General features: G+C 38.4%; 9 protein-coding genes across 9 annotated transcripts in view; 4 read left to right on the plus strand and 5 right to left on the minus strand.

Annotated features, from left to right (window-relative positions):
• Positions 1-2,048: 2,048 nt before the first annotated feature.
• Positions 2,049-7,188, minus strand: LOC130734025 (laccase-4-like). The gene is made up of 6 exons (XM_057586313.1): positions 6,948-7,188; positions 5,136-5,287; positions 4,377-4,621; positions 3,945-4,070; positions 2,901-3,827; positions 2,049-2,491 (listed from the first exon to the last, which is right to left on the minus strand). Exons 1-6 carry the CDS (start codon positions 7,038-7,040, stop codon positions 2,361-2,363), a joined length of 1,674 nt encoding a protein of 557 aa, XP_057442296.1. The 5' UTR covers positions 7,041-7,188; the 3' UTR covers positions 2,049-2,360.
• Positions 7,189-13,893: 6,705 nt separating this feature from the next.
• Positions 13,894-17,551, plus strand: LOC130731690 (protein NRT1/ PTR FAMILY 8.1-like). The gene is made up of 4 exons (XM_057583950.1): positions 13,894-14,067; positions 14,146-14,363; positions 15,062-15,615; positions 16,476-17,551. Exons 1-4 carry the CDS (start codon positions 13,962-13,964, stop codon positions 17,308-17,310), a joined length of 1,713 nt encoding a protein of 570 aa, XP_057439933.1. The 5' UTR covers positions 13,894-13,961; the 3' UTR covers positions 17,311-17,551.
• Positions 17,552-18,829: 1,278 nt separating this feature from the next.
• Positions 18,830-19,835, plus strand: LOC130731691 (uncharacterized). The gene is made up of 2 exons (XM_057583951.1): positions 18,830-18,984; positions 19,129-19,835. The coding sequence occupies exons 1-2, from the start codon at positions 18,945-18,947 to the stop codon at positions 19,575-19,577; spliced, it is 489 nt and encodes a 162-aa protein (XP_057439934.1). The 5' UTR covers positions 18,830-18,944; the 3' UTR covers positions 19,578-19,835.
• Positions 19,836-22,284: 2,449 nt separating this feature from the next.
• Positions 22,285-23,850, minus strand: LOC130734027 (protein OCTOPUS-like). Its single transcript, XM_057586314.1, has one exon. The coding sequence runs from the start codon at positions 23,845-23,847 to the stop codon at positions 22,429-22,431; it is 1,419 nt and encodes a 472-aa protein (XP_057442297.1). The 5' UTR covers positions 23,848-23,850; the 3' UTR covers positions 22,285-22,428.
• Positions 23,851-28,806: 4,956 nt separating this feature from the next.
• LOC130731692 (gibberellin-regulated protein 12-like) lies at positions 28,807-29,461 on the minus strand. The gene is made up of 3 exons (XM_057583952.1): positions 29,356-29,461; positions 29,209-29,239; positions 28,807-29,095 (listed from the first exon to the last, which is right to left on the minus strand). The coding sequence occupies exons 1-3, from the start codon at positions 29,419-29,421 to the stop codon at positions 28,914-28,916; spliced, it is 279 nt and encodes a 92-aa protein (XP_057439935.1). The 5' UTR covers positions 29,422-29,461; the 3' UTR covers positions 28,807-28,913.
• Positions 29,462-46,341: 16,880 nt separating this feature from the next.
• LOC130734028 (benzyl alcohol O-benzoyltransferase-like) lies at positions 46,342-52,068 on the minus strand. Its single transcript, XM_057586315.1, has 2 exons — positions 51,528-52,068; positions 46,342-47,438 (listed from the first exon to the last, which is right to left on the minus strand). The coding sequence occupies exons 1-2, from the start codon at positions 51,972-51,974 to the stop codon at positions 46,500-46,502; spliced, it is 1,386 nt and encodes a 461-aa protein (XP_057442298.1). The 5' UTR covers positions 51,975-52,068; the 3' UTR covers positions 46,342-46,499.
• A 13,981-nt stretch (positions 52,069-66,049) lies between these two features.
• Positions 66,050-67,033, plus strand: LOC130729322 (uncharacterized mitochondrial protein AtMg00810-like). The gene has a single exon (XM_057581044.1). It carries the CDS (start codon positions 66,050-66,052, stop codon positions 67,031-67,033), a length of 984 nt encoding a protein of 327 aa, XP_057437027.1.
• Positions 67,034-69,157: 2,124 nt separating this feature from the next.
• On the minus strand, positions 69,158-69,616 carry LOC130729333 (putative glycine-rich cell wall structural protein 1). The gene has a single exon (XM_057581055.1). It carries the CDS (start codon positions 69,614-69,616, stop codon positions 69,158-69,160), a length of 459 nt encoding a protein of 152 aa, XP_057437038.1.
• Positions 69,617-70,054: 438 nt separating this feature from the next.
• The window catches only part of LOC130734029 (uncharacterized), a 3,058-nt gene continuing 2,009 nt past the window's right edge, over positions 70,055-71,103 (plus strand). Inside the window, exon 1 of the mRNA XM_057586316.1 lies at positions 70,055-70,378. Coding sequence (XP_057442299.1) covers positions 70,178-70,378 — 201 coding nt within the window. The 5' untranslated portion in view covers positions 70,055-70,177. The remainder of the gene's footprint in view (positions 70,379-71,103) is intronic.

Here is a 71,103-nt window from a genome sequence, read left to right on the forward strand (position 1 = left end):
GAGGGGTCTGTCGAGATGAGCTTGGCCGGTGGGTGTTTGGTTTCTGTCGGAATTTGGGATCCTCCAATGTTCTTTGGACTGAGTTGTGGGGTATTTTCACGATTATTCCGTTAGCTTGGCAGCGGGGCTGTCGTCGAGTTATAGTGGAGAGTGATTCTAGTGTGGTTGTGCGGCTCATCAATGGGGGCTGCAATGCTCATCATCCGTATGCTGGTTTAGTGCAGCAGATTTGTGCCTGGAAGACGAGGGATTGGGACCTCAGATTTGCTCACATCTGCCGGGAAGCAAACCAAGTTGCTGACGACTTAGCTAGTTTAGCTCATGATTTAGAGTTGGGTTCTCATGTCTTAGATCACCCGCCCCCTAGGTGCTCTAACTTGCTTCTTTCTGATGTTTCAGGAGTATCCTTCCCGCGCTCTACCCGTGTGTAGTTTCTCTTTTTGGGCTTAGTCCCTCCTTTCAACCAAAAAAAACCAATGCTACGTATGATTAGTGTCAGCTTAGTGTCTGTATCATAGAGACGGATGTTTTTTTATTTGACGGGCAGAGACGGATGTTAAAATAGTTAAAGGTAATACTTTGCATAGGTTGTTTCGGTGACGGTAAACTTCACGTCGGTTACTTGAAGAAATTAAAAAGAAAAATGTATAACATAAAAATGATTACAAAATTTTATATATGTTTTTGATCGCACATGTACTAATTTTTCAATTTTCATTGGTGAACCTTTTAAGATAGGTAATTCAATTGAAAATTTCAAATATATGTTTTAATTCAATGAATATCTTATGAAAAGTTATCTAAATTCTAAAGTACCTCTTGAATAAATAATTATGTCAATTGTAGTCGTAGTGTGATTAAAAGTGGTTGTTTGAATATTTAAGATTAAAAATTTGATTTTTTAGAGAGCACCTTTCATGAGACATTTAGTATTGACCGCACCGGATTAAATATGATTGATTTAATAGAGTATTAAAGAAATGTACCTCTTCAATTTTTCGTCCCATTTTTATACCCAGTATAGCCTCTTAATTTCTTAAATAGAGACCGATATATGATATTTTAGATGGAGCCATACAAAAGCAACAGTTTTAAAATTATTTTGTTTTGCTAGCTGGATCCATGACTTCCACTCCCATGAATGAAAAAGATTACAGACTCAATAAAACAAGCAGAAACTCCTATATGGGGAGGCAAAGCTCCGACATAGATATTAAGAAACAAGCTGCATAGGGCACATACTGTACTGTCAAGTCTGACAAGTTCAATCAAACTATTGAAAAAAAAATATAGATGAAAGTGTGGGTCTGCCTCCTATGGAAAGGAGGAGCGCGATAAAGATATTCTAAAATGATGCTACGAATTGAATGACTAATGATATGTGGACATACATTATTAATTGACATTCGACGTGCAATTTAGCGAGTGTTTATATCGTGACACACATTAACAATGAAGATGTATGTTAGAACGATGTCAATAAAAAGTGTATGTCGACTTCCGGTCTACGAATAAAGAGAGTGGTGAAGAGCGGAGGGACTCATCATCATATGTCATTTTGCCAAAGTTGATCCTTTTTGGGTTTCACATGGTGCTTGAATTAACACAGCAATTGGCTTTGCTCTCTTTCGGTTGCCTTTGTTTGAATTAAAGTTGATTCAAATAAAAAACGAATTAAGTGTGATTAGAATAAAACAGCCATTCACTAAACTGGTGGGAAGACCTTGTAATTCAGTTTTAATTAAGAAGGTTTCTTCTCATCTTTATTTTTATTAACCGTGATATATTAGTCTTTGTAGTTGTTTCTTCTAATTAATGATATTTTGTTTCCTTTAAAATGAAAACCTCATCAACTATATTTCTTAATAGACATAATGTAGTTATTTTTATTTGGTTCTTATAATAAGAACATGAGGGAGTACTATATTTGATTAATATCCGTGACCATGAACATACTTTGATCTTTCATATGAAAAACAACTTTCATAAGCTTCAATTGCCAGAACTTTGTATAACCAAAAAACAAGAACAATGATACAATGTAAGGCTATGCAATTAAATTCCTTTGAAATCTGATTAGCACTGTCTGTATAATTACATGAAACCAAAATCATTCTTCAAGAAGGAGAAAGAAGAGATGTACAAACAGTACAAAAAATGAATAAATGAAAGGGAAAAAACACAGAAAGTGAAGACATGTCAATTGGTCTTATTCCACTATTAGCAGCTTGTCCTTTTTATTTGCTCCAAGAAAATCTTGTTATCAGCCTAGAGAGTCTACACTTTGGCATGTATAGTTGTTTTCTTTGTATGTTGCCCCTTCTTCATCCTTATGCAAAGATTGCAAAAATGGACTCCTATCAGCACTTGGGTAGGTCACTAGGAGGTGGTAGTAGAGATTCATTTGGTCCTTTACCATTATCCACCACAAATGCCATCTTCAGTCCCCATGTTGTATGAACTTCCAAATGGCAATGCATAAACCAAACCCCTAACAAAACAGAACACATAAAAGAAAAAACTTAGACATGCAAATCCTTAAATATTTCTAAATTTTTTGTAACCTTAAGATTTTCAGACACAAGTTATTGCATGATTATAAATCTTTCTATAATGGATTCTAGTTGGATTTGGAAGCGTGGACTCAAAATATTCCTTCTGAAAGGAGAGATTGTAGGGTTAGTTTCAGGTGTGGTGGTCTAATAATGTCTTTACCTACACTTAAGTTATATAGTATTGCAGTCCCGTTAATCTATTCCATATGAGACTTGTTTTGTTCTATCAACTATAAAGTCAGAATCAATTTTGGGGACAAGTTTATGTGAGTAGCTTCTGAATGCTATAATTGATTCTGAGAAAAAATAAGTTAATCTAAACATGGTATAAGTTTATAATATCACCTGGATTATCAGCCCTGAATCTGATTGCAGTCCACCCACCAGATGGGACACCAACTGTGTTTCTCTCCACAGGATCCACAAGGTTGAACTTTCTGGTGTCCTTTTTGGGGTTGTAATTCCCTTTCCCCCTACCAACAACAAAGAAATTGAATCCATGGAGATGAATAGGATGGTTCTCAGGAGCAATCATCCCAGTATCTTGCAACACCAATTGAACAGTGGAGTTGTATGCAAGCCTATACACCCTTGTCCCTCTATTAGTCCTCATATTTGCTGGCTGTTGTTTCCCAGTGAAGTCATACATCACAGGAGGTTTCCCAGGAAAATCATCTGTGAAAATCCCACTTTTTTTGAAGAAGTGTGCTTGAAGAAGAGAAGAAATCTTAGGCATCACAAAGGTAACATTGTTTATAGCTGCAACCACCCTGCTTCCACTCACACAACTAGCACAAGGGTTAACTCCAAGGCTGATAGTGAAAAACAATGAATGATCAACCTTTTTGGGGACTCTAGCAGGGTACTCTTTGGAGTTCAAGCTTCTGAGGGAGTCTGTGAAGTTGTCAGCAGTTGGGGTTGCATTTTGGGGAGGTAGTGATGTGAGGGTGGTGATAGTGGAACCAAGGGTGTTTGTGTAATGTAACATGGCAGTGGCTGTCATGTTGTCAAATGCTATTGGAGCATCCATGAAAGTTGAGGATGCTACCAAGTATTTTCCAGATGCATGGTTAGCTTTTAGAAGCACATTTGTGGTCTGGCCTGGTGCTATGACAATGGTGTCAGTATTGAAAGGCTTTGTGTAGGTAGCATCAATCTCAACAACAGTTAGTTGGTGGCCAGCAATCTTGAAGAACAGGTCTTCATTGAGTGCAGCATTGATTATTCTTAGCAAATGGTTTTTCCCTGGTTCAACTTGGAATTTGAATCCTCCTGCAGAGTTCAAAATGTTGTTCAACATTTAATAATTAACTTATTTTGATTTCCTAATCTTGGACTTGATTTGAATTTTATTCAATGTTAATTAAGGGTTAGGTTCTTGGGTTTCACCTTCAGCACAGTTTTTGACTGGCCCTGGGTGGCCATTGATTGTGTGGGCATCAGAGACATTTGGAGCCAACCCAGATTTCAAAGCTTCATTTATCACAGCCTCAGTATCTGATTTCCACCATTCACCTGAGACAAGTTGAAAATACAAATTAATGGGGGTTTTATGAAGTTGGCTCGTATTATTTTTTCATTTTCATACTTTCTAAAAGTGAACAAAATAGATTCTTAGAATTTAATGACGGTGTAAATAAGATACATACATCTAATTTGGTTTCATCATCTGGACAATATGGTAAGATTAAGATATGATTAGATGTTTGTTATACTAATAAATTCAATAAGTTGTTATGATTCTTTCTCTTATTCATAACTAATAAAAGTGATATATTTAGCAGCAGAATGTTTTTTTTAGGAAAAGGTAAAAGAACTGACCTAATACAATAACTTGTTCCATGTGGGGTCTGGGAAAAGGGTAAGGAACCCCAAGCTTGGGCATAATGACCAAGGCACCATGTACTGTGGCCCTAAGCCAGAGAATGTGTGCATGCCAAAGAAGTGTCCCTCTCTGCCCTGTGAGGGTGAAGTTGTACACATAGACTTGGCCCGGTTGAATTGGGCATTGGGTTATGTATGCCGGCCCATCGGCCCAGCCCGTCCTCAACTGTCTAACCCCATGCCTGTTCATTTTAGTTCATGATTCAATAAGGAAAATAAATAAATTAAGAAGTAATACAAAGCCAAAAAAGATACTCCCTCCGTTCCTTATTAACTGTCCACTTTGAAAAAAAAAATTGTGTTCATATATATCTGTCCACTTAAAGTTTCAAGAGAGCATTAATTAATGTTTTTCCAAGAAATGCCCTTACAAAAACAATAAATGAAGAAAGATAAAATACATTCTAAAGGGTTATATAGGAAAACAAATAATACTTTTATGAAAATCAACACAATTAATTGCTTTTCTTAATTTGTGTGAACCTTCTCTTCCTGAACAGATAAATAGGAACGGAGGGAGTAATAAGGAGAGATTATGCATTGACATACATTTCGCCAGACATCCTTCGACTGCGAAGGTTAAAAATCACCGCTATATCCTATGTATCAAGGATGTGTAACGAAATGGTATGTCCGCCAATCATTTTCATCAATTAAATGTCAGAGGGTATACAATAGTAATCATAGTAGACTCACCAATGAATGCTAACATTGTATTTGACATGGTTAACCACCTTTACTAGAACAGTGTCATCTTCCCTAGCATAGATAGTTGGGCCTGGAAACTTGCCATTTATAGTTACTATGGGCTTGGTTGAACACAATCTTGTGGAGTTCTTCATCACCACCTGTACATAATATTATAAGATAATAGTCATTAGCATCAATGAAGAAATAAATAGTCAACATATTCTTGACCAACAAGAACATAATGATGAAGTGTAACCAAGGTTGTCAGACTCGCAAGTATACTCGTAGACTCGGTAGACTCGCGAGTCTAGGTGGGAAAAACGGGTTGACTCGACAGCCGATCGACTTGGTTTTTGCTCAGACTCGGTAGACTCAGTGGACTCGCGAGTCAATGACCGAGTCAGCGAGTCACTTTTTTTTAAAAAACAAATAAAATCCCTAATTTTTTAAAATTTTCAATTCTGTTAAAACCTAATTTCGCGAGTCAGCCTCCATTACTGTTTTCGCGAGTCACGTTTCCTCTCTCTCGACCTGCTTGCTTCCCCCGCCTGCTTATGAACTTTGCTTTTTGGTTATTTATGTACTTTGCTTTGATGCTTATGTTGTGGTACTTTGAGTATGTACTTTGTTTTGGTACTTACTACTTATGGTGTGGTACTTTGTTAAACTTTGCTTAATTGCTTTATTATGAAGTTGAATTTTGAGTTTATTTGATTAAATGCATCTTGGATGCTCTTATAATTATATGTTTATATTTATGATCTTCATGTAACAGGGTTATATTTAGTAATTTTTCATTTCTGGTAGACTCTGGTAACGTCGAGTCTATGAGTCGAATCTACCTACCCAAAACGAGTCTGTTTAGACTCACAAGTCTAACAACCTTGAGTGTAACTGTCTAAATGTCTACCACATCTACCAAACTTGAGTCCCTTGCATTTCTCAACAATACCAACAGCACTTTGCTGTTTGGTAAAGCTATGCAGGTCATGTATATTAAGTAGGCGGTGGCCTCTGCCTAATTGAACAGATTGAAGATTGTTGGAAGATTGTTTTATAACTCAAAGGTACTTAATATTGAGCAGGTAACTAAAATCGATTCCAACCTAAAATCTCTGCTTTTTGCAATTCACTTTTCCTTTTAAATATGGAGCAGGTAACTAAAAAAATTCCAAGGATTGCTATTCTTCTTCCAGTGGGTCAGTCAATTTTATTGAATGCATCCTAGCTTTTAATAAAGGCTTCAAATTTGAGATGATGATAAATTCAATACAAGCACTCTTAGTGGTTACTTAAAGCAGTTTAGTTGAAATAGTAATATTACAAAGTCAATATTTGGTGCACTCAGGGGCAAGTGGGCCAAAAATAGTGAATATTGAGCTAAGGCAGCATAGATATTCAATCAGTTAATTCCTCATGCAGATAGAGCTAAACATGGCAAGAATGCACAAGCTCATCTTCAAGATTTAAAATTTGCATATGCATGCCTTTTTACTTGTAAAGAAAGCAATAGCCACAGATTAAGTACATGTTTGAAAATCATTTTACAATTGATTCTATAGTCAAAATAAATTATGGAAAGAAGTTTTTGTGAATAGCTTCTCGGAGCCAGAGTTAATTATGAGAAAAAGTGAGCTGATTCAAACACGCTACATAAATATGCATGGTTTTCTAAGTAAAAATCTACATCATTTATTCATATATAGCTGCTTCATGTTGGTTTCTTTTCTATATCACTCAACATCATGAATTGAACAAACATGATTCAATAATGCTTAGCATAAGATGAAAATTAAACTGGGAATGTGATGCACCTACATTGAACTTGTAATGGCGAACCATGGCTTCTGCTGATAGAGGAAGCAGGCAAGCCGCCAGTAGCAGTATAATTTGAATCCACATCACAGCCATGAATACTTCTTTGAATTACCTCTTCCTCCACACAACACAGAAGCTAGCTCTTTTTCCTTTGTAATTAGCTAGCTACTTTGTAAAATGCACAATGAAAATTGAGCAGAGAGGACAACCTTATAAAGAGGTACTCTGTTGTCAAGCCCCTTTATTAAGTTGGTTGAAGAAATACTTGACATTATAAATAGGAAAATAATACCTTCACACCCCAATTTCATTCAACACCCGCATGACATAGAAATAAAAAAGAAAGATATGAGAGATCTGATTGACCATGAGGTATGAAAATAAGTGAGAGGTATGAAAATAAGTGAGAATAAAACGCAAAAGAAAATTACTGTGAATGTATCGAAACTATTTATCAAATAAAAAGTAAAATAAATATAGTCTACTACATAAACAAAAATGGCTAGAAAGTTCTGTTATTTTTCTTGGGTGTCACATAAAGTAGTTAAGCATTAGCTAAGATACCTTTTGAAGCTAAGATAGTTGAGTTAATTTCAGGTTTTTTTTTTCCTTATGTTGAACTAGGACACTAGGTGGTCACATCAGATATTGGTTTGTTCTAACCATATTGAGTAAAGTACAACGATTCCCAGCTAACATGCCAATTGGAGGAATGAATACATACAGTTATCTACCTTATTCCAGTCAAGGAGATGACATATACGCTACAACAAATTAAATAGACACTGTAAGCATAATGAGAACAACTGTAGCTTTTAGCGTGCCCCTGGAGTTTTTGGCTAATTGGTCTTCAGAAACGTAATTTCACGCAAAGTGGTTCCACCTTTGAAAATATATCAATGGTAGGAGGCTTCGTGATATTGTATCAGAGCTTAAATTTTTGAGATAATTGATTATTGATCTGATATGATATGAGAGTTTTCATTAAATTGTTTTAATATTGATCATTCATGATTAGATACAATGTTCATAATTTATTCTCATGCTCTCATATAAAAACATATTTATCATAAGATGTATTTCATATATATTAAGTGTTTTTTCCTTGCAATATATAAATCAAGCGGTGGAGTAGAGATCATGAGTCTAAGGTTCAGGTTCTGAATTCTTTCAATCTAAGAAACCATCATTCAACATCATCTCCAATTTCAACCCCTTCTTCCCTTTGCAAGAATGCTTCACGTTTTGAACCAAGAATTTTCTATATATGGCTTCACTGTTTAAGGGTGAGTACGAGGGAAATAGTGGAGATGGTGGGTGTGACATGGGGATGTTAATGTTAGCCCAACAAAAATCTATTGGTGAAGAATACTTTTCAGGTATTGCTGGCAGTGGGAAGAAGAGATCTTAATTTTAATCAAAACAAGTTTCTTCCTAGAAGACTAGTAAGATTTTAGCTAGGAGCTAGTTGGTAGCAGTTCATCTCATTGAACTACTTATGTATACGCCACCCACTTTTCCTTCCATTTTTCTAACCGCCGCCACTCTAACTTACTACTCAACATCTCTTTTCTCCTAATCCGCCAAGACATATTCCTAGCAATAATGTTTTGTTCAAAATGCATTTCCACCTCCCCTATAATTTTTTTTAAAAAAAATGATATTCGGAGATACAGAAAGCGATAAAAAGAAAAATATAAAGAAACGATATAGAAGAGAAAGTAAAGTGTAAATGAATTATTGCTTTATGAAACCATCTAATGAGTGTAAATGGATTTGTTCTTTCTCATTCACTAGTTTTCATTGTGCTCTAAGGAATAAATTAGTTAATTTTAGCCTTAGATTTCTTAATTAGTTTGACAGCAGGGGTTTATTTTTTAATCAGTCTATTCCACCATTGTTCGACATGCGCTGGTGGAAGGCAAGAGAAGGAGAAGAAGAAGAAAGGAAAGATGAAGAAAAATAATTTAAATAATTTAAAAAACAATTTAACATTGAAATTTAAATAAATACAATTGAATTCAGATTATAAACATTAGATTAGATTGTATTGCTCAATTGGAAAACAAATTGTTTTGTCACTTTGAGGTTCTAGGCTTGAATCCCCTCACATCCATTTTTTTTGCAAAATGATGATTTTTCATTAGGGACGAAAATGCACGCGTTTGCCGGGCGCGTTTACTATGGACCAGTTTTGTCTGGTCCATGGTTGCACCACCTGCTTTTTACCTTCTACTGCAGGTTTAGCAGGTAATTTCGAATTTTTAAAAAATTATATAATTAATATATTATAGTATAATTAGTTAAATAATTAGTGCATAATCCACATTATTGTTAAATTAAAAATGGTTGTTCATCATCATCTTCAACCCAATTCCTCAGGTCCTCCTTCTCCACCCCTCCCACCCAAATATGCAGGAGGGCATGTTTGCTTCAGCAACCACCATGGCAACCCACCCCTTCCCCAGAAACCCACTCACCTCCAACCACCATTGCAACCCAACCCCACCCCCGAAACCCACTAAACCACCACCTCCACCGCACCACCATCACCACTCTTCCCAGATCTCCTTGCAGGTCCACCTAGGTGCCAAAACGACGGCGTTTTGAGGGGCATCGTCCAAAAACTTTCTCCAGAAATCTTCCTCAACCTGCAACCTTCCTCACCTTCATCCACCTGAACCCAGAACAGGGGAATGAAGAACCAGATATGGGTTGCAGAGAAATAACCAGATCTTGTTGAGCAGCAAAATCGATTCTTGTTCAACACCCACACCACAAAATCGCAAAAAGAAGATGATGATAAAAACCCATCCTCTGCATCCTCTTTCTTCTCTTGCTTCGATGATGATGGTTGCCGGCGATAGAGATTGGGTGGGGTGGAGGTCACGGTGGGGGTTGCGTTTGTGCGGTGGAGGTGGGGGCAGTGGTGGTTGTTCACCAGAGGGGGTTGTGGCTTGGGCGGTGGGGGCAGTGGTGGTTGCCGTGGTTGAAGTCGGCGGTGGAAGAACAGAATCAAAGAAGGAGGTGAACTTTCAGTGTTTGCAATTTGTGTTTGAGGATTCAGAAGAAAAATAAAGGAACCAAAGATTTGCGTTTGTAATTTTAGGGCGTAGATCTGGAACTAGGAAAAGGAAAGGTTTGATAATGATTAATTGAGGAAGTTGGATGATGACTAATTAAATAATTTCTATATTATATATTAATTAATTGTTTTTTTGGAAATTTCAAAAAATACAAAATTACCTCCAATACCAGGTTAACAGGTAGTGGTCTAAGTTTACACCACCAAAAACTGGTCCATAATAAATTTTCCCGCGTTTGCCACATTCAGGAACTAAATTGTCTAACGTTTGTCACATCAACATTTAGCAGTCACATCATCTATGTTAGTTGACCAAAACTGACGGAGAGACTAACTTGACTAGCGTTTGCCACTTTCAGGGAATGCGGGATGAATTTTCTTAGTTTAGGGACTAAGTTGACATCGTCTGTCACTTCCAGGGACTAAAGTGAGCATTTACCCTATTTCTAACTTGGATATATGTGTTTCGTTATGTGTTTGTCAAGTTTTTAAGACAAAACGTAACATGACATAAGGCTCTTGGAAGGAGACACTTTGACTCTGTTAAAAATAGTGGAATGGAAGGGAACATTGAAGTACACTCTTAAAAACTTTTACACGGTAAAAAATGCTCTTAATTAATTTTTGAAACCTTTTATATCCAAAAAGTTTAAAATCACTTCTTGAATGAAAAACACTTATTATATTTGTAGACAAACATAAATAAATTCATGAACCAATTGTTTAAGCAATGAGAAACGAGCCAATTGTTTTTCACATAAAAATACAATAGAAATAATTTACTGTTTCAAAAGCTATTATAAGTAAGGGTGTAATCAGACCGGATTGGTTCGAATTTAGGATGTTTAAATGTCCGAACCAATCAAACATGTTTGGTTTGAGTTGGTTCGGATTCTTGATTTTTTCTCATAAACCCGAACCAAACCAACCGATCTCAATTGGATTGGTTTGGATCGGATGGTGGATTTGGAAAAAAGAATATTATTCAGAAATTTACACGAAAATTATTCTAAAAACATGAAAATTATAAAAAATATAAAAAAATCCAAGATTTCTAAAGAACAAAACATTCGACAATGATATAATTCATATAATCCAAATATAACAAACATCTCTAATACAAATATAAATAGGAAATGTAATGGGCTAGAGTGTTTGGGCTAAATGTGAATCACAATTCTCAATTCATTAGGTTGGTTCGTATTGATCGGTTCTCTCAATCCCCGAATTTGATACCCGAACCAATAGTGATCGGATGCTGTAAAAAAAATCTGAACCGATGATCCAATCCAACCCATCATAATGTGTTTGGCTCGGATCGGTTTGTTCGGATTCACGGATCGGACCGTACCCGCTTACTTATAAGAGTGGTTTGTTTCAGCTTATTTTTAGAAAAGTCACTTTTAATTTTAAAAAAAATACATTTTTCTAAAGTTTTAAGATGTTGTTTAAGCTTTTCAGCACTAGAATGTTCGTGGTTTGGTGCTTCTCAACCATGCACCGAATCCTCGATTTCATGAGTGGCTCTAGAAAGTTGTCCAAGATTTCATAGAGACGACCATACCGCAACACTCATATATGTGAACTTATCAAGTATGCACTGCATTTCAGCACACCAATCACACATGAGCTATAGATTTATTAAGAGTAAATACTCAACCTCTAGCCCTGCAATATACATTATCGTGCACCAGAGAGATGGATTCTCACAAAATTGGATAGTGTCTTAATAAATAGGCAAGTGACTTGTTTTTACCCATATGATTTTTCATTATGGGATCTCCAATCACAAAGATTGAGTTATCATCATTCTCAATTTTGTTTTAGGCACATCATCTCCTCGATGTATTCATCACTAGCTCCTTGCATAGTGGTTTTTCACAATTATTTGATCGACCAGTCTAATCACAAATTAGGAATTCCCAAAAGATAGAAGCTTCTGTTTTCTATCATTATGGCCATAGCAATCTCATTTTATAATGAATCTCAAAGATACACAAGAGCAACTGGTTCACAAATTGGACATATATAATGAGAATTGTTATACATTTCTCCCCACATTTATTCATACCACCCAATTTTTATAATAATATGAAGAAACCATTTTAAAGTCAATGGCTCCCACTTTGTAGGTGTGTGCACATTGAAGGTCAGTAGCTAACGCACTTTAAAGTGACCGCACTTTAACGTGTGTCACTACCGCATATTTTTTTTGAAAAAGCAAAATATAAATTGATTGATAAGGAAATGTCAAGGGTATACAACCTCCTCAAAAGGGATCAAAAAATAGTCAAGCCCGCAACAACCCAACCCACCCAAAGCACCAACCAAACCTGCAAAAGCAACCAAGACCAACCAAAAAGCCTAAAAAGCCAGGGACATCCAAAAAGCCCTCAAGACCCCCAAAAAACCAAAACCAACTCCCTAAAGCTCTCCATGTACAGACCTAAGAAGGCTAACGAGCGCGCGCACGAATCTGAGCTGCAATCTGGTACTCAACAACACCATCCGTGCAATCGAACGTCATTCCTAGGCGCTTACCCATCAAGATTGCGCTCTGCGCCCTAGTCAAGATGTCGTAAGGCTCTGACAGCTCTGCCGGTATCACCATAAGCTCCTTCCCTATCGGTTCTGCAACTTCAGCAGCATCTTCTGCTCTCGTAGTTTCGCTTGTCCAATTCTTCAGCTGCATCTTCTCCTTCTTCTTGATTCCTCCTTTCTCAGCTTTTCTAGGTCTTCCCCTGAGCTTAGAAAATTTCACTTGATCCTATTAAAGTGTGTTACTGTCGCACATTACAGAGCGATAGTGACACACTTTAAAGTGCGTTAGCTGCGCACTTCAATGTGTGTAAGAATGTTACACAGGTAAATAAAGAACCATTTGCTGAAAGAGATTGAAAAGAAAACAGAACTAAGACAAGATGACAATCACAACACATGATACGAGTTGAAAATGACAAAAACATGAGTACAATATTAAAGTATCACAAAGGTACATTACACTATATATCAATATTACACCTTGACATTGCCTATAAGGCATACTCAACGAGAAATATAATAATAATGTTTGAGTTTGAGTGGTTCACAAAGTATCTTGTTATTTGTTATTTTGGTATCACGAAAGGTGGTGATTAAGGAATTAAAAAAGATGCATTAAAAATAATATGCTTTTAATATATTCAATGTTTTGTTCTTTTAAAAAAAAATACATGTAGTTTTACAAACCAAGCTATATTAACCATTTATCCAATTACGAGTGTGGCGTGGTGATTGCTCGCATCATTTTTTAACTATGAGCACGTAGGTTTAATTATCACCTATGACAATTAAACACATTTCATAGTCAGGAGTTTACTGCTTAGTGTGAACATACGTGATGAGAGGATTAATGCCAGCTATATACCCTAGTCTCAACAACAACAAAAAAAAACTAAGAGCATTTTTAACCGTGATATTCACTAAAGTATTTACATTTTACTTTTTATAACTCTCAGTAATGTCACATCATTTTATTAATTTTTACTCCAACCCAATAACTCTTAAAAGTTTATATAAAAAAATTGCTTTATTAATTGCAAGTTTTATTTAAACCTTTTATATTAAGCAATAATAAATGCAAACACACTCTTCCTGACTAAATTGAGTATCTACTCTTACATACCCTCACAAGTCATGTTGGAATTAAAAATATGCTCCAATGGTAATAGATATTGGTGGGAGCTAATATGTATTTGACATTATATACTCCCATTAGAGATGTTATTACCCTTTGCCCATGAGTGCATTAAATTATTTTCAGAAGATGATAATAAATAGCTGTCACTAGAATAATGTTTACATTAAGTACAAACAAAAGGTTGTTCATTTCTAACGTTCTTAGCATTGTTTGAAACCTTATCAGTTTTTCAAACAGACACTAAATAAGAATGGCCAAGGATGCTGTTTACGCAAAAGATGGAACCATAGATTACCTGGGAAACCCAGCTAAGAAAAGGAAAACTGGAACCTGGACAGCCTGCTACTTCATTTTAGGTATATATTGTGTATCTTCAACCCCCAACTATGTTTTTTTGGTTATTGTTAATTAAGAAACACTTGTCTAATTCACAGGACATGAATTTTGTGAGAGATTCACTTACTATGGAATGAGCACAAATTTGGTGCTTTATTTTAAGCATCAACTGCATCAGCATAGTGCCACTGCTTCCAAGAATGTTGCTGATTGGGGTGGAACATGCTACATCACTCCATTGATTGGAGCACTTGTGGCTGATGCCTATCTTGGAAGATACTTGACCATCCTATACCTTTCAGTAGTTTATGTTATTGTGAGTATGGTTCTTCAATCTGCACTTGATTGTTAGCTTGCCTGTGAATTAGATAGAATTTTGAAGATCCAATTGGGGGAAGAGAAAAAAAAACTTTTGTAAAGAAGGAAATCAATAAACTCGTCTATGCTTACAATAGCATACTCCGGTCTAAAGTCTGGATAAAGGAGGAAAGTTATGTTCAGGGCGGACTAAGATATTTAAAAAATGAGGCAGTCCCCCCTAAAAGAATTTTTTTCTTACTAAAAATGTTGTATTTCTCCCCTAAAAGTATTTGTGCAATCTTTTCTAAATGAAAGTTGATTTTACTTAATATGTTAAATTTCCGTCCCCTTACATATATTTTCTAGTTTTGTCGCTAGACTTGTGTTAGTTCTTTCGCAATCCACGTAAAACTAGCCAATATCCTTAATATGGATTCAATGAGGCTCGTACTTGAGACCGCGAAAACAACATTTAAGTACTACTCTATTAAGACAAAAATTCTCTTGGGGTAGACCGCTCCTTTTACCTGCTATTTAGGTCTATCCCTAGTGATCCATATAACCGACCTCACCTAGTAGGATGAGGCTTTTATAGTTGCTGTAAAGAAGAAAACCAATAATCTTGTGTTTAAAACTACAAAATCTTTCAATTTTGCATCAAATTCTATCTTCATGATTGATAAATCTAAAAAAAGACTTTCTCTTCCTGGTAAGGGAATGGCACTTTTGACATTGTCTGCATCAGTTCCTGGCCTAAAACCAACCTGCTATGGAAAAGATAATTGCCATGCCTCTCATGGACAGAGTGCAGTGTGCTTTCTATCTCTTTACCTTATAGCTCTTGCCGCTGGAGGGATCAAGCCTTGCATTTCATCATTTGGTGCAGATCAGTTTGATGATGCTGATGAAGTTGAGAAGCAACACAAGAGCTCTTTCTTCAACTGGTTCTTTTTGTCAATCAACACTGGAGGCCTTATTGCTGCTTCTCTAATGGTATGGATACAAGACAATGTGAGTTGGGGATGGGGTTTCGGCATTCCAGCATTGGCCATGGCAGTTTCTGGGGTGAGTTTCTTTTCAGGTACGAGGTTGTATAGAAATCAGAAGCCAGGTGGAAGCCCCATCACTAGAATCTGTCAAGTGATAGTGGCATCCATTAGAAAATATGATGTTGAAGTACCTAATGATGAGTCTCTCTTGTATGAGACTAAAGATAAAGTGTCTGCAATCCAAGGAAGCCGCAAGCTAGACCATTCTAATGGATTAAGGTAAACCAGTGGCAACAAATTTTACCATGGCCAATTTATTTTTGTTCCTCTTATTAAGAAATGTTTGCATTGCAAGATGCTCTCTTTTTAACACTATTAGTAGAGAGTGGATACAAGTTATTTTAAATGAATTCATAAAGTTAGCGTTGAAAACAATGTTAGCATGTCTGAATCAATTTCTCTTTTCTCGGAATAAATTCTAGTATCTTAGAAGCTACTCACAAACTTTTCTCCCGAAATGTTTTTGACTTTAGAATCAACCATAAAAGAATTTCCAAATAACCAAAGACGATTTTAATCTTACACTTAATTTCTAAGCATAGAAACGTAGTGCTTTGCCAAAATCAATTCAATCCAAAATCAATTTTGACGAAGTTAATCCAAATACACACTAAATTGGCATTCTATTACCCAAAGATGGAGTTCTAAGACCAAATCCTAATACTAGGTTCTAGAGCCAAGAGACACTTATATATGGCAATTCCAACTCTAAGAATACCATCTTCACACATCCTTTAGGAATTGGTCAGTTTATTTTTGTAAATTCTTCTATAATTGATTCCAAGGCCAAAGTCAATTCTAGGAAAAAGTTAACATGAGTAGCTTCAGGGAGCTAGAATTGATTTTGATAAAAGAGAAGTGGATTCCATCTTTGGGTACTAGGCTCAGTTCCCAGGATAAAAATGATCATTTTATAAATCTATAACCATTAGTTTTCATGAATGAAACAGCAATAAAAAATGTAAGTTTTAACCTATTACACAAAACAAAATTTTAAGGCACAAAAATTAAAAAAGACAATGAAAGGTCCTTGTTGCATTATCTAGATTATATTCACACTTTCTTCTTGTGGGCAACAGATTCTTTGACAAATCAGCAGTACCAGGAAATTCAGATAATGTGAAGGACTCAGTCAACCCATGGAGACTTTGCACTGTAACTCAAGTTGAAGAGCTGAAATCTGTCATAAGATTGCTTCCAATATGGGTCACTGGTATCATATTTGCTACTGTTTTTGGTCAAATGAGCAACTACTTTGTCTTGCAAGGGGAAACCATGGATACTAATGTGGGAAACTTGAAGTTTCAGATCCCACCAGCTTCTGTTTACATCTTTAACAACCTTGGTGTCATCTTTTGGGTCCCAGTGTATGATAGGATCATTGTGCCAATAGCTAGGAAGTTCACTGGCCATAAAAATGGCCTAACTCAACTCCAGAGAATTGGCACTGGCCTCTTCATATCCATATTCTCTATGTTATATGCATCAACTCTGGAGACTGTAAGACTTGGGATGGTTAAAAGACACAAAATTTATGAACTTAAGGAGGTTCCCATGTCAATTTTCTGGCAGGTGCCACCATATTTTATTATAGGTTGTGCTGAAGTGTTCACGTTCATTGGACAGTTGGAGTTCTTCTATGAGGAAGCCCCTGATGCCATGAGAAGTTTGTGTTCTGCTTTCTCACTCCTCACTATTGGACTTGGACAATGTTTGAGTTCTCTGCTTGTGACCATTGTGATAAAGGTTACTACTAGGAATGGGAGTGCTGGTTGGTTACCTCACAATTTAAATTATGGTCACCTTGATTGGTTTTTCGGGCTATTGACAGTGTTGAGTGTACTGAATTTTGTTGTGTTCCTTGTAGTGTCTAAGTTTTACACATATAAAAGATTGGTTGGAACTCTCAGTTGAAAACAATTGTCCCAATGGTGTTCAAATTATGCAGTTTCTATATTATATGTCCTTATTGAATAAGTCCCAACTATTACTGCTTGCAAACATGGCTACGTTCCGTAAATATTCCTAATTAGTATGTGAGGGTTAAGTTGGTAAGGACGGACCACTTCTCCTCAAAAAGTTGTATGTTTAATTTCCGCTGCCAATATAAAAATTGTGTTTGTAATCGACATATGGTACTAAAAGTATGTTTTGATCCGTGGTGGTGACCGGAGCTGAATTCACTCAAACTTTTACTACCTTAAAGAAAAACTAGATATCCATTATCCAATTAAGCTAACAATACAGCTTATATTATGAAATCTAAATTAAACTGGAACCAGCTGTTTGGGTGATCTTCTTCGCAATTCAAAGAAAAGTTTTATTGATCTTAACTTTGTTTTAGATAATAACTTGTATAAGTTGAAATCATGTTATGCCCTTGAACTTTCTAAGAGCTTTGTCGTTTAACTTGTTCATCTTTTCAAAAAAAAAAAAAATCTTGTTCTAAACAAGCTAAAAGAAAATTCAAACTTCGCCATGATATCCAATATTTTCTAAATATAGTTATAAAAGCCTTAAACAAAATTTGACTCATTTAAAGTGGATGTTTATCTTAATAAAAAAATTGACTATTATAGTATATTATTACTAAACTAAAAGGTTTAGATCCAAAAATGACTAGCCACATGAGAAAATTATATGGAAGCATCCCTTCTTTATGCTCTTGTTTTGTCTCAATAGAACCCAGAAAGCCAACATAGTATACCTATATAACTCTTCATGTATCCTTGTGTCCTTGTGTAACTATGCAGCTCACACATCCACCTCCAAATCACTATTATTAATTCAAGCCAATCGTCAACTCAGTCAGGGTAGGTACTAGTACTAGATCAATTAGCCTTCGGTCGAATCAATTTCATTGTTAAAACGGGTTGCCTCAGTGTATATTATAAAAGATTACTTTATATGTTTCTAATTATAAGACTTTCTTCAAACAATTATGTTTATTAGGAAAACATATAATGATGTCAACTAATGTAATGATTTTTAAGAAAAATATACAATATGCAATCTAACATTATTTATTGATGTGTCCTGATAAACAAACATATAAACAATGTAAATCACTATAAGACACTCATATTTTGTGGCGGTTTTTGACTGTCAGAACACTTTGTGAGGTCAAAAACTATCACAAATATACGTGTCTCATAGATATGTTCACAGTATTTTTTATTTATTCAGTCTATACTCCAAATTTAAAACATAACTAAACAAGATAATTTTAAAGATGATGACTAAAAAATAACTAAACAAAGCATTTAGGAAGTTCACAAGTTATCTTCTTTTTTTTTTTGGGACAAGGTTTTTTTTTTTTTTTTTTTTTTTTTTTTTTTTTTTTGGTCAATGGACAAGGTTATCTTGAAGTGTTTGTGATAAAAAGTGGGTCAGGATCCAGCAATATTAAGCTTTGGGCCAACAATGACCCATAAGAAAATGCATACAAACCATAAAAATATAAAAATTATAACACATGCTACTGAAACCACGCAAGTAATCGCCACTAAAATTCCACATTCACTGGAATCTCATTTCACACTTTGGCAATGGTTCGCAAGCGCTTTCGGACACCGGAACCCAAATCAGGTACCTTTCTAGCTACCCAGAAGATCACACAACCATAGCAGCTTCACAATTTCTGGGTTGAACCATTTGAACTTTGTTATCTTAAAATCCGACATTGCACACAAGGTGTTTGATGAAATGTTTGACTCAATGTTCTTCTTGCAGGTTTACAGCATGCCCAGTATTTCCTGAAGAAAATTGGGTTGGGGCCGAATAACTACTACTTCTGGAAGCAAATTGGGAAGGCTTTGATTTGCACGTATGCCGTGTTTGGTGCGGCGTGGTTATACAACGAGACATCGCCGTTGGGCTGGTGGACATTGAAGCCAAGGCCAAAGGAAGAGTGGGAGCTTGCTCATTTGTACGAGCGGAGGCAGTTCCCGTACCCTGGAGATGAAGAGGCAATGGAGGAGTTCATTAAAAAGGGTGGAATGATTGGAACTACCATTGGTCCTAAAGGGATGGTGGAGAGTGATATGGATGAGAGTGATTATAAGAAGGAGTTGAAGGACAAGAAGTTTGAGCAGGAAGCTCAGAAGCTGTGGGCGAGGATGAGGAGCGAGGTCGTTGCTGAGCTTCAGGAGAAGGGCTTTGATGTGGACGGAGGGCAGTGAATGCTATATTCATGGTGGTGAATATGGAGATTGCAACTTTCTGTGCTTGAATTTTATGATTTCAATAAATCATGATAGATACAAAAGACTATATAGTGTGTGTTTGGATATATGTAAACAGAGTTTCAATTCAATTTATAAGAAGAATTATGTTCATTTTGTATCTTAAAGTGTGTGTGAACAGAGTTTCAAACACACCCTATAGTCACTTGTTCCTTGTTGATGGGTATTATTATGTATAACTTATCCCTATGGCAATTCCCCCTTATTGCATTTCTTTTCTGCAAGGGAAGCACGACCATCGAGGGTAATTGCTGCCTTGTAAATATTAAGAGCAGGTTAGCCAAGCTTCTCATTGATTGGTTCGGATTGATGGCTAGGTGATGGAGGGGTTTTAAGCTACCGACATAAACTTCTAACCCCCAAACCGTGCCATTGATGTTCGCTTTGCCCTCACCAGAAAACGACCAACCATTGTTGCTTTGATCCCTCGTTGTCTCATCCCCACACCTCCATCACTCTTCTTCGAGCGGCAACCGCCACTCAAACCCCCACCGTGGCTGCAAACCAAACCTGGACGGGCCCATCCACCTCCATAAACCTTTGCTCCACCCAACCCAAACTCCCTCTCCCAACAACACCCCCAATCGAGCAACCCACCTCACTATCATCGACCAAACCCAGCGACTTTGTCGCATCTTCAGCACGGACTGGAATTGCTGCACCAAAATCCCAACATCACACCAAGCTCTGCTGCAGACGAACTCGAGGTCTCTGCCCCAGAGGTGGAAGAGGTGAGTTCGGTGGATGCTGGTTCTAGACAATGGGTGGCTGGAGGTGGTGGGAGGGGGAAGAGGAGTGGTTGGATAGCATGTTAAGGAAAGGGACCTGTTTGAAATTTATAAAACATGTGAAATTTCAAATTTCAATACTGCCCTGAACTATTTGCTAGCATATGATGCAGCACTTTTTCAAGTGTTGCATATTAGACATCACCGAAGGTTACTGTACATAGTTCGTGCTTTACATAACAGGAAGAGCGACATGACAAGTTAAAAGTGAATATTTGGGTTAGGGATATGCGTATGTGTTCACTGAGATAGGTGAAAGGCTATTCACCATGGGAAATATGTATAGACACCGCAGGAGCTGTATATATACCCTAAATGGTATAAAAGATTTAGGAAGAGAAATGAAAGAAGTGAAAGATGTAATAGATGATGTAACGTGGAATGAAAAGAAATAGAGAAAGAAACCAAGGTGTATGAAAGGTAAATGTACTTATAGCATGTTTGGAGTAAAAAATTAATACTAGTGAAAACTTATACCAGTAGGTTCTAAGTGCCACTCTACGAAAAAAATAAGCCAATCCAAGGTGTTCAGTAATAAGATTTGATTCATCATAAAAGAGATGTACTTCACAACAAAAGAAAAGTAATTATCGTGCCATCAGAAAGTAAGACCGATGATAAATTTTAGGTTGAAAAATGCAACAGACAGAGAAAAAAAGACGATCAAACAGTGTACAGTAAGCATTAGCTAAAAGCCTAAAACTAGTAATAATATTAATATTAATAGCAATCCATTTTCTCTAGCAGCATAAAACTAGAAAAACTCCAAATATACAGTCCCTGAAAATTAATCATGCAAATTGAATTGTTCACAAGCTCTTGCAAAACAAGCAACTAACATCAGTTAGAAAAAAATAGCTAAATTCATAAACCATTCCTCCCCTCCCCTATGGCCAAACCCCAAGCAAGTACACTTGTAGCAGCCAATGTAGCAAAAATACCTATGATGTCAGTGGTTCTTGAAAAAAAATTAACCAAGAAACAGAGTATGTTGCTTATAGAACCTGTTAAGTTCGTATAACTAAGCATGAACTGAAGTATAATTAGTGGAAGACAATACGAGCAGAGCAAAACCTTCCACTAATATATGATTCCAAGTGGTAGACAATAAGAGCACATATCGGGACTCTTAATTTTTTTTTTTCTATTACTATAGTAGTGATTGGTCATTTTTCCCACCATTATGTCTCAAACCTTTCTTGCATCATTAATATTAGTGACTAAATTATGAAGAGAATTTGAAATTCACCTATCTCTACTAGACTTGCCCTCACTAGCAGTCTAGCACTACCAAAAAGGCAAAACCTTTGGGGTCTGCCAACATACATTAGCACACTCTGTGATAAGAAAAAGGCTATTCAAAATTATGTTTCTGATTAATGCAATTTCAGGTACTAATTAATAATTTCATAACTTAGAGCTAGGAACTAGGACCTACCCACCATTTCTTTCAAAAAATTCAAGATTACATGAATAGCAGCATAAATGTCATCAAATACAGAATTTAAAATTCAGAATAATGCAGCACGATAGGTTCAGTACATCAGTGTAATTCCCATGCTTCATTCAACATTCAGAGAGTAAGCTTTACCTTCAAATTTCTGGTTCAGCTAAACTTTCCTCAATTATGCAGAGAATCAGAACCCACATTATGCTTTGAAAAAAACATGTTATTTGCCCAGTATGAAGTGGAATGTCATTGCAGAACTTTGAGGCAGAAAATTACCAGTTCATAGACATTTCATCAAAAAAATGCAAAATCATTAGTATATCCTTGCAACAAATTCTAGCAAAATCAGGTGTTACTCCTAGTCCTACAGCGTTGTTGCAATCAGACACAAACCATGCCAGCAGCATCATGGAACAAATACTTTATTTCCTCTAACAACATCAATACAAAAATTGCAACCATAATCTAACAATGTAATATACTCATTCATCCTCATAGACAACAACAATTACATGACATCTATATATGCTTTTCCAACCTAATATACATTTTAACCATTAACGCTACTCTTCCCAGATTTGCTTCTTCTATATCTCTTCAATGGTGTCAAATAGAACCTTAACAAGCCCGTGTCGAGATTACTTGGCGAATACCCAACACTCCGATTCCTGTGAAGCGTAAACTCTTGCTTTCCATTCAAAACATTTCCATTGGTCTCAGGAGCCCCCAAGTTGCTAACCAAACCAGCCATCCTACAAGTGTTTCTACAGCTAACACTATAGCTCCGAACAAGCTTCTGGCTAACAGACTCACTTGTTCTAACATTCACCACCCTCCTCAACTTGTCTTCAATCCCCAACTTGTTCCACACAATGCCCCACTTGTGAAACTTCTTCAAACCCTTTTGCCGAACCTCGGTTGAAGAAGATCCAATCACACAATCAGGTGATTTCACATTGGTATCCCTCTCCCTCAAGCTCAAATCATTTTCATCAACAACCAATTTGGCCTCACAGAACAAATCTGTGGTGGTAGGACTAGGAGAAACCTTTGCATTTGACATCAGTTTCAATTCATCAAAACCCACATTGTTACCACTCTCTTCAACCAAATCACCATTGTCATTATTCACATCAGAATCTATGGAGGAAAGCCTTGAGCATGAACATGAACATGGAAATGGTTTACCAATCAAACATCCATCACATGAAACTCGAGGCCAATCCACTGAGATTCTTCTCCTCGTCTCCATCGACATCGAAAACCCCGGATCCGTATCACAGGATCTTCTCCCTAATCTGCATTCTCCGACCTCAGATTGAGTCTCCCTCAATCGCTGCTCTGTATTCACCTCCTCGATGCTTCCGTTGCCGTCACCATCACCATCACCGTTTTTCTTCTTCACCTTGTGCTTCCATTTCCATTTCCGAAATTTCTCAGAGAAAGCATGGCGAAAACTCCTGAAATCTCTCCCGGAGTTGTTTCTGCTCTTCAGCTCGAGATCTATGAACTCCTTCATCGTCTTCGTTTCCTCATCGTTGTCTTCTTCATCGCAAACCCTAACCGCACCTTCGCTGCAATCACCGTTCTGAGTTGCTTCCCCGGTTCCGGTAACCGAGTTCGCCGAATCGGCCTCCGGCTTGCGATTCCGGCAACTCCGGTCGTCGTTGATGCCGAAGAGATCGGACAGCGAGCTACGCGGTCGGACCTCGGAGGAGTAGCGGCGGGGCTCAGGGGGGTCACGGTGGGTGGAGCGGGATTGGGTGCGGCGGAGGTTTGGTGAGGGAGGGGAGTGGTCGAAGTGGAATCCGGCGAGGCGTTCGTGGAGGCAGGAGGCGCAGAAGCCGGTGACTGGAGCGGCGGGGTGGCGGTTACAGGTGGAGAAGCGGTGGCGCGTGGGAGTCATGAGTGTTGGGTGGGTGGGGGGGTGAGTAAGTTGTTGGAGTGAAACAACAACGGACACAGACATAAGTAAGCATAGAGCAGTACGGAAAGGAAGTGATGATGCGTGTCATGGTGATCATACTTTTTCAATGTGTCTCATTTTCTCCTATATTTCATTTTAGTTTATTTTCATTTTTTTTTTCATCACATTTTATATCATATCCGAATTCGAAGTCGGATGAGAGATTAATTTAGTAACGTTTCTAATAACTAATATTTGTCTATAAAAAAAAGATCACACATTTTTTAGTGCTATGATTGGTTAGGAAAGAAGGATGTAGTAGATCTCATGAAAATCGTCTTATGTTATCTCATATTAAAATACTAGTTTTTCTCCCGTATAACAATGTCTTGTGTTCGACAAACAATCATGTTTTTTTATCCATTCGTTCTTCGCATGTATTAAATAATGGTTAAGTAGGTGAAATTATGAAAGTGCTTATGAGAAGAGAAATATACACAAAAACTTCAATATGAGAAAAGATAGGAAAATTTTCCGGTGATGGATCTAAATCCATGAAAGAAAGTGAGAGGGAAGAAGGTGGAAGGAAAGAAAGAAAAAAGAAGAAAAGTGAGAATTTGTTAAGTTGTTTGGTTGGAGAAAAAAGTTTGAAATGTTTTCTTAATTAAGTAGAAAATGGAAGGAAAGAAAGATATTTTTACAAATGATTTCAATGTCCTCATTAAGAAAATAAGAAGAAAAAAAAACTTTATTTATAGAAGGGATTTCTTTTATACTATTATCATTATTCTTTTTTTTTACACCGGTAAAGTTAAAGATCACTGCCTGAAAGAAAAAGAAAATAGACTAAAAATGGAGACCCTGACATAAAAGCGGAATCAAGATGGAAGGAGGAAATTTCTAACTCCGTTAAGGAGCTGCATCTCTAGACGCCTAATGAGTCAAAGTTTTTGCGCGCAAATTAAGTTCTCGAGAAATATGAGAGAATGTGACAATTCAATCTCTATCCAACATAGAGCGAATACTGATAATTAACTCCCTCCACTAGTAGCTGCGAACGTCTATATTATCAGTATGAACACCCATTGCTTCCGTACAATCAGACATGAAAGCAACATCATGATGCCCAACCAAGCATGTCTAAGACCAAACTCCACAATCACTAACTCTGCTAGAAGCGAATCCCCAACACTAAAACAACTTGAGAAACCAGAAATTCATTTCTCATCTGGATCGCAAAGGCCCCTCCTCCATCTATCATGTTCGCACGTGGAAGTCAGCTCTCACCCACCGTGAGGCGCGCCCTAGCTTAGTTTGTGACAAGACTCGTAGTAGAAGGCGAAGATGGTAATGGACTGAAAATGCCATCGTAGTAGAAGGCGAAAATACATGGTACACTACAACAAATCGAGAACATGTACATATATCTCAATCTCAAAATAATTCACATTGAGAAACAATTGAAAAGCAAACAAGATGTGGATTTGAAAATTATCAATCTGAACTTGATGATCGTGTTGTTGTAGTGAAAATAATTTGAACATTAGCGCCACCCTTGGCTCACACTAACAAGATAATACTAGTGTCTGATGATTATGATCAGTGCTAATAATTATGATTTAGTGCCTATCATGTCAATAGGTGTATTGCATCGACTTAGAGTCGGTTGAACCGCCACATAACGTTGCGTCGATGCTAAGTCTGATGCTAAAATGTTAGCTTCAAGTCGTTTAACGTTGGTCTTAATACATATAAATATCTAAATATAAATTTATATGATTCATTTTTTTTAACATGGAAAAGATAAATTGCATCATTCATGGACTTATTCATGGATCTCTCCAACCCAACTCACATGTCCTATAACTCTTACCACTTGAGCTATCATTCGGGACTTATATAATTCATTTTAGTAAATAATTTATTAATTGTATAATACAGCATTTGTTAGTACTACTCCCTCCGTCCCCATTTATAAGTCATTTTTTCTTAATTCTCTTGGATTAAGAAAAGTGGTTGCTAGTAATAAATTGGTAAAAAGTTTTATCAACTTTCCTAGATTGTCCATTAATTTCTCTCTCCAAAATTAATTTTATTTAAAATGATTTTATCTCTTTACTATTAAATATGAGGGTAATTGTGGAAAAATGTATTGAATGTTTCATTGGTATTATAAAGTGACTTATAATTTGGGACAAAAAAAATTCTAAAAAAGTGACTTATAAATGGGGACGGAGGGAGTAGTATTTTTATCAGTGATGTAAGGACGGTTTAAAAGAAAACAGTGATGTAAGGACTTCTCTTACCAAAATTGATTGTAAATTGACCCCCTAAAAAAGGGTTTTTGGAGATTTTTGAAGTCAACTCAACCCTTACTTGGCTTGAGGGTAAAAAAACGTACTGGGTCTGGCATGAAGCGTGGGAATCCGAATCTACTGTTATGTTTGGTTGGGTGGAAGGAAAGAGGGAAGGAAAGAAAACACGGAAACTGATGAATGAATTTAGACTAAGACTAGTTTAAATTCATTCATCGATTTTTGTGTTTTCTTTCCTTCCCTTTTCCTTCCACCCAATCAAACAAAGTCTACGAGGTTCCACACTTACTTTGATAGTATAACTTTTTGTAAGATTAAGATTTTAATTGGAAGGAGTGCCTAAAATGGTCCTATACAGATGTTTGAGTCTGGAAACACACGTGCATCCATTCTCGAAATTCTTGCCTTTTAACATTGGAATTTGAGATGCCAAATCACAACCAACAAAAACACTTATTACTGTATTACGAATAAGTTTAAGGCTATTTTTTTTTTCTTTTGTACGAAAGGTTATGGCTATGCAAGCACTATGTTTCATTTTTAATTTTATGTACTCTCATTATTCCTTATTATAAAAATCAAATTGAAGGTATAACTTGATATTTTATATAAGAATTAACTTAAATTTTGGGTAAATTAATTATTTTTTAATAAAAATATTCTTATTTGATTGAGTTCTCTCTCTATCTACTTATAAAAGTATTATTAATGGTGCAAATTACCAAAAATAGGTTGAGTAATTTTGAAAAGTTGATATAAATTGTAAATAAATTTAATACTACTAATTAGTGATGTATCAAAAAAATTAAAGTTGTGAGGGCAATATATACATATAAATTCGTAAAAAAAAAATTAACATATACTATTAGAAGTTATGGAATTTTTTACTAAAGAAGACACAAGTGAAATCATTTTTTACCAAAGGGGTCATCAAAAACCATACTTTTACTACGTAAGTGAGGACATTTAACAATGTGTGACACAAGTGATGACATTTTTTACCAAAGAAACCATAAAAAACCACATACTTTTACTACTCAATTTTTTTTTCGAATGATTTTTTCCAAAGTCAAGTGAGGGCACTTGCCCTCATACACTTAAACATGTATATGTCCCTGCTACTAACTACATTAACAATATTTTTTAATAAGCGTGAAATGATAGTTTGATTCTTATAAAAAGAAACAGTGAAGTAAATAAAGTAGATGTATTATGAGTGTGCATTATAAGACGAAATACTAGGGGCGGAGGGAGGGATATTATTTCCGTCATTAATATCTTTAATATTTGACACCTTAACATTTTGACAGTTGTATTAAGGAATAGTGCTAATGTTCTTATTTTATTAAAATTACTACTTAACTTACTAATATACTATCATTTATCTCTTTTATTAATTATGACTCTTCATTTTTTCTATCGCCATTAAATTAATGCTCTATTGATGCATTGTGTATGTGTCGTCGTTCTTATTTAGTTTATCTCGACCCTTTGTCAGGCCGCTTGAGTCAAAATGTTTGGCTCCTTCTATAAAATTCAGATAAACTTGGGCAGAAAAAAAAAGTTCAGAGAAACTCAAAAAAAACCATATCCAAATACCCAGAAAACCCTCCTCCTTCTTCCTCCTCCATCTTTTCATTATCACCGAACTCAAATGCTTTAAAGCTCATACATTTCCTCCTTCAACCCTTAAAAAACCAACTCAAATGCACCCAGACCCATCAAAACCCTTCCAAACTACCATTCACTCAAAGCTCCTCCCACAAAACCCAAATGCAACCAAAGGCCAGATTGTCCACACTGCGACACCACCAGATCGAGAGCTAGACGGATCGAGAAGCAGGACGAAGGGATCGAGCAAAACCCAGCTCGAGAGAGAAACCCAAAAGGAGAGAAAGGATGATGGGATCGAGAGGGACAGAGCATGGAGGGTTTGCGTTACACATCTGTTTTTGGGGTATGAATCGAGGCGGTTTTCCATTTTTCTCTTCTTTGATTTTTTGGGTTTGGGTGAAGCTCAATGGCGGTGAAACAAGATGGTAGCTTTAGTGAGAAAAGTGGTGACTTTCTAGTGGAGGAGAAGAAGATGGATGGGGTGAAGAAGAAAAAAGTTACGGCTGATAAGAGTTGGGGCTATGGTATTAAGGAGGCGGGGTGAGTTGAAGAAGAAGAGAGAGGTTTATGGTTTCTAAATTTCCTCGGTTTGAGGCTATGAATTTCGTTTTTCTAGTGGTGAGGATTTTGAAATTTAGAGCTATGGAGGGGGAATTCTTGTTTTTTGGGTTTATGATTTTGGGGATTTTCTTTTTCTTTTTCTTATCTTATTTTTCTTATTTTAATTTAATGATGTAGCCTTTCTGTGGTAAAAATAGCAATTCCACATCATTAAGGACGTCTACATAAGCTAACACCGTTAGCAATTTGACGACAAACTAATGGAAGAACCCAATAGTCACGTCCAGATATTTGGTGTACCAAAATAGCTCGTTTTAAACAAAGTGGATCAAAATTGCATAAGGGATATAGATCAGGGGCGAAAAATGCAAAAGCCTTTTTAAAATTTTTATTCCTTTATTTTATAATTTTAAATTAAGCATGACTACCATATTTTGTTGGATGTTAGATAACCAATCAAAATCAAACAAAACATTTATTTAAGCCAATCAAGAGAATATCAATTCCATAAATTTTAAGAGATTTTCAAATAAGTGAAATAATAACTTCAATAGTGATATAAAATTTATTAATATAAGTAGCATAGAAATTCATCATACATGCATGACCGATAATATATATATATAAACACAAGAGAACTTATGGGCACTTGGGTCCTCCTTTTTTGGTTTTCCAATCGTTGTAGCATGGACATTCTTCCTTGTGGCCATAGGTTCCTGATGGGACACATAAACATTTATTACAACACAAGTTACAATAAGTCAAACAAGCCTTCCTGTATTGAGTAGCAGAGCAACGATAGTCACATGCTCCCGGACATTCTGAAAACGCATATTTGAGAGTAGTGAGCGAAATAGTAAATTAAATTAATTTGTGTTAAATACTTTTATCTAGTTGAAAAATAATTTTAAAATTAAAAATCTTGAATTAGTACGTTCAGGACGAAGTGATCCTTCACCACCCGCCTGGAAAGGAATAAAGTCATATGTTAGTATGATGTCAACGGAAAGTAAATAAAAATGTATATGTGCATAGTGTAACATTTGATTGTGAAAGTGTAGGTTAAGGGAAATTCACTTACACTAACAAGTTGAATGGCATAAGTCATGGCAAGCATGAGAAGAAATCCACAAACAATTTTAGCCATTATGTTTTAGCTGATCTTTTGCTCTTTCTACCTTGTATACAATATCTCACCTTTAAGGTCTACTATTTATATAGATGCAAGTAACAGCAGAAGTTAAGGATATTATTAATGTGGGTTTTTGGTACATTAATTGGAAACTAAAAAGTCAAACAATTTTGAATTTTTTTTAGCACTTAGTACATTAAAACCTGCAAAAATCATGCCTCTTAATGAGTAATTTTTAATTGAAAACAGTAGTTAGCCATTGTTGTATATTTACTAACAATTAATGATGGGCCAACATTGTTACAACATAAATAAAATCTGTTACTTCATCTATACCTATATATTTATCACTATTTTGAGATTATTTTTGTTCTAAGTTATCTGTCACTTTATTATTTCAAGATAACATTGATTACATTAATGAGATTTGTTAGCACATTAATTAAAAACCAAAAAGTCAAATAATTTTAGCATTTAGAACATTAAAACCTCCGAAAATCACACCTCTTGTAATCAATGAGATTTGTTAGCACATTAATTAAAAACCAAAAAGTCAAATAATTTTAGCATTTAGTACATTAAAACCTCCGAAAATCACGCCTCTTAATGAGAAACTCTTAATTGAAAATTTTTGTTAGTCATTAATGTATATTTACTAACAATTAATCAATGACCTCATTGTTACGACATAAATAAAATTTGTTACTCCGTCTATACCAATTAGGGGTGGAAATAAGTTAGGTGGCCCTACAGGGGCTTGTGGCTTAGCTCGTCAGAGACTTGCTTTGGCTTGACTCGTTTATTAAAAAAGCTAGGCTTAAGCTTTTTAAAAAGCTTAATTAACTATAAAGGTCAAGTCCAAGCTATCATAAAAGCTCATTTGGCTTGATATGCCGGCTTGTTATGGATTTATTTGAGATTGATACTTATTATTATTGGTTTTATTTATATGTTTAAGACTTGAGACATATTATTATTAAATGATTTGTTTATGTTTAATTTTAGTTTTGTTTGTTTTAAATAACTGAGGTTTTTTTCTTTGAAATGCAATGATATATATGTTTTTTATTTATTTGAAAACGAAATGCAATGATATATAAAAATTCCTATTAGCTCGCTGGCCTATTAGCCCATCAGTCTATCGACTTTCTTTAGATGAAATTGTCTGACGTCTGTTAAATATGCTTTTAAGTAGGCTTGTAGGCCAAGCCAGACTTTATAATAAGCTAAGTCAAACCTTAAAATTTGACTTGTTGACTGACCACAAGCCAAGCTTGGGCCATGAAAACACAATGCAGGCCAAGCTTGAGCCACACAAAGCTTGGCTTGACTTGTCTTATTTCCACCCCTAATACCAGTATATCTGTCATTATTTTGAGATTATTTTTGTTTTAACTTATCTGTCACTTTTGAAATTTCAAGATAACATTGATTACATGTTACATGTTATACTCATAACTTGATATGATTATTAATGATGGTAGGAAATTTGAAAAATCATAATTAATAAGAGAGATAAAGGGTATATTAGAAAGTTAAAGAATAATTTAAACAAAAATGAAAACACATAATACACGTGCAAAACCTTAAAATGAAAGATAATAATAATCGGATGAAATAGTTTATGTGAATAATGTTCACTTTATTGAATTGTCCCTTGATAAAGGGAGGGAAGGAAGGTGAAAAAGTCAAATGTGATATTTCAATTAAATACTATCATTTATTGCGAGTCATTTAATTGTAAGAGCTTATCATTGATTACTTATAAATTATTTCTTGAAATAAATGGGGTTGCTTTCATTTTTTATATCGTTCACAAGTAAATGATCTCCATCCGTTTCTACTTATAAGATTCCTTGTAGAAATTTTGATATTCTTTTATATAAGACTCCTACTAAAGTTTAGAACATTTATTACTTATCTTAATAATATATAAGGCTCATCATCTACCAGAGTGGGCCATATTACAACTGTCACTCATTTTTCTCCTATTGGTTGTTACAATAATTTTCCAAATGTAAGTTTTTGATTGGTTCATATTGATGATTTTTCATTGGTCTATATTAATAACTAAATAAATTAAAAAATTAAAAATTAAATCATTGACTCAATATTAATGACAATTTGAATGTTTTATGAACCTCCGTAATAAAATCTTGATTAAATTACATTCAAAAAGAAATATCATGATTAAATTAATCCTTAAACGTCATAATCAATCCAACATTTTTTTTACTCAGACAGTACTTTGAGAGTTTTAAATTTCTTCTAAAAATATACTACTTTATAAATTAATTAAAAAAATTATACGGTTATACAATTATTTTTGACAGAAAACATTAGATTTATATATTGGCGCAAACTGTAAACGGTTTATACATTGAAACAATGAAACAAGTTAATCCCTAAAATATGAAATATCCTAATTTGAACCAATAGAAATTAGAAAGACAATTTAATTATTCAAAAAATAAACACAATCTGATCAAATATCATGGCTAGTGACATCATAATTAAGCTTAATCCTTCATTTTAAAAATTAAAAACTTAAGCAGAGCCAAACACACTTTAGAAAATTACGAGACTTTGCAGACATAAAATTACGAGACTCTGCATCAAAGACCCACAACTCTTAGAAAATATGTGCCCTTCCACACTTTAGAAACCTGACTGCCTTCTTGACATGGATAATGTTGCAAGTGCATCAGCTAAGACACAAAAAAGAAAAATACATAATTCACAATAAGGTAGGGCATAAAAATTGATGAAGTTTGGTAATGTGGCATGTTCTACATTGCAGGTATGTTGTGTCATCGGCATATCCCACTCTCCTTATGAGGTATCAAGCTCACATTATGTGGAGTATTGTAACAAGTCCAATGCTATAAAATATTTGTTCAAATATATCAAGAAAGGCGTAGACCGAGCAATGCTTGAAATTTCAAATAAGACAACGATGCTGAAGCGAAAGAGTCGCTGGACAAGGTAAAACAATATTATGATTGCCGTTATCTTTCTCCATATGAGACAACTTGGAGAACATTTGGCGTTACCATACACAAACCGGACTGGGCGAGACCTCAGGGTCCCTCCTCGCCCAGGAGACCTGACCTTGGGTAGGGGACGCGCCATGACCTTGGGCCTCCTTTCCCGAGGCCCAACTGACCCATTTGGATAGGATAGAGGCGCCAAAGCCCAACTCCACCTCTATAAATAGGAAGGGAATACCAATTGTAAGGGACTCTTAGCTCATTTGAGGAATAATAACATTGAAATTCAGTTATATTTTCTCTCTCTAAGCGGTTAGAGTTTCTCTCTCTAAGCATTCACATCACTTTCCTCACACTTTGGGTAATACCTTCCCTCTCTATGTTCTAGCACGGAACATTTGGCGCCGTCTGAGGGGAACGGTAGATTTCGATTCCCGGACTACGTGGATCGTGATTCGGTTGAGTGAAGTTCGTTTCTCTATGCGATTTCTCTCCAGTTTTTCTTGATGGATCGTGATTTGGTTCCCGCGCGATTCGCAATTTGATTTCGAGAAGTTCAAGTTTCTGTGAAAATTGGTGCGATTCAGAGGCTTGTGGTTGAATTCTCGGTTCGTCAACAGAGCCTGATGGAGCCATCTCGCCGACGACGTGGCAAGGAACCAGAGTGAAGTTACATTTCTTCCCAACGCACCGCGAGGTTGGATAGACATCGCCGTGCAGAAGCACGTCGAGCGTTAAGTGGCGACTTGAAGATGCAAAATGAGTGTTTACAGGAGCAGTTGAGGTACTATCACCTCCGGCAGTGGAATCAAGAGGAGGAGGAAGTTGCGGCTACGGTCGGAACCAAGCCTTTCTCGGCGGCAGTACGAGAGGTGACTGTACCGGACGACATGACGAACCTCGTGTTGGAGGCGTACGACGGACAAACCAGTCCAAAGGATCATCTGTCTCGTTTTGATGCGAAGATGGCGAAGTACGTGGTTTCCGATGCTGTGAAATGCAGGATGCTTCCATCAACGTTTTGAGGCGCGGCAAAGGAATGGTTCACGAATATGCTTCCAGGATCCATAGCTAAATTCCGCGATTTCTCATCAAAATTCCTTGACCATTTCTCTGCGAGGACGATCGAGGATCTGTTTGATATTCGGCAGGAGGAACGTGAAACCTTAAAGCAATATGTGAAACGATACAGTGCCATATCCGCGAGGTTCGAGGAATTGCAGCCACGCGTATGCAAGTGCGCTTTCAAAGGCGGTCTGTCCCGGGGAGAATTTTATTGCGAGCTGAGTAGGGAGCTGGCATGCTCAATGGTGGAAGTCCGCGCCCGAGCGCAGGACTACATCTTAAAAGAGGAAATTGAAGCGCACAAGAGGAAGGGCGAGCGAGCGGCAAAGGTGTCGCTGGCAAGGAAAAGGATACAAGACAAGGAAGCAAGTCGTGAGCAGAGGTTTGGGGAAGCTGGCCGGTTCATAAAGAAGAATAAGGGACAGCTACTCCGCTCGAAAACGAGGGATAGAAAGCACTGGTGCCCTCGCCGAGAAGCGAAGGTAAGCCAGCGAATGAGGTCGCAGGGATGCTCAAACAAGGAGTTAGCAAAGTTACTTCTCGAGGCGGAAATTGAGAACATGAACACAGTCGGCGAGAGCATAAAGGACCCCAGAAGCGAGGCGAGGGATCCGCTGAGGTGGTGTGAGTACCACAACTTAGAGGGCCATAACACCACCGACTGTTTCATGCTGAAGGGTCGAATCAGGCAGCTGATAAGGGCGAAACGGCCGCAAGATGCGAAGGGGAAGGAATTTTAAGAAGCTGATAGCGGCGAGGTGATAGCGGCGAGGGCGGAGGAACGGTTGGGGCAACGAACACAATCGCTGGAGGTTTCGAAGTTTGAAACAACGTATCGGCGGCAGGCCGGGAGACAGTGGGGGCGACAACATCGGTACAGGTGTATCCAGGACCATTTGGGTGCCCACATCCAGACATAGTGATGTCGACCGCGGATATCAAGGGAATCAAGGCCCATACGGACGATCTGATAGTAGTAATGGTAAGAATAAAATGTTTCAATGTACAAAGGGTGCTTTTAGACCAGGGCAGCTCGGCAGATATAATCTATGAGGACGCATTCAGACAGATGGGGCTGACGGACAAGGATTTAAAGCCATACACGGGAAGTTTGGTAGGTTTCTCCGGGAAGCAAGTTCAGGTACGTGGCTACGTAGAGTTGGATACAGTTTTCGGAGTGGGCGAGGACGCCGAGCTCTTGAGGATAAAATATCTGGTCTTACAAGTCGCGGCGGCTTATAATGTCATCATAGGGCGAGGTACCTTAAATCGCCTCCATGCAGTGATATCTACGGCCCACCTTGCGGTAAAGTATCCCCTACTTTACGGAAGGATAGGGAAACTGGAAGTAGACCAAAAGGGGGCGAGGAAGTGCCATAGCCATTGCCTCAACCTGTATGGCAGAAAAGGAGCTGGCGACGGGCACAGGTGCCACGAGATTGGGACGACTGAAGGCGGTGAAGATGAACAAGAGCGTTTGGGAGCACAGAGCCAGAGCGACGGCGACGAAAGGAAGGGGAGGAATCAGGGCGAAGAATCCCGTAGGATAGGGGAAGGCAAGCTCTACGCTCAAAAAGATAATGAGTGGTATGACGAGAACTGGGACATGAACGCTTCCAGTAGAGGAATACTGGCAATCGAGCCCAGACTCACCAAGGAACAAGAACAACGCTTGAGTGAACTAGTAGAAGATAACGTTGACCTCTTCAATTGGGGGAAAAGAGGAACTGTTTGTGGGGAGCCGCCTACATTTGCTTGGCCCCCTCGGAAGGCAGGAAAGGGAGAAACTCATCGTCAGACTGGGAAGGAAGGAAAGAAAAGAGCAGAAGGAAGGGGTAACAAGAGGGAGGGCGAGCAACAAAGGGATGGGGACAGAAGACCAACGAAGTCAGCTCGGCCCGCCAATCGCGAGGAAGGACAGGGACAGATCCCTCGCCACGGCAGAGAAGGCGAGGAAGACAGGATGCTGGGAGTGATACTCTGATTGAAAAGGAGACCAAAAAGCAAGGACCAAATTAAAGAAGTACTCTTTTTCTCCGACACGGGAGTTTTTTAATGAGGCATCCCTCAATGTAAAATTTTAAACAAATCAAATACAAAAGGATATTCTTAGCAATACTCCTAACTATCGAACTGAGACGGCAGCCTGGTGGGAAAAATTCCCTGAAGGTGGCGATCCCAACACGACCTTGATGTCTGGGGATCGCTCCGGAAAGTCCGACGCTGACCGTAGCCCCTGCAGGCGACGTGTGCGGATGAGCTTCCCGTCGCCACCCGTTGGCGGCGTGCGCGAATAAAGCTCCTTATCCAAAGAACCTGTAACGCCCCGAATTTCGGGTGTCACTTTAGTAACCTATTAAAGTAAATATGCAATATTTTCCAAAAGAATGTATAAACACGAGTATATTTTTTCTTTTCAAATGTATTTCTAAAACATGTCATGCATACTCACAACTATAAAGGGATTTACATCAAGCCTTGAACAAGGCGAGTATCTGCAACCCCAAATATAAATTTCTAAACTCATCATGCAAGCTTAAACCAATAACGGTAAGCTCTCTAACCCAAGGCTCTAGCCCTACACCCGACTCTATTCTTCGAGTCATCCACAGTTCTTCAAGCTCTTCTCTCCGACTCGTACGAAGGTCAAGCTCCATCGAAGATTCTCCATCGCCTAATAGCGTTAAGCGCCCAAACAACAAATAACAAACAGAAATGGTTAACTCCATACAACTACCACGTATAAAAGAGAAAAGCATGCTATTCAAATTTAATTGCATAACATGATGAATAAACTAGCAACTTAATTCAAGTTAGATGACAACTCATCCAACAATATGAAGTCAAATTACCTATCACCGAAATCGACAATAGGGATTTAAAACATATATCAACGACTTCACAACATATAACCACAATAGATAAGCTAACAATATAATCCAAGACAGATATCAAGAGAAGCAGCAACATAGAATTAAACCAGATATAAACAACCTCAACAATATAGAATCAAATCTTATGACAATAACCTCAAATCAGATATCAACAACCTTAAAAATATAACATCAAATCAGATATCAAAAACCTCAACAATATAACATCAATTCAGATATCAACAACCTCAACAATATAACATCAATTCAGATATCGACAACCTCAACAATACAACAATAAATCAGATATCAATAATCCTCAACAATATCAATCAAACAATAATGTCTCGCAAGACGGGACAGTCATGTGAAAACATTCACTCCACTGCCACTAAGTAACGCCTCGAAAGACGGGATAGTCATGTGAAAATATCCACTCCACTACTACTTGATAACGTCTCGAAAGACGGGACGATCACGTGGGACAATATCCACCACACTGCCACTTAATAACGTCTCGAAAGACGGGACGATCACGTGGGACAATATCCACCACATCGTCACTTCAAAAACTCCAAAACATTCCGATAAATAAGCTATCAATATATTTCAAGACAGATATCAACAAAATCAACAACATATATTTGAATCAGATAATACATAATCAACAATATATAATTAAAGCAGATATAGCACAATTAACAATATATAATTAAAGCAGATATAAACATAATCAACAATATATAATTAAAGCAGATATAAACATAATCAATTGTTAGTGTCCTATAATGCGACTATATGCTTCTACCAATATGGATCGATCAGTAACGTCTCGCAAGACGGGACGATCACGTGGGTCAATCACCACCACACCGCCACTTAACGCCACTATGGACGGGACAATCACGTGGGACAATCACCACCACATTGCCACTTTAGGACATCTTGAAAGATGGGACGATCACGTGGGACAATATCCACCACATCGCCACTTTATAACGCCTTGAAAGACGGGACAATCACGTGGGACAATCACCACCACATTGCCACTTCAAGTTCAATCCCTAAATGTCATAGTTAGCCAATCAACATCTCATCAAGCTCAGTGGTCACTCAATCCACAATTTCAAGCCCAATAATCAAGTCAAGTATCAACAATAACCATGTCTTATCCACTAGAAAGCAGTAATGACAGAAACCAGTAAACGGTCGAAACCTCTCAGAAAACGGAGACACACGTCTCAATAAGTTTACTCGGCCGAAGCCTCCAGAAAACATTTGGCACAAGCCTCATAAACAATCAACATAAGCAAGCATACAACATTGAAAGCATATCAACATTTCAATCAATTGTCAATCAAGTTTAAACAACTTCATCTCAAACGCATGCAGTGCGATAAAAGCATGCAAGACTCAAAGACGCTCTAAAACTGAGTTACCCTTACCTTAGCCAATTCCCTTCCTAAACTGCAACTCCAATCCAATCACATCCTTGCTTCCCGGTGCCGGCTCGCTTCCTTTTTAGTTCTTTGGTTTCGTCGCCAAGCGTTCCCGTTGTCCGTACCCTTCATAAGTACATATGCTAAACCTTAGCCTCTAAGGTCATATCTAAAGTTTCAAAATAAGTTTAGCTAATCATTCTAACTCACTTAGGTTAATGCATATGCTTTATGTTTCAAGGACTAAAGTTCAAAGAGAAGATATTTGCGAGTTAAAGAACGGTCCTTCAAAAGCCCATTAGGAAAACAACTCCTCAACTTTTAAGTAATTCAACCCTAGTCCCTTGACAAACACATAATCACGCAAAGGTCCTCATCTAAGAGTAAGTTCTTTTTCAACCCTCAATCTTTAATAAATTTATCAAACAAACCTCAATACTTTTAAAACTCAAGTTTAACCCAAAACTTCTCAACCTCTTGTGCTTAAGCCCAACGTTTTCCCACAATAAACTTTTGGTTCTCAAACTTTTCTTATGATTTTAACTAAACAAAAACAAGTTTCAGAATTAATTTTCCACACCCAAAATATGTGTCATAGCCTCGACCACTCTTACATAACCATGTACAAATTTTCCTTTTTCCCCAAATCACTTCCAAAGTTATTTTTAACATTTAAAAATAAATAATCTAGGCTTAAATTAAAATCATTAAAATCTCAAAATCACTTAACTCAAAAAAACAACTTTTTAGAAAACTAATCGGTGAAATCCATAGATCCGGTGATGGGGATTAACATTTGTAAAAGCACTTTGGAAAAAGCTCTAATTGAAAATTTTACAAAGACAACAACTCAACCTTTTTGGAAATAAAAATCATGGGTCACTAAATCCTTTCCATAGTCATAACTTTAATGAAAACACTAGGTGTAGAAACTAAAAATATGATCAAAGAAAAGAGAAGAAGTTTTACCATAAAAGATCTTAGAGATGATGGTGGTGAGTGTGGGCGCTGCGTGAAGGATAGAGGCACAAGGTGGTGGCTGTCCATCGATGAAAGAAGAAGTTATGGTGCTGCAGCCAAATAAAAATGTGAAAGAGTGGGTGAGGAGAAGTGTGCATGCGTTTTCTGCAAGAGAGGAAAACAAGGTGGAAGCCATGGTTGTTGCTGGCTGGTGATTGCACGTAATGGAGAAGAAGAAATCAGCATATATGGTGATGAAGTTGGCATGGAAGAAATGAAGAAAAAGGAATGGGTGCTGGTGGTGCACGTTGGAAAAGAAAAGAATTAGAGAGAATAATGAAAGGGAAGTTTGCTACAGAATGAAGAAAAAGAAGATTGGAATGAAGAGAGGGAGAGATAAGAACGGATTGGTGGAGGGATAAGGATGGATAGATATTTATTCAAGATATTTTGAGAAGATATTTTTAAAATCGGTACAAATTGATTTAGACACCGAATGATTTAACTCATAGAGTTAAGAGAAAAATATAAGGAGATCTTCACCAATATAAGGAGATCATTTCTGAGGATAACGTCCATCTTTGGACTCAAATCCTTTCCCAGCAGCTTGTTGGTCAGGTCATAAACGTTGGGATCCTCCGGATGCCTAACGTTGATGAAGAGATCTTCATCAAAAGCTTTCTTTCTGAGCTCTTCCAAACAGGCAATGTAGGATGCCATTTCCTTGAAGTTTTAGAAAGCATATGAGGTGTGAAGATTGTTGCATTTTGGTTCTTATTTATAAGCCCGGTTCAGTCTCCGGAAGTTATTGCTGGAGCAGTTTCTCGAGGAGTTTTTCTTAGAAAAGGAGCGACTTGCAATAAAGGCTTGAGCGTTCGTGGCCGGTGGTCAACAATAAACCGTTGGAACGTGGAAAAGAAGCACTTGGGCAGACGTTTGAAATTCCCTAAGAGGAATGTCCCGCATAGTCTATCTCCCGGCGGGAGGTGTACAATTAAGACTCATAGCAAAAGCAGTAAAAACTTGGGGTTCTCATTAAAAAAAAAAAAGAAGATAGACCCTTGGTACAAAGATAACAAAGATAATCTAAGGACTCCTAACATTTTGAGTTAGCTCTACGTGTTCTTTCGTCAGGAAACGCTCGGCGACGAAGCTTGGAGGATCGTCGGGCCCGACCAATCTTGTGGGTGTAACCCTCTTGAATGCCCCCATCTGGCTGAGATCAATCAGAGGATGGAGATGTTTGACTTGGGCTTTGGCGAGGAAGAAGCCTCGGCCGCGTTCAGAAACGGCAGCAACAGCAGCCTCTGACCTCAATTTTTCTTCTAAGGCCTTCGCGTCAAGATGGGCTTGAGTCTTCGCTGAGGATAGAAGATCATCTTTCTTCGCCAGGTCGGATCGAAGGTTTTCAAGGTCGGCCTCCGTCAAAGCTATTTGGTCTGCTTTCGCGCTCGATTCTAGCTGCACCTCCTGCCGCAGCTCTGCAAGAGTTTTCTCCAATTCAGAAATCCTCCTATCTCGAAACTCTAAGCTAACTTCAGCACGAGCGGACTGCTCGGCTAACTCTTTGGAAAAGGAGTTTTCCTTGGCGATCGGTTGAGCGGCGAACACTTCGCGATCCTCAGCAAGTTGAGAATTGAGAGCGCGGAGGCGCGCCACTTCAGATCGTAATTCGTCAGCATCCTGGGAGGAGCGCCTATAGTAGTGGAACGCGTGGAGCACTCCCGCCACAACCCTTCAGAGACATTATCCAAACCACGCTGCTTGACAACTTCGTCCATTCGCGCCATTTGGGCTGATGTCAAAGTTAAAGAGTACGGGAATCCCCGACTCACGGACCCTGCAGAGGGGGTGGAAGTATGAGCAGGTGGAGGAGGGGCATTGGCGGAAGACGTTAGGTTCGGACCAAGCGGCGACGAGATAACTGTTGGACGGGAAAGTGAGCGGTCGACAAGACCGTGTTGGGCGGGAATCGTCCCTGAAGGCTCGCTGGAATTCAACCTTTTCGAGGAAGGGCGAGGATCCTCCTCGCCAAGGGGTTGTTTTCCGCTCGCCTGGATTTTCAACAGAGACGCCTTGTCGCCTTTCAAATTTATTCGAGGGGGAAAGGAGACGTTATTTTTCTTCTCAAAGGCCGCTAGAAGCTCCTCATCAGCACGGTGAGTTTGTCCTAAAAATAAAAAAAAAAGGAAAAGGTAAGCTGGTAGAAAATAGAAAGAATGAGAGGGGTAGAAGAGGAAGATTTACCAATCACGCGAGAACAGTCTGAAACGGCGAGTTGGGCCAGAAAGTCGATGACAGCCTTGTGCTCAGGAGTGAGGGAGTCCTCAGACGGGTCGATTATTTGGCGCGCGCCCTGAGTCCAGTAGAAAGGAAATCGAGCGGTGCCATCTCTAGGTGTGAAAACCTCAGGATATTCGTGGGACACCACAACCCGGAAGAATTTCCGGGCTAAATCGATGGTGATGCTAGGCCAGATAGGGTTGAAGCGCTGACGACCAGGCCTTGCTTCCAGGGAAACCCAGCTGCGCTGCGGGGAGGGCTGGACAGATACGCGATAGAAATAAAAGAAGGTCGAAGGTTCAGGTTCTTGGTGAATCGCTTCGCAGAGAATTTCGAAACACCGGAGGAAGGCCCAACTGTTGGGATGAAGTTGACTAGGAACCACATTGATATTGTGAAGAACGGAGCAGATAAAAGGGGAAAAAAGAAATTTAATCTTCAAATTTGTGAACATATACCCATACACGTAAAAGAAGTGAGGAGCACCCACGAAGTCGTCTTTGGGTCGAAGCCAAGGGCGTTCAAGGGATGAGCAGGCACTGATATACAGAAGCTTGTCAAGTGGTTTCTCATGACAAAATCCGCCGGATTCTGTGGAAATCTCCCAAATGGACGATTCTTTTTCCAAACTTGACTGTTGGTTAGGCATTGTCCCAGCAGGCAAAGCCCTCGCGGCGAGAGCACTTAAAGATTTCCAAGTCCTCGTTCGGAAGGCAATGACGTCTTTTTCTTCAAGAGGAACGCCTCCTGGAGGGGGCGAACGAAGTGGAGGAACGCACCGGAGAGGGGTGGCAGCGACGACATTACGTTTGGAACTTTTGGTCTGGCGCTTTGGAGTCATTGCAGAGGGATTGCAAGGAATAAAGGTAATTTTTACATTGGACATGTTCGCGTAAGGGTGAAGAAGCAAAGGTTCGTAATCGTGAAGGAACGAAAGGGGTTAGTAAGATAATGCTGTTATAAGCGGGGAGCGACGTGTAGAAGGGAACGTGTAGGAAGAAGTTGTGGACGGTTACCGAGGGATGTGGAGGAAAAAGAGAGGTTGTGCCCCATGACGTCAGGAAATGACATGATTGCAGTTGCGAAATTCTGGGAGTGAGAAAGACGCATTAAATGAAAAGCTGCAACGGTTGCTGCCGATTGGTTAAAATTCAAATTGTCAAAGTTGTGACGTGACTGGAAGGGACGTGTCAAAGGTAGCGGTTGAGATTCTGTGGATTCACTGACCCTGGCGTCGCTTCAAGGCGCGACGTGTGGAAAGGATGCAACACGTGATAAAACGTCGCGATTTAGGGCGTGTGCATAACTACGCCGAGTCGGGCGGCCTAGTAGCCGTCGCCACAAGCTTGCCTGTGGACTGGGTTCGCCCGGAAGAAGAGGGCGCAACTGAAGGTCCAAAGTGTCGATTGCAAAAGGCTTTATTTACCAGGCCATGTTGGCCATCGTTTTTCACTTCTAGATTTTAAGTTTTAGTCGGCATCCTTAGGGCTCTCGCCTTGTTTCTTGCTCAAAGACACACTTAGCTCTCATGCTTCGAGCTCGGTGTCTTGTGGACTTGTGGACTAGGCGAGACCTCAGGGTCCCTCGCCCAAGAGACCTGACCTTGGGTAGGGGACGCGCCATGACCTTGGGCCTCCTTTCCCGAGGCCCAACTGGCCCATTTGGATAGGATAGAGGCGCCAAAGCCCAACTCCACCTTTATAAATAGGAAGGGAATACCAATTGTAAGGGATTCTTAGCTCATTTGAGGAATAATAGCATTGAAATTCAGTTATATTTTCTCTCTCTAAGCGGTTAGAGTTTCTCTCTCTAAGCATTCACATCACTTTCCTCACACTTTGGGTACTACCTTCCCTCTCTATGTTCTAGCACGGAACACAAACGATGGTCATCGGTGCAAAAACTAATTTTTCATCTTCCAAATGAATATTTGATATATTATAATGATGATGAAGACGTTGGAGATGTTCTTGAAAAGAGTGGTACAAAATCCATAATGTTTATGGCTTAGTTTGCAGCTAATGAGAAATATTGGGGTGAGCGGAATCTAACACATGCTGAATTTCCTAGTAGATTTGTTTATTATAAAAAAGATAGAATCTGAAAACCATGAAAAAAATGCTTTAAAATTGGCAGAGTACAATATATCCATCGAGGCATCGGAGAGTTATATTACATGAGAATCATACTAATTATGCAAAAGGGTTGTACATCATATTGAAGTATCATAATGGTGAAGGGAATAACATATAATACTCTTAAGGAAGCATTCAATCAATTGAGGTTGCTAACAGATGACAAAGAAAATATAGATGCAATTAAATAAGCGTCTGATTTAGCTTACGGATAACAAATGAGGAAACTCTTTGTAAGAATGTTAATAATGAATTCAATATCTACTTGATTCTCCACCGCTTGTTAATAGTACTGATTTTCAAAGGGTTACAAAATTGTTGATGTGTAAGTGTAAGACTTTGTTAAATAAATGTTCCTGAAGTGAATAAATAAAAATTATACTTATTATTAATTCAATGTAATATTAAGCCAATAAATAGTTGGATTAATGGTGTGTGCATTGTTAATGTAAACAAATTTTACATAATCGTCCAATTGAATATCTATCAGATCAAAAAATATATATTTACTTTAGTTAAAATGTAAGCGAAAGTTACTATTCCTCATACGTGATATAGTGATATACTTTGATTGATTACCGGTGCATAATTGTTTTTACAATGCAATGCTTGTGCATTAAACTCTAAATAGTTTAGCAATAATTAGTTAATTACATACTTATCTAATCATTAATTTAGTATTTTCCATTCTAAAAAAACTGATGTTACAGACTTCTTAAAAATAGAAAGGATATACTATAATGACGAAAACCAATGATAGAAGGATAAAAGAGATTCAACATAAACAAATTCCAAACTAAGCTGATATTTTAGAATGTAACTTTATAGATATGAGCTAGGACATCATCTAATAATGGCATGTTTGATTCAGAGTCACTAATGGTCAGAATCTTGCATAGTCCTGAAAACTAATGGAATGATTTATGAGCCCAAAAAACTACTCTAAATAGCTTTTTTCTACAGTTTTCATAGATATGCGAATTTACCACTAACTTCCAAACATGCACTGAAATTTGTTTCCATTACCTTGAATAATTGATGAGCTTCTGACGCAAAGCTTCCAATTCAGAATGTCCTTATTGATGTCTTACTATAAGGAGTAAACATCATGCGAGTCATGCGAATCACTTTGAAGTTTGAACTTTCAGAAATCGAATGCACAGCCTGCAGTGCAGTTGCAGTTGCAGTTGCAGACATATTGCGGACTCAATTTTAAGGAAATGGATTTCTTAAGTTCGGTTCTCTAAATTCACAGTTAACAAATTTGAGTTATCTTGACTTTAATCGCTCAGCTTTATTATAAAATATGTATACGGTTTGATCTTAATAAAAAATATAAGTCGACTGAATTTAATGTGACGGCTCAAATCTCTTAAATATGTGAATGCAGGTGTCCCTAAATGCACCAAACCCAAATCCCAATTATAATCCCAAAATTCAGCCCAAATATGGTTAATACTTAATTTTATCACCCTCTCCATTTATGTTGGTAGGGTCCCTTGCTTTCCATGGATGATGGTAGGGTAATTATTTTTTGGGTGACCCCAGTATCAACCACGGACAGTAATGATTATTTTTTTTGCTGTCGGTGTTCGTACTAAGTGATAAATGGATGACTATAATATGTGTTTCATTCCAATAGATAATGATTAAACTCCACGATGCCACTTGGTAGCATCCACCTCCATCACAACCACCTTCATCGCCACCACAACCACCTTCACCAACACTGCCACCACCGTTGAGACTGACACCACCACTCGGACTACCACCCCCACTGCCCCACCACCAATGAAACTGTTGGATAACATCGACCTCTACCACCACTATTTCCTGACCCCTCCAATATTTTATCGCTACTACCACTCATTGTCGTGAATTTGCAAAGTTGATAATTGTGGTGACTATCGTAGATTTACAAAATTGACAATAACTTTTTTAAAACTCAAAACTACAAAAAACTAAAAGTGGATTTACAAAACTAAAAACTTGTTTTGATTTTTAAAAATTTTAACATACAAAACTAAAAACCACCCCGAACAGAACCTTAATTAATGACAACTTCTTGTTTTAAAGTCATGGTAAATCGATAATGAAGTGGTTATTTTCACATGTTTCATATCATTTTTCTCTTTTTATCTAAAACTTTTTCATTTGATTCTCAGAAACTCTCTGTTTTTTATTATATGCAATGTACACTAAAATGAAGTTTGATCAAGTATTAGTAATTAGTTTTTAAATTTCATAAAATATGGTAAAGTTATCTACTTTCAATTCAGCGGTTGTAAACTAAAGAGTTATGGAATGGAGTTCTATTATTTATGTTTAGAGAATTGTTATTGCCACCACCTAAAATCTAATCATGTCACACTTAAAAGTGTGAAAACCGAAAACGCCTTTTAATATGTTTGCGATCGCACTCACAATGTGCGACTGTGACGCACTTACAAAAAGTGCGACTTCGACGTACTTATATCTATTTCTTGCCCTTTCTTGTATTTTGAAACATTTGGTCTCTGATCTAACATTTCTTCTTCCTTCTACTAATTACTGAGTCGATATGAGTAGAGTGCAGTCGTCGCTCAAGAGGGGGAAATGGGCGTCACATTGCACACTGCTTATTATCCGAGCAAAGTGTTAATGATGCTCAGTGAACTTTGCAAGTAGTTTATCCGAATCTCCTTTTGGAGTGTACTTTGCAAGTAGTATTTCTTAATCTCCTTGAGTTCGAACCCTGTTTAGGTTTACTAAGGAGTCGCGAGTTTAAGTGTAAATGAACTGTCTTGTAAGTTGTTTTTTTGCCTACAGCTCAATTTCTTCATTCAATGACTCAGTAATCATTTGTAAGTACCGCTAGGCAACCATTAGGGTATTGAAGAGATTATGAACTATTGACCAAAAAATAAAATAGTTTATGACTTAGTTACAGACTATTTTGAGATCATTTTTGTAAGTTGTTCATATTTTCTTATGAACAAGAGATATTGACCTGAAACCAATTTCAGCTTAATTCAATAAAATTCTCAAATTAGCTCATAAACAAGTGTTTATTACCTTAAACACTAAATTAAATTATTACCCAAATACATTAGTGTTTATTTCCAGCACCAATATTGAAAAACCACGAATTAACTAGCCATATTATTCATGTAAAGTGGCTTGGTCATTGCTTCAAAAGAATTTAAAAAAATTAAAAGAACAAAAATAATCCCATTCAAAGGCTCATGTTTCATCATAATGTTTGTTCTTAATTTAGCTTGGTCTCTTGTGATACTTCACTTATGCTATATAACGAGAAGTCTATTTGATTTGATTTTCGTATAAAGCCAATACGAAAATTTTATGAAGCTATATTGAAGAAACAATGAAACTGGATTTGAATCCACGCGTAGTAGGTTGGATATGGTTCTTAAGCACATTATCCAACTCTTTTGTGAACCTCTCCATGGCTTCTGATGGTAAACAAACCGGTATCACTAAACCTTCCTCTCCTTTAGCATTTTTAAAGGCTATGTAAAAGCTAGCCACACCGGGTATGGCTCCAACTCCTCCCTTGGCTGGCCCTCCATAAACAGCCTCCCCCCACCCAAAGTCGACCCCTCCAAACCCAGCACGTGTGACATCTGACACAAGATACGATCTTACCACAGTGAAGTGTGGTCGTCCCTTAATGACCATTAAATCTGCTAATGAATGCATATACTCTTGAGTAATATTAGCTTTTGCTTTCCTTACTAACTCCAATGCATAACCTAAAGGATTTTCACATAACTTTTTAGCACTTGTAACTGCAGGAGAAAGTGCAAAAACGTTGCCATAGTAGCCTATTGGTAATGGAGGGTTAAACTTTTCACGTGCATTAACAATGCAAAGGATGCGAACCTCCTCATCGTTGTCTGGTTGCAATGCTATTGTGCGACAACGCCAAAGAAATGCAGTGAGAATTTCAAATTTGGAGCATTGACGTTGATGGAGAGGAAGGAAACTACGAATTGTAGCTACTTCAGAGGGACCAAAAAAGAAAGACCGATGAGTCATGTCATCTAGGGGGATGATGGTTCCCTTGGTGTCAGGTACTTGTTCATATTCATGATGGGTGCAAGTTACTTTTGGAGGGTCCCTTGCATTTAGTAGCTCTCTATGCCACACCGGTAGAATTGAAGGTTTGTCCATGCCGCGAGCAATTTCACCTAAGGCATTCAAAAATTGAACCAAACCAGCTGCATCACTCATAGTATGGTTCAATCTGAGTGCGAAAATGAAACCTCCACACTTGAGCCGCGTTACCTGCAACATTCCAATTCAATTATGTAAGATTATAATTATGGTTCTACTCAACCGTTGTCATTAATGATAAATTAGTCATTTTTACACTATGTTTGTTTGAGGTGAGATGCAAGAGAGAGATACAAGAGAGAGAGAGATAGAAGAGAGATTAATAAAGCACCTTTGTTTGGTTTCTGGGTACTGTAGATGAGAGAGAGATTAACACATTGTTTGGTAGAAGAGAGTTAGGGTAGAGAGAGATGAGAGGAAGAGAGATAGAGGGACCTAACCTTGTTTGGTGGGAGAGAGATTGAGGGGAGAGAGAGATTGAGGGTGGGAAAAACCCACTTTTTTATCTCTTCGCGTTTTGCGAAGAGATTCACGTGGGGTGCTTTTTTTTTTTTTTTATTCTGGTGCAGTTAGTGGCGGTTCCAAACCGCCACTATTATATTTTTTTGTCCTTTTCTTAGCATTTAGTGGCGGTTCTGAACCGCCACTAAGAACCGCCACTAAATGCATTCTGACACCTTTATAATAAAAAAATGTTTTTTTAATCAAAAGTCAATTTTTCTCTTTCTTCCACCTCATTATTTTCCATCTCTCTCTCCTTTATCTCTATCATACCAAACAACCTCAAAATCTACTCTATTTCTCACATATTTCTCTCTACTCAAACTCTCTCTTCTCTACTCTCTCTTCTCTATCTCTCTCTACTCTACCAAACAGAGCATAAGAGTGAGATTTTCTCACTTTTTCCTTTCTTCGCAAAACGCGAAGAGATTCCTTTTTTTTTCTTTTTTACCATTCTTGCAGTTAGTGGCGGTTTGTAACCGCCACTATTTGCATTTCAGTTAGTGGTCGTTTTTTATCAAATTGTTTTGCATTTAAATTATTTTTTAATCAAATATTTACTTTTCTCTTTCTTCCACATCATTATTTCTAATCTCTCTCTCTTCTTTATCTCTACCATACCAAACAACCTCTAAATCTACTCTATTTCTCACCTATTTCTCTCTACTCAACTTCTCTCTTCTCTACTCTCTCTCTTCCCTATCTCTCTCTACTCTACCAAACGAAGTGTTAAAGTTAAGGTTAGACGACGAAGAAGTGATAATGACATACTTCTTTCGTTCTACCAAAAATGAGATATTCTTATCCTCTGTCTTTTTTTTTTTTCTGAAGTTCTTCTCTTTTGAGATAAAAGTGGATACAAATCAAGATAGAAGTTACTAAAACTGAACTTTTGAGAGAAGTGTACTTTGCCCAACTTTGAACTAAAGATAAAAAGTATTTGAGCCCTAATGCTTTGTTTGGTAGAGAAAAGAGAGATAGAGAAGAGAGAGTAGAGAAGAGAGAAGTTGAGTAGAGAGAAAGAGGTGAAAAATATAGTAGAGATAGAGGTTGTTTGGTATGATAAAAAGAGAAGAGAGATAGAGAAGAGAGAATGAGGTGGAGGAAAGAGAAAAAGTTATACTTTTTATATAAAATAATAATTTGAAGACATTTCTAGGACTGTGGGACCGCCCGAAATGTTGAAATAAATGAAAAAATAATCTGATTTGGGAACCACACATTCTCTCCAATTTGAGAAGAGGAAAAAAAGGCAGTGGGACCCACGTTTTTATCTCTCTCTCCCCTCGCTCATGTCAAACCAAACAAGGTTGCATTCATCATCTCTCCCCTAACTCTCTCTTCTCTCTTTCTCTCTTCTCTAACTCCCTCCTAATAAACAACCCCTAAGAGAGAGATAGAGAAGAGATAGTAGAGAAGAGAGAAGTTGAGTAGAGAGAAATATGTGAGAAATAGAGTAGATTTTGAGGTTGTTTGGTATGAGAGAAATAGAAGAGAGATAGAAGAGAAAGATAGTGGTGAATTGTAGTAAAAATACGCTTTTATCCAAATAAAGACAAGAAACCATTTAAAATAATAATTCAATTTTGTAAAAACACACACTTAAAAGCATGGCCGTACCATTTCTTCTCAAAATGAGATGATGTTAAAAAGTGCAATATTTCCACCTCCATTCCTCTCTCTCCCCTCTCTCCCCTATACCAAACACATATACTTGTCTCCATCCCCTCTAACTCTCTCTTCTTTATCTCTCTCTATTCAAATCACCCTCCACCAAACAAAGAGCAGTAAAGGGTAGTTGGAATGTTTGAGTCCTAACAAAAACGTAGCTAGGTATTTAAATTTTGAAGTTCACTAAGAGAAATAAATTAAAGGAGAAAATATTATGAGTAAAGTACACTCACCCCTCTCAAGGTTTATTAGAATTACACTCCACCCCATTCTTGTCTAAAATCTACACCCCACCCCATTTTATATAGATGCAAATTTAGTGACGAAAAATATTCTTCATTAATAATTAGTTATTATTTAAATTGTTAATCAATAATTTCAAAAAATATTTTCAATATAATCCAATAAATTTAAAAATGAAAACATCACAATCCTCCTCATTCTCTCAATCGTGGTCTTCCTCCGTAAATTCACAATGCAAATTCTGCAATAACACACCCGACCGGTTTACAAACCATATCTCGAACATAGGGAAACATGCTTGTGTTTTCATATTTGGTAATAATTCAATTTTAATCAAAATAATCTCTTTATACCTCAAATTTTGAAAATTGGATTGTAGACCCAAAAAGCAAGACAAATGGGTGAAGAAAATAGAGAAACAAAATTAAGAAATATGAAGTGAATCGGCGGTTATTAGAACCCAACGATGCGGTGGAGCACCGTTTTTAACAAAATCCAACGACATCTTAAACCAACAGAGCGTTCGCTCGCAACTTAAAGGGGGTGAAGTTCACAAGAAGTAGTTGAACAGGTAGCTTTGGGAATGTGTGATTCACGTTCTGTGGTTCAGGTCGCAACAAAACTTTGATGCATGGTGGTGCCATGGGGTTTCACATTCTGGGACAGTGGTCGTCGTGTTAAAGGGAGCAAAGGCTTGGTGGTGACCGTTTGTGGTGAGAAATATGATTTGGAGACAGATGGGACGTGGACTTAACAGACAGAGTGGATTGTTTTTTTAAATTTAATTCAGTAAATTATTTTCATAAATTAATGTATGATAGTGTAAATGCATTAAACTTATTTAAATTTTAACTAATTTGTAATTATTTTTTATTAGTGACGAATTTGTTTTCGTCACTAAATTTTGCCTTTATAAAAAATGGGGTGGAATGTAGATTTTAAAAAAGAATGGGGTGGAGTGTCATTCTTACAAACCTTGAGGGGGGTGAGTGTATTTTACTCAAATATTATAGAGAAATTGTGATGTGATAAAAATAAAACAACTTTCAAAATGTTAATTGAGATTGGAATTTGATTACTCTTTAATGTCAAACCCAAAATAAATATTCTTTTGTTCAAAAAGAAAATATTCATATTAGAACTTACAATAGCCATAAATCTACCCAAATGTTAGTTTAGAGTCAAAATTGTTTTTTTCTATACATAAATTTATTTAGATATACTTCTAGTCACCGCCTTAACATGAGAAGCTAGAGAGGAACAATATGCCTGTTTTAACCAGGTTTTCCCAAAGGGGTTTTCCCTGATAAGGTTTTAATGAGACATGTTTCTTTAATCTGTTTCTAAGGAGGTGGTGGGTGGTGGGTTTTAATATTAAGAGGTTCTTTGCTGCTGTTATGTATAGTTACTACTTTAATTTTTTCTCCTCTCTTCTTCATATTTGTATTGGGTTGAAGTACCCCTTGTGCTTCGCTTCAATATAATTCATATTGCTTAAAAAAAAATATGCCTGTTTTAGACATCCCAAACAAAAAACAGAAATAATAAAAAAAAAAAAATTGTGATGTGATGAAAATAATATTACATTTAAAATGTAAAAATTTAGAATTTAACACTTTACAAGTGTTAGCATCAAATTTCTCATTATACATAAATTTAATTAAATTTAATTATATTGAGTATCAATTCGTTGTGGGTAAAAATAATTATTCAAACTATCAGATTATTGAAATTAAATTAAATTTTTAGCAGCCACACTCTTAAAAAACCTTTAACTTCCACGACACAAAAATATTAATTAACCGTATTATGAAAAGAGAGGACCAGTATATTGTATATACGTACTTGTATAAGCAACAATGGAGCGTTAAGCACTTCACTGGAACTAGGAACATCATAAAGGAGCTCCTCCCAACAAGGGAAGGGAGGTTGAAGAGCATCACCAAATTGTTTCATGGTGACATCTGCATCTGCCTCAATGAATAAAACACCATCAGCGGTACAATTCACCACGAGTTTTCGATTAGGCCCTTCCATGAGCCTACCTGCAAGAGGATAGTAAAACACAAGTGTTTTAGCCAATGCCTTTCGAATCACCTCAACGGGGTCCTTCCCAGTCATTGATGGATCATAGCGGTAGAACTGTATCACTGGAATATGGAACCGCAGGCCTTCTTGGTCATCTATATCTGAGAGCAGTTTCATTTCATGAGGGGTGGGTTGAGATGGAGCTACCAGCTCCGGCTCACACCTCCGCACTGTGAATACCAAAGATGCAGGTGAAGACGCCATAACCGAATTAGGAAGATAAAAATGGAATGACTGATCAAGATTCAGTGATGATTTGTGGTGGGGATGCTATGCTGCTGGGCTGCAACTGCAGGATTCCTTAAGCCTGTATATATAATGTGCCATGTATAAGATAAAGTCAGACTGAAGAAAATAGAACCACATAAATTTTAAGAATAATTTCTGTATATAATACCATATAAGGACAAAATCATGTTTGTTAAGCATTACCTTTTTTTTTAACTTATAGTTTGTTTTTACTTCATAATAATACATGTTATTATACAAAGCTAGGAAGGTAAACCTTTATACAATTGTTAGGCCATCTATAAATTTGTTTCATAACAAAACTAATTCATGGAAGGTAACAAGACTAATTATTTGTTATGATTAGGCACTTTATCCTCTAAAGTGCACGCCAGTGACACCTTTATTTGCACAGTATTTGTGAATTTGTGTTATGAGGTGTGATTTATGTGATATCTTATTGACTCTTCTCAAGTATTTACATTTTTCATCAACTAAGAAATTTGTTTCAACAATGGGTTAAGATTGGATTCAGGTCTTACCATGGATAAGATTACAACATCAGCTTCCCGACATTGAAATTAAAGCTATCAATCGTGGAAACCTCGGTACCTGCAGCTTCATGTTTTTTTTTTGGTTAAGCCCTGCAGCTTCATGTTGATAGAATAGAATATTCAATGTAATAATTTCTGATTATTCTCCTGTAATTACGTTGTGTCATAATTAGTTAGTTGACCATACGTTATAACTCATGTATATATATTATTGACAAATCAATGAGAAAGGCACCCAATCAATTTCTCACATGGTATCAGCAGTCCAATTTTGATCCCAAATTACCCTAATTTCTCTTTTTCTCTCTCCTGCGCCTGTTCTTCTCTGGTTTCTCTTTTTCTCTTATGTTTGACCAGCCGCCAGACCCGCGACCCATCTCCTGCCCGCGCCGCCGCTCCGCCGCGCCACCAGCCCTCTCGCCGTGCCGCGCCGTGCGTCCCTGTCCGGATCCAGACCCGCGACCCAGCCAGCGCCCGTTCTCTCTGCCCCACGCGTCCCAGACCCGTGACCCAGACCCGCGACCCAGGTCTCTCTCCCTCACGCGACCACCGCGCGCCTCCCCCAACGCCGCCGTGCTCGTCTGACCTGCGCGACCTGTGCCCCTGCACCGCGCGCCCTTCTCTCTTCCAGTCGCGTAGCTTCCCGATCTACGCCCTCCGGTCACCATCGCTTCTTCAGCCCACGTTCTCCATCGTCGTTCCACTCTCTTTCGGAACCATGTCAGACTCCGAGAACAGCGATACCGGCAACAGCGTCTCCAATGCCAAAACAGCCTCCGGTGCCAAACAAGCGTTTCACCCCGCCTTCACTGTATCCAACATCAAGAATCATATTCCTATCGTTCTTGAGATGGAGACAGATCAGTATGGCACTTGGGCAGAATTGTTCCGCATTCATGCAGACTCCCACAAGGTTCTTCATCATATTGAACCTCCCACGGGGAAGGCACCACCGACTCCGGTCACCAGCGATGAGAAGGAATTATGGAACACTCTAGACAAAAAGGTTCTTCAATGGATTTACTCCACTATTTCCTTTGACCTTTTGAACACCATTCTTGTACCCGGTTCAACTGCTATGGGAGCCTGGAATGATTTGAGAGACATTTTCCAGGACAATCAGAATGCTCGTGCTATCACTCTTGAGCAAGAGTTTTCTACTACTCGCATGGACAACTTTTCCAATGTCTCTACCTATTGCCAGCGTCTCAAGACGCTCTATGACCAGCTGAAGAATGTTGGCGCTCCTGTCAACAATCACCGTCTCGTTCTTCAGCTGATCTCTGGCCTTTCTGATGCTTATCGTGGTGTTGCTACCCTGATTCGGCAAAGCAATCCTCTTCCTACTTTCAACCAGGCTCGCTCCATGCTCACATTGGAAGAATCCGGTATGGCAAAGATGGTGAGTCATCGCTCTCATGCTGCCATGCACACGTCCCAGCCGAGTCATTCTGATGATTCCTCCCAGAATAGCAACCGTCGCTCCAACAACCGCTCTCGTTCCCGTGGAAATCAGGGTCGTAGCGGAGGACGCGGTCACCGTGGTGGTTCTCGCCCTACTGGTTCACTAAGTTCTCCCAATGCCCCTCCACCGTGGCCTTCTCCTTGGCAGCCGCAACCGTATCCTGCCTGGCAACCGTGGGGTTATTCCACACCGCCCTGGGCTATGCCTCCTGTAATTCAGGTTCCCTCTGATACGATTGTCCTACACGATGCTGGGACAAGAGGTTCGACAACCGCTTAACAATAAACAAAACTTAACAACAAAACAATAACACTCAGAAGTTGTTAACCCAGTTCAGTGAAAACTTTCACCTACGTCTGGAGGGTTTGCACCCAAAGAAAGGAAATCCACTATCTCAAGATTCAGGAATTACAGACACTCATGAACACCTCAGTTCATAGTTCACTTCCTAATCTACCCAGTGTATTTCTACTTAGAATCTCAACCTAAGTATGAGAGCCCCTCTCACTTTCTCTCAATCACTGCCACAGTGATTGGTATACACAATGAACAATCAGAGTTTGAATGTAATCAAACAACACAGAACCTCTCTTTGCTTTATAGAATCAGTGAGCAAAGACAGATTCACAACTAACACAGGACGAAGCACAATAACAAATCCTAAAACTCTTAATCTCTCTTTCAGCTTCGGTCATCTTCACGTTTTAGGTCTTCATCCTTTTATAGACTTCAGCAGCGGTAGCATGGGCTTTAGGGTTAGCACAGGCTGAAGAAACAGATTCCAATAACAGCAATTTGAAAACGCAATCTTGATAGATTCGGTTTCTTATTGCACAAGTAAAGATAGAAATCAATCTTTTAACAAAGATTGTTTCAACAAATAACAACCCAACAACTAAAACCCTTTTGGAATAGTTACTTGCTCCTCAAGTAACTCAAAAACATATCTTCAGCAAATCTTCAGAAGGCCCATAACAGAAACTCAAGCTGAGGACTGATGTCCTAGCTTCACGAGGTCAGATGCCACGGCATCTGCTTCGACAATCAGTTGTTTTGACAAAATGCAAGGCAACATGTTCCAACAATCTCCCCCTTTGTCAAATTTTGTCTAAAACAACTCACAATCAGAGAGGATAAAAACTAGAGAAAAAACTCTCCCCCTTAGTCAGAACTCCCCCTCAAACAAACGCATCTACACAACCCACTATCATACTTCAGAAGGCATAGTCGGAACAAAACACTTTAGCAGCACAAACACACAACCAGAGGTACAATCAGCCTTAGCACATGATAACATCAAAATGGATCAGTTTGAACATCATCGTATCAGAAATACTACCATCAGAAGTACTGTTCATCAGAGGCAACATTTCAGAAACAAACATAGCCATCGTCTTGAACTTGTCTTCAGACCAGAGCTAACACTATCAGAACACACATAGCACAGTAGAAACAGAAGCAACTTCTCACAACTTCTGAGAACATGAACATCTGAACCAAAACAAACTTCTGATCTGCGAACATCTGAACAAAAACAACTTCTGATCTGCGAACATCTGAACAAAACAAACTTCTGAACAAAAACAAACTTCTGATCTAAAACATCTTCTGAACTAAAACATCTTCTGAACTGAAACATCTTCTGAACTAAAACATCTTCTGAACTGAAACATCTGAACAGAACCAACTTCTGAACCTCAAACTTCTGAACATAAACAACTTCTGAACCACAAAACTGCTCAAAAACAAATTTCTTCTGATCTGAACAACTTCTGAACCTCAAACTTCTGAACATAAACAACTTCTGAACCACAAAACTGTTCAAAAACAAATTTCTTCTGATCTGAACAACTTATAAAACTACTCCCCCTTTTTAGCACAAATTTGCAAAGGGTGCATCCAAAACAAAAGACAAGATCAAAATCAAAGCAAACTATGCTTCAGAACCGGACTTTTCCTTAGAACCTTCGGCACTTCTCTCTGTACTTGCTTCAGATCCTTCCTCCTCGTCGCTTTGTTCAACATCTTGACGTTCTTCTTCTTGTAACTTGAGTAGCAACGCATCAACTTTGAGCTTCCTGGCAGTACTCACCCGAATTGTTTCTTGTAAAGCCTTGGAGACTTCCAGTAATTCAGCAATTATGGCCTTAGTGTCAGATGCAGTCACAGTAGGCGCAGATGTTTTGCTAGTTGGTAAGGCAATGTCGAGAACATGTGGGTCCATAAACAAACGTTGATCCAAAGTGATTGGAACACCACAAGACATAGCCACATCATCAGCTCTGAGAATCTGAGGATGTTGCTTCAGAATGATCTCAGTAAGAAGTGATGGAAACGAAACAGGCAGCTTCACAGCACAAGTATCAGCATGCTTCAATGTCTGCTCAAACACAAAAGTTCCAAAATCAAAATCAATAGACTTGCCTATCCGATAGATTAATTTGGCAAGCGTTGCAGAAACTCCAGAAGTATGCTGAGTAGGAACCCAATTCACAGCACCAATCCTGTTAAGAATAGCATACTTCACACTCAGATTTCCAGTAGAGAGCAGCTTCTTGCTAGGCCACTTCTTCACATAACCAGCGCTAAGTTCCTTGGCCACAACATCCATGGACACTTCTTCATCAACAAAGGCAATAGCACTTTTGCCAAGTGCTTGATTGATCACAGCAGGTGAGAACACAACACATTCAGCTCTCACATAGACTTTCCTGAATTCTGCACTATCAGGACGTCCCACATCAACAGAGAGATTTACCAAGAACTCTCTCACAAGCCTCTCATAGCACCTTCCAACATTCTGAATAGTCTTCATCAGACCTGCTTTCTCAATAAGTGCAATAACATCTCTGCATTCAAGAACATCAGAACCAACATCCCTTTCCTTGGCCATTCTTCTCTTGCAAACAAACTTCCACTTCTGAACATTCTCTTCTAAGTGGAAGGACACTCTATCAATAGGGACAGCAGGAACATTCTGAGGAACACGCTTACCAGAAAACTTCTTTTTATCAGAAGATCGAATGTCCTGAACACCGACTTCAACATCTGACTCAGAGTCTTCAACTTCAACTGGAATCTTCCTCTGCTTCTTCTCAGTGGGAGCCTTTGCTTCCTTTTGCTTCCCCTTACTCTTCACACTGGCCTGTCTGGATTTCTTTGATGGAGTAGGTGTGATCTCAGGAGAAGAAATCCTTCTTTTCTTCTTCATTCTCGCAGCAACACTATCAGCAAAAGTCTCAGTCAGAGGAACATCATCAGAAGCATCATCAGAGATGTTCTGAACAGAGGCTGGATTAGCATCCTTCGACGAGGATGAAACAGAGATATTAGGCGTGGTAGCATCGCCTGAATTTTCATGAGAAGTGGAATCCTTTCCAGGAGTTTCTTGAGCAGAACTTCCCTTAGACCCAGTTGTCTCAACATCAGCCACAACATCAGGCACAACATCAGGAGGCGATTTCACTGGAGAATCTTCATCATTGATTTCTTCTTCGTCAGGAACATCCTCAAGGATAGGAACATTCGGAGCTTTGCTATTCTTGACCTGTGATTTGTAGACCTTACACGTTGGGTTTCTTGATCGCATCTTCTTGGAGGCTTTCTTGGACACAGAAGACGGTTGAGAAGGATCACTCTTCAAACCCATACACTTGACTCCTTTAGCAGTTCTTTCAATCTTGGCCTTGACAGATTCCTTCTTTCCTGAACTTTGAGACATGACGAATCGAGAGGAAATACAAACAGAGTACAGAACAATGAGCACAACTTTCAGATGAACGATGATAAGTCTTGAAAAAGATAGATGCACAAGCGGTTGAGAGAACACAATTTGACCGTTGAAGGTAGTTATAGGATAAGCGAACCATGAAGTAACCTTCTCTCTGCTGATGTCACAACGGCAGTTAATGATGAACAAAAATAAACTAGCCGTTGACACATATGGACACGCTAATTGTTATGCATCAAAAAGGCAAATCCCTAGATTTCCTCTTAATTTTTCAAATGTAAGTGCATCAAGGGGTTTTGTGAAAATATCAGCCAATTGCTTGTCAGTTGTAACATGCTCCAAGTTGACAATTTTATCCTCCACCAAGTCTCTAATGAAATGATGTCTAATGTCAATATGCTTGGTCCTGCTATGCTGTATGGGATTCTTGGAAATATTGATTGCACTGAGATTGTCGCAGTACAATGTCATGACATCCTGCTCAACATCATACTCTTTCAACATTTGCTTCATCCACATGAGTTGAGTACAACTACTTCCGGCTGCAATATACTCTGCTTCAGCTGTAGACAATGAGACACAGTTCTGCTTCTTGCTAAACCATGAAATCAAATTATTCCCTAGGAAGAAACATCCACCAGATGTGCTCTTTCTATCATCTGCACTACCGGCCCAATCTGCATCACAGAAACCAACTAAAGAAGAATTTGTATCATGAGTATAGAGAATACCATAGTCACTCGTGCCATTGATGTACTTGATAATTCTCTTGACTTGTAGCAGATGACTAGCCTTAGGAGCTGCTTGAAATCTTGCACATACACCAACTGCAAAGGTGATATCTGGTCTGCTAGCAGTGAGATACAACAAGCTTCCAATCATGCTTCTATAGAGACTTTGATCAACATCTTCTCCTTGCTCATCTTTGGACATCTTGATGTGTGTAGCAGCAGGAGTTCTCTTGTGACCAGCCTTTTCAAGACCAAATTTCTTGACTAGGCCTTTAGCATACTTACTCTGAGATATGAACATAGAATCCTCCATTTGTTTGACTTGTAGTCCTAGAAAATAGTTCAATTCACCAACTAGGCTCATCTCAAATTCAGATTTCATTTGTCGGACGAAATGCTCCACCATTGAGTTTGACATTCCTCCAAAGACAATGTCATCCACATAAATCTGTGCTATCATGAGCTTACCTCTGTCATTCTTCACAAACAGAGTTTTATCAATTCCACCCTTGCTGTACCCATTGCTTACAAGAAATTCAGTTAACCTTTCATACCAAGCCCTAGGTGCTTGCTTCAAACCATACAAGGCCTTCCTCAACTTGTACACATGATCTGGATGATGCGGATCTGTAAATCCTTTAGGTTGTTCAACATAGACTTCTTCATTCAAATAACCATTCAGAAAAGCACTCTTCACATCCATCTGATAAAGTCTGAACTTCAAAAGACAAGCAACACCTAACAAGAGTCTTATAGATTCCAGTCTAGCTACTGGAGCAAAGGTCTCATCAAAATCAACTCCTTCTATCTGAGTATATCCTTGAGCAACAAGCCTTGCTTTATTCCTTGTGACTGTTCCAGCTTCATCTGATTTGTTCTTGAAGATCCACTTGGTGCCAATGATGTTTACTTCTTCAGGTCTGGGCACTAACTCCCACACTTCATTTCTTCTGAACTGCTCTAGCTCTTCTTGCATAGCATTTATCCAGTATTCATCAGTGAGAGCTTCATTAACATTCTTGGGTTCTATTTTAGAGATGAAACAACTGTGAGCAATAATACTTCTGGATCTGGTAGTCACCCCTTCTTGAAGATTACCAATAATGTTTTCTTGAGGATGATTCTTCTGAACCCTGATTGATGGAGCTTTGTTTGATGTGATATCTTTGTCTTCCTTTTCATCAGCACTTGTTTCTGACTCATTGTCGAGGGCGGTTGCTGGAGCATTAGCTGGAACATCAGCACCATCATCATCTTCATTCAGAACTGCTTCTTCCTTCTTGCTTGGTTCATCATCCACAGTCACATTCACAGATTCCATCATGGTCCTTGTGCGAGAGTTAAAAACTCTATAAGCTTTGCTGTTCATAGAATACCCCATGAAAATTCCTTCATCACTTCTAGGATCAAGCTTCCTCTTAGGATCACGATCTGCAAGAATATAACATTTACTTCCAAATATGTGAAAGTATTTTACAGACGGCTTTCTACCTTTCCATAGCTCATATTGTGTAGAGGATGTCCCTGCCCTGATGGTGACTCTATTATGTATGTAACAAGCAGTACTCATGGCTTCAGCCCAGAATTGGTGTGGAATCTTCTTAGCATGTAACATTACTCTAGCTGATTCCTGGAGAGTTCTATTTTTCCTTTCAACAATTCCATTCTGCTGTGGAGTGATGGGGGCAGAAAATTCATGGCTAATACCTTCAGTTCCACAGAACTCCAAGAATTTTGAATTCTCAAACTCTCTTCCATGATCACTTCTGATTCTTACAATCACACAGTCCTTCTCATTCTGAAGTCTCAAACATAAATTCTTGCATATTTCAAAAGTCTCTGATTTTTCTCTCATAAATTCAACCCATGTATACCTTGAAAAATCATCTACACAGACAAACACATACCTTTTTCCTCCCAAGCTTTCAACCTGCATGGGACCCATGAGATCCATGTGAAGCAATTCCAGAACCTTCGTCGTGGTCTGATGCTGGAGCATCTTGTGTGGCACCTTGGTTTGCTTACCAATCTGACATTCTCCACATAGCTTTCCTTCTCCCAAGCTCAAATTGGGCAATCCCCTTATTGCTTCATCAGCAATGATCTTTTGTATGCTCCTGTAGTTGAGATGTCCTAGTCTTTGATGCCATACATTCACCTCATCTTCTTTAGTTAACAAACATCTGGAAACATGAGCTTTTTCTTCTGATGTCCACATGTAACAGTTGTCCTTTGATCTGACTCCTCTCATCACAACTCTCTCATCGTCAGTGGTCACAACACATTCTATCTTATTGAACTTCACATCATACCCTTGATCACACAGTTGACTTATGCTGATTAGGTTGGCAGTTAAGCCATTTACAAGTAACACATTGTTCAAGTTAGGAGATTCTGTGCTAACAAGCTTTCCTACTCCCTTGATCTTTCCTTTAGCTCCATCTCCAAAAGTGACATAGTTGGTGGAGTGACTTCTGATATCTTGCAAGAAGCTCTTGTTTCCTGTCATGTGCTTTGAGCAGCCACTATCAAAATACCAATCTTCCTTTGATGATGCTCTGAAGGACGTGTAAGCTACCTGACATCTGACTTCACCCTTGGGCTTCCATTCCTTCCTCATCTGAACAGGTTTTTTATCGTGCATCTGAGGATAACCATATAACCTGTAACAGTAGGGCTTTATGTGACCATTCTTACCACAGTAGTGACACTTCCAAGGTACAATCTTCTCAAGCTTGAGCTGGGATTTCACATGTTGAGGTACATGTCTGGGCAATGAATCTGACAACTGATAATTTCTAGGCTTCTTGAATTCAGTTTGTTTCGCAGCAGACACAAATTTCTTTGAACCTTTCTGATTTTCTTTGTTTGCAGTTCTATAGTCAAAGCCAATTCCCTTCAAACTCCCTCCTTGCTTGCTAGTTTCCTTCAGAATTTCATCAAGCATATCAGAACCACTGTTCAACATTCTAACAGATTTGTGAGTAGCTTCAAGCTTTCTTGTCAGAGTTGCCACTTCCTCTTGAAGTCCTGCATTAATCAACACTAGATTAGCCTTTTCCATAACATCAGCATTATTAAACTTACTTTGCCATTCCTCCAGATCTTCCTTCAGCTTTGTGCTGAGCTCTTTCAGCCTTTCATTCTGAGAGACAAGTTGTTCTATCTCACTTTGCTTTTCTCTCACAAGTTTACATGCTTCTTCCCACTTGATGTGTAGCAGCTTGTAAGTCTCAGCCAGTTCCTCATCTGTAATGTCCTCATCACTTGTATCAGACTCATAGACAGTTCCAGAGAAAGCATTGACTTTGTTTGCAGATATCTCCTCCTCATCTTCAGTGTCTTCATCTGACCAAGTTACCATCATACCTTTCTTCTGCTTCTTTAGATAAGTGGCGCATTCAGATCTGATGTGACCATATCCTTCACATTCATGACACTGCACTCCTTTATTCTGACCAGATTTTTCGTCTTCTTTGGTCTTCCTCTGTGAATTAGTAAATTTGGGTTTGTTATCGAACTTCATGTCCTGGACATTAGGCCTGGTTCTTTTATCAATCTTTCTCAATGCTCTGTTGAATTTTCTTGCTAGCATGGCCAGAGCCTCAGTCAGATTTTCACCCTCACAATCTTCATCATCACCTTCATCAGTGTTTGACACAAAAGCAATACTCTTATTCTTCTTCTCAGATTTTCCACTCAGTTTCAACTCAAATGTCTGCAAAGAGCCAATAAGTTCATCAACCTTCATGTTCTCAATGTCTTGAGCCTCCTCAATTGCAGTGACTTTCATAGCAAACTTCTGAGGAAGAGATCTCAGGATCTTCCTTACAAGCTTCTCATCTGACATAGGTTCTCCCAAAGCAAATGAAGCATTAGACAAGTCACGGACACGCATGTGGAATTCTGAAATAGTCTCTTCTTCAGTCATCATCAGATTTTCAAATTGAGTAGTAAGCATCTGAAGCCTTGACATCCTCACTCGAGTAGTTCCTTCATGTGCAGTTTTCAGAATTTCCCAAGCATCCTTTGCCACAGTACACGTATTGATCAGCCTAAACATATTCTTGTCAACTCCATTAAAAATAGCATTTAGAGCCTTTGAATTTCCAAGTGCAGCTTTATCTTCAACACTGGTCCATTCTTCTTCAGGTTTTTCAACAACAGTAGTAGAGGTGCCTTCAACCTCAGCCTTAGTGGGGTGCTTCCAACCCTTGACAATAGCTTTCCAAGTCTTGTTGTCAATCGATTTGAGAAAGGCTGTCATGCGAACCTTCCAGTAGTCATAGTTAGTACCATCCAGAATGGGTGGCCTATTGACTGATCCTCCCTCCTTGTTATCCATGAGAACTTGAATAAACTCCCTGGAGCTCACCCAACCAGAACAGGGTGCCTGCTCTGATGCCAATTGTAATTCAGGTTCCCTCTGATACGATTGTCCTACACGATGCTGGGACAAGAGGTTCGACAACCGCTTAACAATAAACAAAACTTAACAACAAAACAATAACACTCAGAAGTTGTTAACCCAGTTCAGTGAAAACTTTCACCTACGTCTGGAGGGTTTGCACCCAAAGAAAGGAAATCCACTATCTCAAGATTCAGGAATTACAGACACTCATGAACACCTCAGTTCATAGTTCACTTCCTAATCTACCCAGTGTATTTCTACTTAGAATCTCAACCTAAGTATGAGAGCCCCTCTCACTTTCTCTCAATCACTGCCACAGTGATTGGTATACACAATGAACAATCAGAGTTTGAATGTAATCAAACAACACAGAACCTCTCTTTGCTTTATAGAATCAGTGAGCAAAGACAGATTCACAACTAACACAGGACGAAGCACAATAACAAATCCTAAAACTCTTAATCTCTCTTTCAGCTTCGGTCATCTTCACGTTTTAGGTCTTCATCCTTTTATAGACTTCAGCAGCGGTAGCATGGGCTTTAGGGTTAGCACAGGCTGAAGAAACAGATTCCAATAACAGCAATTTGAAAACGCAATCTTGATAGATTCGGTTTCTTATTGCACAAGTAAAGATAGAAATCAATCTTTTAACAAAGATTGTTTCAACAAATAACAACCCAACAACTAAAACCCTTTTGGAATAGTTACTTGCTCCTCAAGTAACTCAAAAACATATCTTCAGCAAATCTTCAGAAGGCCCATAACAGAAACTCAAGCTGAGGACTGATGTCCTAGCTTCACGAGGTCAGATGCCACGGCATCTGCTTCGACAATCAGTTGTTTTGACAAAATGCAAGGCAACATGTTCCAACACCTCCGTGCCCATATCCCACCGCTCCGTGGCAGCGCCCCACCACTCCTCCGAAGCAACCAGACATCCTTGGTCAGCGCCCACAGGCGTATGCAGCTACCACATCCTCTCCAACTCCTACCGACATAGAGGCTGCCTTGCACACCATGTCTCTCCACCCTCCGGACAATCAGTGGTATATGGATAATGGAGCGACATCTCACACCACGACATCGCAAGGTAATCTCTCGTCTTACTCTAATTTGCGTAATTCAAATCAGACTGTTATTGTTGGCAGTGGACATGGGATTCCTATTCACGGTACCGGCACCACAGCCATACCCACCTCTCACCAACCTCTTAACCTAAACCGTGTTTTGCATGCCCCGCAAATTATTAAAAATTTAATTTCTGTACGACAACTCACTACTGACAATAATGTCTCTGTCTCATTTGACCCGTTTGGTTTCTCTGTCTCTGATTTTCAGACGGGGATCCCTCTTATTAGATGTGATAGTTTCGGCGACCTCTATCCAGTCACTGTTCCCACCAATTTTGTCGGTCTCACCTCCAGTCTTTGGCATCGTCGACTTGGACATCCTGGAGCCTCCGTTTTGAATTCCCTTCGCACAAATAAGTTCATTTGTAGTGAACCTTTTGATTCGTATGTCATTTGTGATTCTTGTGTTTTTGGCAAGCATGTTAAGTTGCCATTTTATGATTCTAGAACTACTACATTGATGCCTTTTGATATTCTCCACAGTGATTTATGGACATCTCCTGTTTTGAGTTCCACTGGTCATAAGTATTATGTTCTTTTTTTGGATGATTTCACCGATTTCTTGTGGACTTTCCCCATTTCTCGCAAATCACAAGTGTTTGACATGTTTACTTTACCTCTCTTGTTACTCTTATTAAAACTCAGTTTAGGCAACCTGTCAAATGTTTTCAATGTGATAATGGCGGTGAATATAATAATGAACTTTTTCGCAAATACTGCAATGATCATGGCCTTGTTTTTCGCTTTTCTTGCCCCCATACCTCATCTCAAAATGGGAAGGCGGAGCGAAAAATACGAATCATTAACAATATGATTCACACTCTCCTTGCTCATTCTTCTGTTCCTGACTCCTTTTGGCCTCATGCACTTGAAATGGCGACTTATCTTTTGAACATACTTCCTCACAAAAACACTCAAGAATCAGTCTCCCACACAATTGTTATATCATCGTACTCCTTCCTACATATGCACACCTTCAGATATTTGGTTGTCTGTGTTATCCTTTGTTTCCTTCTACTACTATACACAAGCTACAACCTCGCTCCACTCCGTGTATCTTTTTGGGTTATCCGTCCAATCATAGAGGTTACAAATGTTTTGATTTGTCGAACAGAAAAATAATAATTTCGCGGCATGTTATCTTTGATGAGACTCAATTTCCTTTTGCCAAACTACACCCACTTCCTCCTCATTATTATGATTTTTTAAATGATGACTTACATCCTTATATAGTTCATCAGTGGAAGAATCAGTTACACCAGCCTGTTGCCGATGAGCCAGCCACCTCGGCCACCAACGTTGCCGACCAACCAACCTCTTCCATCAGCCAACAACCACCCACTGCTTCTATCCCAACTAGCCCCCAGCCCCGACACCACCGCAACCACCGCCTCGACCTCATCCGCCTGCTAGGACCGTCACCACTCGTAGCATGGGTCTCTATATCTGATCCTGCTATATCTCCTCTACCACAAAACCCCAACCTTGCTTTGTCTGACCCGAATTGGCAATCCGCAATGCAATCTGAATTTGATGCTCTTATTAGAAATAAGACGTGGGATTTAGTCCCTCGACCTTGTGATGCTAATATTATTCGTTGTATGTGGATTTTTCGGCATAAGAAAAAATCTGATGGCTCTTTTGAGCGTTACAAAGCTCGTCTTGTAGGTGATGGCAGGTCACAGGTTGCAGGTGTTGATTGTGATGAGACTTTTAGTCCAGTGGTGAAGCCTGCTACAATTCGCACTGTTCTCACCATAGCTCTCTCCAAGTCTTGGCCCATTCACCAACTCGATGTCCAGAATGCCTTTCTGCATGGTGATCTTCATGAGACTGTCTACATGCATCAGCCCCTCGGTTTTCGTGACCAACATCATCCTGATCATGTATGTCGCCTGAAAAAGTCCCTATATGGCCTCAAGCAAGCTCCCAGGGCATGGTACCAACGGTTTGCTGATTATGTAGCCACCATTGGTTTTCGCCATAGCACTTCAGATCACTCTCTCTTCATCTACAGATAGGGTTCTGACATGGCATACATACTACTTTATGTTGATGACATCATCCTCATCACTTCCACTCAGGATCTTCGACGTCAGATCATGTCTCTCTTGGCCTCTGAATTTGCGATGAAGGATCTAGGCCCTCTAAGCTATTTTCTGGGCATTGTCGTTCATCGCCATCCTCATGGCCTCTTTCTAAATCAGAGTACTTATGCCTCAGAGATTATTGAGCGTGCTGGCATGGCGTCCTGCAAACCGTCTGCCACTCCTGTTGACACCAAACAGAAGCTCAGCACCTCCTCCGGCACTCCTTATGAGGATCCCACTCTATATCGGAGTCTTGCAGGTGCATTACAGTATCTCACTTTTACTCGCCCTGATATCTCTTATGCTATTCAGCAGGTTTGCCTTCACATGCATGCTCCATGCACGGATCACATGCTTGCTCTCAAACGCATCCTGCGTTATGTTCAGGGTACTATTCATTTTGGCTTGTCTTTGACCCCATCTCCCATTCAGAAGCTCCTTTCTTACACTAATGCTGATTGGGGTGGATGCCCTGACACTCGACGTTCCACGTCTGGCTATTGTGTATTCCTTGGTGACAACCTCATCTCCTGGTCTTCTAAACGGCAGCCTACTCTCTCCCGTTCCAGTGCTGAGGCCGAGTACCGGGGTGTAGCCAATGTTGTTTCTGAATCTTGTTGGCTTCGTAATCTTCTCCTGGAGCTTAACTTTCCGCTTCCACGGGCCACTTTGGTGTATTGTGACAATGTTAGTGTCATCTATCTCTCTGGTAATCCTGTGCAGCATCAGCGTACAAAACATATTGAGATGGATATTCATTTTGTTCGGGAAAAGGTAGCACGTGGTCAGGTACGAGTTCTTCATGTTCCTTCCCGATACCAGATTGCAGATATCTTTACCAAAGGTCTTCCCCGTGTTCTTTTCGATGATTTTCGGACCAGTCTAACCGTCCGTGACCCTCCCGCTTCGACTGCGGGGGTGTGATAGAATAGAATATTCATTGTAATAATTTCTTATTATTCTCCTGTAATTACGTTGTGTCATAATTAGTTAGTTGACCATACGTTATAACTCATGTATATATATTATTGACAAATCAATGAGAAAGGCACCCAATCAATTTCTCACACATGTCCCTCAAAAGTTGTACTTGAGCAACATAAGGGGATTGCACTACAATAGCAGTTGGGCTAAAACCTGCATTTAAGATTCAAATTAAAAGGGAAAATCTTATATCATCAGCAAACACAAATGACAAAGTTGCATTGCAAAAATTTCAGAACTGAGTAAGACCAAGAACTCGCATTTCGTAAATATGACAAAATAAAATCAAATGTACTAATCAGGGTTGTTAATGGCGGATAACGTGACTAATACGATATTTATACAATGCATAGGTGACTAATACATAAACGCTAAACCTAATTACAGAATAATTATAGGTAATCAAATATGGAATAATTAACTTATTCCTATTCTATCACACCCCCGCAGTTGAAGCGGGAGGTTCACAGACGCTTAGGTTGGACCGAAAGTCATCAAAGAGAACTCAGGGAAGGCCTTTGGTGAAAATGTTTGCAATCTGGTGCCGAGAAGCCGAGAAGGTACATGAAGGATACGTGTCTGACCACGGGCGACCTTCTCTCAAACAAAATGAATGTTCATCTCAATATGTTTAGTACACTGATGTTGCACAGGATTGCCGGATAGGTAGATGGCGCTCACATTTCCAGTTTACCACTTTCTCAATTTTGTTGAAATGAGAAAGGCGTGTGTGCTTGTTAATTTCGACTCTTCAAATTTTCTATCACCATTAAGTTAATACTAGTATAATTATTAAACCATAATTAATGCTCTATTGAAATTATAAAAGTGACTAATAAATATATAGGAACATGAAAATTACTCCATTCATTCTAAAATGTATATTGTTTTAACTTTTGACATATTTTTCAAAACATATGTTGTTTTAACATTCTAAGGGCCCGTTTGGTGGACAAGATAAGCAGACAGGATAGGATAGCAGTAATCTTATCCTGCTGTAATATGTTGTTTGTTGCGCCAGCAGGATAGGATAACATTGTTTTGTCCCTTATCTTATCATGTCTATCATATGTGAAAGTTATCCTGAGGGGGGAGTTAGAATAAAAATTATCCTGACAGGATAGGATATCAGTTTATGAATATTATGAATTTTTTATTTCAAAGGAAAATTTGATACATTTTTCATTGTTTCAATCATATCCTATCAATGACATGTCCACCTCAAACGCAGGATAGGATAAGATTATATCATGCTCTTATCATATCATGCCCTTATCCAATCGTTTATCCTATCATGATTTTATCATATCCTGACCACCAAACGAGCCCTAAGAATATTTATCTCATCTGTCTTTTTCTACACTCTCATTTAATATTATATCTTTCACATATCAAAATTCTCAATAGTTGCATACCTAATAATTATCTTCTACTTTCTTTAATATAACTCAACTTTAAATAAAAGTGTTTTAGTCAAAATATACAATAATTACTGATCTCTTAAATTATGTGCATAACCTAAAAAAACATATATTTTGAGATGAATGAAGTATCAAAATAGTGACAAAACCATTTAGCAGTTAAGGGCTCGTTCGGGCGGGTTGTCAGTTTTCAGTTTTTCTTTCTAAATATAAGTTTGAAAACAAAACTTGCTTGGCAAAAATGTGCTAAAAAGGTTTTTATCCAATTTCAAAACGATTTTAGCCTAATTTTTAGAACCACAAAATCATGTGATTTTGTGATTATATTTTTTAGTTTCAATAACATCTAACATCATCACCAACACCACTCACCGCCACCACCCTTCATCACCATCACCACCTCTACCACCTTCATCGCCATCAGTGACGCCATCTCCACCCGCACCGCCACCACCACCACCGCTGCCACCTCCGCCGTCACCACCTTCCACCACTGTCACTATCACCCTTCACCACCACCACTATTTCCACTATCACCACCATCGTTGTTACCTCCGCCATCCACCTTTTACCACCTCCTCCATTGCCAGCACCATCATCGTTGCTACATCCATATCCATTTCTACCCTCCAACACCACCACTTCAACCTCCACCACCGCCAACACGACCATTTCCACCTCCATCGTCGCCATCATCTCTACTGCTGCCATCTCCATCGCCACTGTTACTTCCACCTCTACCACTGCCTCCACGACCACCTCCACCACTATCGTCGCTGCCACAGCCATCAATACCACCATTGCTACCATTGTTGTTGTCCCACGATGCCACTTGGTAGCATCCACCACCACCACCTTCATCACCACCACAGCCACCTTCACCAATCTTGCCACCACTATTGAAGCTAACACCACCACTCGAACTACCACCTCCACTGTCACCGTCGCTACCACCTCTACCAATGACGCCCACCACCTTTACTAATGCCACCATCGCTGACATTAGTATTGTCCCCACCACCACTGATATTGTTGGGTAACATCGACCTCTACCACCACTACTGCCCGACCCCTCCATTATCTTATTGCCGCTACCACCCATTGTTGTGAATTTATAAAGTTGATAATTATGTTGACTATTGTAGATTTACAAAGTTGACAATAACTTTTTTAAAACTGAAAACCACAAAAAGTTAAAAGTGAATTTATAAAACTAAAAAAGTAGCTTTAATTTCTAAAAATTTCAAAACATAAAACCAAAAATCACCGATGAAATCTTAATGATAATCTATTGTCTTAAAGTCACATCATGTTAAAGTCACATCATGTTAGTAATATAGGAGTAAAATATTTATATTTCATTCCACTCATCCATCATCCAAATAATGAAGTGATAGTTTTGTTCATTCGATCATAAAATTCTCAAACAATGAAACTCATTTCATTTGGTTTCACTATAGGAGTATTTTACTATGCTATGTTCCATTATGTTTCATCAATTCAAACATTGCTTAAGTATGAAAAAGAGAGTGTCTTCAAAAAGAGCGTTGAACTTGATGTGGGGATGGTGAGAAAAGCAACCCCTTACAGAAAAGAGACCCAGATGTGAAAGCTTATGAACCCCAAACGAACTCAGGTTTGGGAGCAGAGCATACACTGAGAAATGGAGAAGGCGAGGGAGATGCTGCAGCCGAAGCTAAACCAAGAAGAATCAGACGCTGTATCACGGCTCCACTCTGTTCCTTCCATCAGAACTGGCGACAATGCCTGCTTCTACGAGTTCTTCACCCTCACCGGCATCCGAGTTGACCGAGTCCAACCCGGCTTCATCACCTGTTCCTTCAAAGTCCCTCCTCGCCTCGCTGTAACTCTCTAATTGACCCACTTGCTTATCATTTTTCTTTTTTATCTAAAGCTTTTACATTTGATTCTCAGAAACTCTGTTTTTCATTTCATAAAATGTATTCATCAAAATGAAGTTTGATTTAAATTTCATAAAATTTTGTAAAGTTATGTACTTTCAATTTAACGGCTGTAGAGTTATGCAAATGCAATGGAGTAAGAGACAATTTGGATAAGCTTCTCAACAAACATTTCTAGTAAAAAAGAAAAGCTGATATTATAGCAAGTTCTGATCAGCTTATTTTCATTATAATAAATTCTGATTCCTAATTGAATATGTTTTTAGAATTAATTGTAGAAGAATTTTCAAGTATGTAATAAAACGCGTATTTGGATCGGCAGTGCGCGCGCCCAATCCAAGGCATGGTAACCCAGAAGTTATACTTTGTCACTTCTTCTAAAAGTGATTATGGGACTATCAAATATAGAAACATGCCATATGTGTGTAATATGATCTTAGTCATTTTTATGCCAAATGTAGTACCTCAATCATGCCAAATGTAGAAACATGCCATATAGGTTTGGTTTCCCGTTGGGAACCTCAATCAATTATCATTGAGCTTAGTCATTTTTGGAACATAATATATATGTTTGGGAGTCATCTTGGAGGATTGATTTCTTAGTACCAAAAATCAATTTCTAGTAGAAGCTAGAGAGAGTAGCTTATGCGTTGTACATAATCAATTG

This window comes from Lotus japonicus, chromosome 1 (genome assembly GCF_012489685.1).
Source record: "Lotus japonicus ecotype B-129 chromosome 1, LjGifu_v1.2".
Classification (NCBI taxonomy): Eukaryota; Viridiplantae; Streptophyta; class Magnoliopsida; order Fabales; family Fabaceae; genus Lotus; species Lotus japonicus.

Bases quoted from the DNA above. Each gene is read 5' to 3' on its own strand.
- LOC130734025 (XM_057586313.1), bottom strand. From the start codon at position 7,040: ATGGCTGTGATGTGGATTCAAATTATACTGCTACTGGCGGCTTGCCTG. The intron at 5,288-6,947 runs GTAGGTGCATCA...TATTATGTACAG, and splicing joins TTCGCCATTACAAGTTCAAT to GTGGTGATGAAGAACTCCAC. The intron at 4,622-5,135 runs GTGAGTCTACTA...TAAAATGAACAG, and splicing joins TACAATGTTAGCATTCATTG to GCATGGGGTTAGACAGTTGA.
- LOC130731690 (XM_057583950.1), top strand. From the start codon at position 13,962: ATGGCCAAGGATGCTGTTTACGCAAAAGATGGAACCATAGATTACCTG. The intron at 14,364-15,061 runs GTGAGTATGGTT...CTTCCTGGTAAG, and splicing joins TTTCAGTAGTTTATGTTATT to GGAATGGCACTTTTGACATT. The intron at 15,616-16,475 runs GTAAACCAGTGG...TGTGGGCAACAG, and splicing joins GACCATTCTAATGGATTAAG to ATTCTTTGACAAATCAGCAG.
- LOC130731691 (XM_057583951.1), top strand. From the start codon at position 18,945: ATGGTTCGCAAGCGCTTTCGGACACCGGAACCCAAATCAG. The intron at 18,985-19,128 runs GTACCTTTCTAG...TTCTTCTTGCAG, and splicing joins GACACCGGAACCCAAATCAG to GTTTACAGCATGCCCAGTAT.
- LOC130734027 (XM_057586314.1), bottom strand. From the start codon at position 23,847: ATGTCTGTGTCCGTTGTTGTTTCACTCCAACAACTTACTCACCCCCCC.
- LOC130731692 (XM_057583952.1), bottom strand. From the start codon at position 29,421: ATGGCTAAAATTGTTTGTGGATTTCTTCTCATGCTTGCCATGACTTAT. The intron at 29,240-29,355 runs GTAAGTGAATTT...ATTCCTTTCCAG, and splicing joins ATGCCATTCAACTTGTTAGT to GCGGGTGGTGAAGGATCACT. The intron at 29,096-29,208 runs GTACTAATTCAA...ATGCGTTTTCAG, and splicing joins AGGATCACTTCGTCCTGAAC to AATGTCCGGGAGCATGTGAC.
- LOC130734028 (XM_057586315.1), bottom strand. From the start codon at position 51,974: ATGGCGTCTTCACCTGCATCTTTGGTATTCACAGTGCGGAGGTGTGAG. The intron at 47,439-51,527 runs GTACGTATATAC...GGAATGTTGCAG, and splicing joins CTCCATTGTTGCTTATACAA to GTAACGCGGCTCAAGTGTGG.
- LOC130729322 (XM_057581044.1), top strand. From the start codon at position 66,050: ATGGCATACATACTACTTTATGTTGATGACATCATCCTCATCACTTCC.
- LOC130729333 (XM_057581055.1), bottom strand. From the start codon at position 69,616: ATGGGTGGTAGCGGCAATAAGATAATGGAGGGGTCGGGCAGTAGTGGT.